The sequence below is a fragment of the Oryctolagus cuniculus genome, chromosome 16, assembly GCF_964237555.1.
Source record: "Oryctolagus cuniculus chromosome 16, mOryCun1.1, whole genome shotgun sequence".
Lineage (NCBI taxonomy): Eukaryota > Metazoa > Chordata > Mammalia > Lagomorpha > Leporidae > Oryctolagus > Oryctolagus cuniculus.
The window spans coordinates 52,481,922-52,552,224 of NC_091447.1; the positions used below are offsets into that span (position 1 = coordinate 52,481,922).

Here is a 70,303-nt window from a genome sequence, read left to right on the forward strand (position 1 = left end):
GTTAGGGTTAGGGTTAGGGTAGGGTTAGGGTTAGGGTAGGGTTAGGGTAGGGTTAGGGTTAGGATTAGGCTTAGGGTTAGGGTAGGGTTAGGGTTAGGGTTAGGGTAGGGTTAGGGTTAGGGTTAGGGTTAGGGTAGGGTTAGGGTTAGGGTAGGGTTATGGTTAGGGTTAGGGTTAGTGTAGGGTTAGGGTTAGTGTTAGGGTTAGGGTAGGGTTAGGGTTAGGGTAGGGTTAGGGTAGGGATAGGGTTAGGAGTTGAGGGCTGAATCCACAGCCACTGCCGCAGCCTCTGCCTTCCTGGACGCTGGGCAGCCTGGGGCCATGCCCGTACTCTTCTCTGTGTGGGAGGTGAGTTTTTGCTCGTGATCTCGTGATCTTAGGGCCGTTGGAAGTTAAATCCCGAGAGGACAGAAGGTGGCTGGGGAGAAGGGCGACTCCCAAGAGCTCCGAGGGTCCAGCTGGGAGGCCAGCGAGACAGGCCGAGAACCGCAGGGCAGGAGGAGCCAGGCGGGCGCAGCTCCCCGGTGCTCGCTGCCGGGGGCGGGTGAGTGATGTCAGCCAGCCTTCTCTGGAAAGCAGAACCACGGCGGCGTTCAAGCCGCTCATCCGTCCATCCGCCCCGTCTCCCTCCTCCCACCCTCCCTCCACCTAACATCCACCTGCCAATCATGCAGCTGGGCAATCCCCTATGAGAGGAGATTTATTATGAAGAATCGAGTTGCACGGGTACAGATGCTGCCATCTGCCGACGAACCAGGAAAGCCCGAGGTGCATTCCGGCCAGAGCCCAGAGCCTGGAGCCCTGAGCCCAGAGCCCGGAGCCCGGAGCCCGGAGTCCGGAGCCCGGAGTCCAGAGCCTGGAGCCCTGAGCCTGGAGCCCTGAGCCCGGAGCCCGGAGCCCGGAGCCCGGAGCCCAGAGCCCGGAGCCCAGAGCCCAAAGCCCGGAGCCTAGAGCCCAGAGCCCTGTCACCTGGGGTTGATCCCTGGGCAGAGAAGGTGAGGGCTGCAGGAGGCAGGGGAAAGCTGTGACTTTGTTCTCTCTGCAGCCCCTCTGCAGGTCGTGAGACCCGCCCACGTCGGGGAGGCCAGTCCACGTTCCTGAGCCCAGCGATCCAAACAACAGTGTCATCCAGGAACACGTGCAGTCACACCTGAGGCCTCTCCTGGACCCTGATGTCAGGGGCAGGGAGGACGGGGTAGCAAGGAGACGCTGTGGGTGAGGTCAGGGGCAGGGAGGACGGGGTAGGAAGGAGATGCCGTGGGCTCACGGAGCAGGGCGGTGGCTGCATAGGGCCTGCCGGGCTCCTGTCTGGGCTCCTGGGGGTCCCCACCGCCTGACTGCCCCTCACCTCCACCCAGTGAGCTCGCTCTGCTCACCGTCTCCTTCCAGCCCCCAGCGTCACAAGCACGGCTCCCAGGAGGCTGCCTGTGCACTCCCGGAGGGCAGGATGCGGGTGGGCTGGGGGAGTGACCGTCCCGCACGTGCTCTGGGTGTCGGATGGGACAAGCCGGGGAGCAATCCCACAGGTGAGGACAATGGCCGGGAGACGCACCTGCTGTCCTGGTGCCCGGGAGTGGAGCCCACACAGTCTCCAGGGTGGGATTTCCTGCCTGCTGAGAATCAGGCAGGGGAGCCTGAGCTTACGAAGTTTGCAACTCATTCTAGAACATTCTACCCTCAGAGACACAAACCATGGGGGCCACCAGGAAGAAGGCGAAAGCAGGCTTCAGTTTTAACGGTAAAAACTTTATTTACTATTTATAAATACACTGCAAGATGAACTTTTCAAAAATACTTTTTTCCCCCCGAAAACTTAATTAAAAAAATAAAGAGAAGCCAGCAGGCAGGCAGAGTGCCGGGAGAGCCGGCTGGGCTCCCGAGCGCGCGCGGCCGCGGCCGGGCATCCGCAGGCAGCTTCTCAGCGTCTCACCTAGGAGTGGCTAGCACAGATCCGGTTATACTCGGGCTACGTTGCATACAATGTGAACAGTGAATCAGGAGCGCGGCTTCTCTGCTTACATGTGTGATTTACAAAGAAAAGGGCGAGAGCGACCCCCGCTGCCCAGCCGCCGGTGAGCCACCCCTCCGTCCTGGTTAGACAGGTGAGTGACGGGGACGCACGCATCTCGCTCTTCCCGGAGCCGATCTTCAGACACAGGCGCTGTCCCAGGAGCCGGTGCATGGCGAAGGCTGTTCTCTGCAGGCATCTGAAGAAGGGGGCACCTGGACAGGGGGGCTGGCGCTGGCTGCCACCTGCCCCTCCCGCCCGCGGCCCTCGGAGCTGCCCGGTGAATTCCCAGGGGGTCGTTTCTGGTTGAACAGTCAGACTGCATCTGACCTCTCCCACTGGGAGCTCGGCGGCCCCCAGGGGTCTCCAGATGACGGGGTTCAGGGGCTCCCTACGGATCGGGATTGTGGAGGGTGGTATGAAGTGTGCTCTGTGCAGGGCAGCACAGCGGTCGGGGCCTTCGGGGTGGAGGGAAGCGCACAGCGGGGCGCGCTCCGTGGGGAGGGGGCGGGCGGGGTGTGAGGGGCTCTGGGGAGGGGAGGCGCCCTGGTGGGCATCCCGCCGGAACCGCAGGCGCTTCCAGAACTTCTGAACTTTGGTTTAAGGAAAATCAGTTCACCACAGAGAGATCCGAGTGGAGGCCGTGGCCCTGGCAGTCTCTTGTGCAAAATAAGGCGGATTTGAGCTCCACGAGAACTAAAGGGAAAAGACAGGGACATGGAGACAAACCCGGCGCGGGCTCCGCCTCTGCTCGCCGCCAGGGGTCTCCACCTGCATTTCCAACAGAGCAGGGTGGGGGGGTGGGGGGGGCGCTCACTGTCAATCAAGCTACCAGAGGTAGAGCTAATGTATTTTTCCAGCTTGCAAGATAAAACATTCTAGTCCATACAAGTTTCTTCTGCTTATCAAGTTCATCTGGCGAAGCTGAAGGGAAACGCATGCATCCGTCTCGCCCCAAACTCCCTCACGTTTGAGTGAAAAGAACACGGCACAGCACAGCACTCTTCAATGTTATAGCTCAAAGCGTCAGTGTTGCCCGAGACTTAGGTAAACTCTACTAATCACGTTAACCAGTCTAGGAAAATATTCATAACCTACATCACAGGGAAAGGGCCACGTCTCTAACTTGGAATTGAATTTAGGAACCAGGCGTTCGAATGAGCCTCGCTGGAAACGAAGCTTCCTGGCCTCGGCTGGCTGTGGTGTGCCTGGGCTGTGGTGTGTACCTGGGCTGTGGTGTGTACCTGGGCTGTGGTGTACCTGGGCTGTGGTGTACCTGGGCTGTGGTGTGTACCTGGGCTGTGGGGTGTACCTGGGCTGTGGTGTGTACCTGGGCTGTGGTGTGTGCCTGGGCTGTGGTGTGCCTGGGCTGTGGTGTGCCTGGGCTGCGTTGTGTACCTGGGCTGTGGTGTGTACCTGGGCTGTGGTGTGTGCCTGGGCTGTGGTGTGCCTGGGCTGTGGTGTGTACCTGGGCTGTGGTGTGTACCTGGGCTGTGGTGTGTACCTGGGCTGTGGTGTACCTGGGCTGTGGTGTGCCTGGGCTGTGGTGTGACTGGGCTGCGGTGTGTACCTGGGCTGTGGTGTGCCTGGGCTGTGGTGTGTACCTGGGCTGTGGTGTGCTGGGCTGTGGTGTGCCTGGGCTGTGGTGTGACTGGGCTGCGGTGTGTACCTGGGCTGTGGTGTACCTGGGCTGTGGTGTGTACCTGGGCTGTGGTGTGCTGGGCTGTGGTGTGTGCCTGGGCTGTGGTGTGCCTGGGCTGTGGTGCGCCTGGGCTGTGGTGTGTGCTGGGCTGTGGTGAGCCTGGGCTGTGGTGTGTGCCTGGGCTGTGGTGTGTGCCTGGGCTGTGGTGTACCTGGGCTGTGGTGTACCTGGGCTGTGGTGTGTACCTGGGCTGTGGTGTGCCTGGGCTGTGGGGTGTACCTGGGCTGTGGTGTGTGCTGGGCTGTGGTGTACCTGGGCTGTGGTGTGTGCCTGGGCTGTGGTGTGTACCTGGGCTGTGGTGTACCTGGGCTGTGGTGTGTACCTGGGCTGTGGTGTGTGCCTGGGCTGTGGTGTACCTGGGCTGTGGTGTGCCTGGGCTGTGGTGTGTACCTGGGCTGTGGTGTGTGCCTGGGCTGTGGTGTGTGCCTGGGCTGTGGTGTGCCTGGGCTGTGGTGTGTACCTGGGCTGTGGTGTGTACCTGGGCTGTGGTGTACCTGGGCTGTGGTGTGCCTGGGCTGTGGTGTGACTGGGCTGCGGTGTGTACCTGGGCTGTGGTGTGCCTGGGCTGTGGGGTGTACCTGGGCTGTGGTGTGCTGGGCTGTGGTGTGTACCTGGGCTGTGGTGTACCTGGGCTGTGGTGTACCTGGGCTGTGGTGTGTACCTGGGCTGTGGTGTGCCTGGGCTGTGGGGTGTACCTGGGCTGTGGTGTGTGCTGGGCTGTGGTGTACCTGGGCTGTGGTGTGTGCCTGGGCTGTGGTGTGTACCTGGGCTGTGGTGTACCTGGGCTGTGGTGTGTACCTGGGCTGTGGTGTGTGCCTGGGCTGTGGTGTACCTGGGCTGTGGTGTGCCTGGGCTGTGGTGTGTACCTGGGCTGTGGTGTGTACCTGGGCTGTGGTGTGTGCCTGGGCTGTGGTGTGCCTGGGCTGTGGTGTGTACCTGGGCTGTGGTGTGTACCTGGGCTGTGGTGTACCTGGGCTGTGGTGTGCCTGGGCTGTGGTGTGACTGGGCTGCGGTGTGTACCTGGGCTGTGGTGTGCCTGGGCTGTGGGGTGTACCTGGGCTGTGGTGTGCTGGGCTGTGGTGTGCCTGGGCTGTGGTGTGTACCTGGGCTGTGGTGTGCTGGGCTGTGGTGTGTGCCTGGGCTGTGGTGTGCCTGGGCTGTGGTGCGCCTGGGCTGTGGTGTGTGCTGGGCTGTGGTGAGCCTGGGCTGTGGTGTGTGCCTGGGCTGTGGTGTGTGCCTGGGCTGTGGTGTACCTGGGCTGTGGTGTACCTGGGCTGTGGTGTACGTGGGCTGTGGTGTGTACCTGGGCTGTGGTGTGTACCTGGGCTATGATGTGTACCTGGGCTGTGGTGTGTGCCTGGGCTGTGGTGTGTACCTGGGCTGTGGTGCGCCTGGGCTGTGGTGTGTACCTGGGCTGTGGTGTACCTGGGCTGTGGTGTGTACCTGGGCTGTGGGGTGTACCTGGGCTGTGGTGTGTACCTGGGCTGTGGTGTACCTGGGCTGTGGTGTACCTGGGCTGTGGTGTGTACCTGGGCTGTGGTGTACCTGGGCTGTGGTGTGTACCTGGGCTGTGGTGTGACTGGGCTGCGGTGTGTACCTGGGCTGTGGTGTGCCTGGGCTGTGGTGTGTACCTGGGCTGTGGTGTGTGCCTGGGCTGTGGTGTGTGCTGGGCTGTGGTGTACCTGGGCTGTGGTGCACCTGGGCTGTGGTGTGTACCTGGGCTGTGGTGTGCCTGGGCTGTGGTGTGTACCTGGGCTGTGGTGTGTGCCTGGGCTGTGGGGTGTGCCTGGGCTGTGGTGTGTGCCTGGGCTGTGGTGTGACTGGGCTGCGGTGTGTACCTGGGCTGTGGTGTGACTGGGCTGCGGTGTGTACCTGGGCTGTGGTGTACCTGGGCTGTGGTGTGTACCTGGGCTGTGGTGTGTACCTGGGCTGTGGTGTGTACCCGGGCTGTGGTGTACCTGGGCTGTGGTGTGTACCTGGGCTGTGGTGTGCTGGGCTGTGGTGTGTACCTGGGCTGTGGTGTACCTGGGCTGTGGTGTGCTGGGCTGTGGTGTGTGCCTGGGCTGTGGTGTGTGCCTGGGCTGTGGTGTGCCTGGGCTGTGGTGCGCCTGGGCTGTGGTGTGTGCTGGGCTGTGGTGAGCCTGGGCTGTGGTGTGTGCCTGGGCTGTGGTGTGTGCCTGGGCTGTGGTGTGTACCTGGGCTGTGGTGTACCTGGGCTGCGGTGTGTACCTGGGCTGTGGTGTGCCTGGGCTGTGGTGTGCCTGGGCTGTGGGGTGTACCTGGGCTGTGGTGTGTGCTGGGCTGTGGTGTGCCTGGGCTGTGGGGTGTGCCTGGGCTGTGGTGTGCCTGGGCTGTGGGGTGTACCTGGGCTGTGGTGTACCTGGGCTGTGGTGTGTACCTGGGCTGTGGTGTGTGCTGGGCTGTGGTGTGCTGGGCTGCGGTGTGCCTGGGCTGTGGTGAGCGCGGGGCTTTCTTTCTGCTCCGGTCAGAGGCCTCTCTCCCACCGGCTCCCCAGCCCCGAGCAATCCTCGCCCCCCACTGCTGCCCGGAGGAGGAGCCCCGACCCGTCCCGGGCTTACGTGGCTGCGTGGCGGCTACTGGCTCTGCATGCCCAGACAGTGCACCTCGTCCTTGCCCTTGGTGTCGTAGCCCGGGAGGGGCTGCCCGTACTTGTCCACGCACCAGCAGAAGCCCCGCTTTCTGCCCTTGGAGGGGCGGCACTGAGGGACAGAGATGGGATGGAGCCGTGAGCCTCGGGGGCTGGGTCCGCTGGCAACCAGGGCCCGAGACGGAGCTGTGGGCGAACGTGTGTGTGTGTGTGAATGTGGGACCTGCAGGCCCACTGTGTGCACGCGGGGGTCATTCCCTTGGACACTTGTCAAGTGGGGGCGGGGGAAGGATGCTGTGTCCGCCCGGAGCCCTCGAGCTGGCCTCTGCAGCCCCCCCGGCCTGCCGCACGGTGCCTTCAGAGCAGGCGTTTTCAGAGGCCGCGGGTGAGTTAGAGCCCGAGGGGGCCTGGGCTCCGCGTGGCCGCAGCAGACACTGCAGCGTGGCCAGAGCGCGGTGAAGGTGCCAGACCGCGTGGCGTGGGCTGTGCAGTCAGAGGACCCCAAAGTTCCCCCACGCTGCAGCCAGAGGGGCACACTGATAGAGATGCACACACACCTACACACAGTCACACACCTACACACAGCCATACACCTATACACACACCTAAACACACAGACACAGCCACACATCCAAACACACACCTAAACACAGCCACACACCTATACACACACCTAAACACACAGGCACACATACACAGTGACACACCTAAACACACCTACATATACAGCCATACACCTATACACACACCTACACACATACAGTCACACACCTACACACATACACACAGCCACACATACACACCTAAACACACACCCACATACACAGCCATACACCTGTACACACACCTAAACACACACACACACAGCCACACATCTAAACATACTCCTCACACACAGCCATACATTTATACAAACACCTACACACACACAGTCACACATACACAGTGACACACCAAAACACACCTACATACACAGCCATACACCTATACACACACCTACACACATACAGTCACACACCTACACACCTACACACAGCCACACATACACACCTAAACACACACCCACATACACAGCCATACACTTACACACACACCTAAACACACAATACATACACAGATATACAAATATACACGCATACACATGCACCCGCATGCACACAATAAACATATACACGTGCACATAAACACACAAACACATATACACACATACATAAACACATATCTTTACATGCAAGTACAAGCACACAAGTCTATATACACATGCATATACACACGCAGACACATACATGAGCACACACATGCATGTGCACACACGCATGGCGAGGAGCGGGGGAAGGCTGGGGCGCCCCGTGCAGGTCGCCCGTAGCAGGTCTGGTCTGCAGCCCCGCGGTCGGCCCGGCTCCCGGCGGTGTTACACACACACCACACACACCGGGGACGAGCGGAGGAGCCGGCGTGGGCAGCCCTTCGCGCCAAGCACAGGGAGGAGGCGGAGGGCCGGTTCCGGGCGGCCGGGCCGCTGAGTCGCGGTGCCGCCCTTAGGATGCGCGCGCACCCGCTGCTAAGCGCAGGGCGCTGCAGCCGCAGCTCCCGGCGGCAGGAAGGCGCGGGGCGGGCGGGCCCGGGCGCTGGGGGCACTGGCTGCTCCCGGGGTCCTCGCTCCGGCACGCGCAGCTCAGGGTGACGTCCGCCCCGGCGCTCACCTGCTTCTTCTTGTAGAAGCCCTTCTTGTCACAGTTGGGGATGTGCACCCCGCGGGGGCTCAGCACGTTGAGGAACTTGAGGTGGTTCAGGGTGTCCTCCATCTCACGCCGGCAGGGGCCCTGGGGACAGAGGCAGCCCGGCACGGTCACGCCACCACCCTGCCCGCGTGCCCTCCCCCACCCCAGGCCTCAGTGAGCCCAGTGCTGGGGGGGGGGGCGCCGTGGTCCCCCAGAGCCTGGGGTGCACCCACAGGTGCTCCATTCTTCCCCTGCTGCAGCTCCGCCCCCTCAGCGCCCCCACGCTCAGTTCCGGCTGCAAGGTTGGGGGGCATGCAGGGCAGAGGCTGCCCACACTTCCCCCAGACCCCCTGGACAACTGGGACCAGAGGAGAAGCGCTCACGTATTCCGTCTCCCGCTTGGACTCGGAGGAGAAGTTCTGGGTGTCCGTGCTCTGCGACTCGTAGTCGACCTTGTAGCGCTGGCTGTCCTTGGCCTGGCCCTTCCTGATGGCGTCCATCTTGCCGTGCAGGGGGTGGAACTTGGAGTCGGGCACCCGGTGCGTGCTGGGCATGGTCTGGCCCTCCACGCCCCCTGCGCCACGCTCCTCCTCCGACTCACTGGTGTTCCCTGGAAGCGGGAGAGGGAGACTGAGGCAGGGCGTAGCTGACCGACAGCCCCGGATGGGGTTGAGGACCACCTCGAATTGGGGGGGCGGGGGGAGGGGGAACAGCTTGTCACCCTCCAGATAACCACGGTTGAAGGCAGCTCCCGCAATACCTCCAAATAGCCAGGAGGGGGAGTGGTGAATGTTCCCAGCACCAGGAAATGGTTAGCGGCCGAGGCCACAGAGGTGCCGGGGACCCCATCTGGTCATGAAATGCTGCACACCGCACCCCCAAAATGTGTACAGTCGTGATGTGTCACAATATTAAAAAATAAAAACTAGGTCTCATTTCAGGTGGTCAGATTTTTCCCACCGTTCTACTCTTTGTATTCAACTGGCGATCGTATTGGTTTGAAAATTTAGCACAGTTCTTGTGGTGTTAAGCCATGACACTGGCACAACTCCATACAACTCGCAGGGTGGCCTCCACCCAGCCACCAGCCCTGTGCAGCTGCCACTAACGCTTCCCCCAGCAGGCGGCGGCCGAGAGCCACGGAAGGCCATGGAGCGGCCAGAGAGTTGCAGGCAAGCCCGCGCGCGCGCGCGTGTGTGTGTGTGTGTGTGTGTGTGTGCTGCGCCCCGGGGCTGGGAGGAGGTCCTGTTCGCCGTGCACCGCAGGGTCTGGGCGTGACTGTACCCTCCTGCTAGTGGGACCGTCACCCACTTCTCCCCGCCGCGCGGCCCAGAACCGCGGCAGTGCCGGTGGCTTGGCTCTGAAACTGGGCGCACACAGGCTCCGCCCCTGCTGGGACACCTTGCCAGGACGCAGCCGCAGGACGCCCACCGAGCCTGCTGGCTCCTGGAGGGCAGGACGCCCCCTCCTGCAGGCCCCCTTCTCCTGCAAAGTCCGCGCTTGACCCAGATGCTGGCCGGGTCACGGTTCACCTGAGGCCTTCAGCGCACACCCAGATCCGCGGCCACTGGGTCCCTCTTCCAGGGTGAAGCCGTGGTGGCTGTGGGGTCCCCAGGGGCATCAAGGGCCACATCTAGGGGAGATGTCCCCGGGGAGGGTACACCCCACCCACTCCAGTCTGTGGGTGACTGTCCAGTGGAACAGTTTGCTGCCTCCTGGGAACACAGCAGACGCATGGCAGCCTGCCCGTGGGGGGACCTGCGTGGCCCTGGCTGCAGGCCATAAGGATTGAACGCCTGGTTCCCAGGGGCTGCAGGCCTCTGGGCTCTCCCAGCAGCACCCACCGAAACTCACCCGGGGGTCCCTGTCTCTCTGGGACCCGACTCCTCACTGGCAACACAGCCCCTGAGGTCCCCAGCACCCTTGCGCCTCGGGAAGCAGACGTTCCCACGGTCTGGTTTAGCACCAGAGCGGGTCTGTAATGGATTGGATTTGGTTCCAACTTTTGAATTTCTTTTCTTTTTTGAGGAAGTACTGGGACAAAGCAGATGCCAAGAATATGTAAATAAACACAGGTCCCAAGAGCCCCGAGTAATTTTTTTTTTTAAACTTCTTTGGTTAGAAATCAGTTGGATCTTTGCACATTCTCTTATGCAAACCCACCTCAACCTACATGGTGGAGCTACTAAAGCCGGTTAGAAACGGCACGGTCTACCAGCACTTCCGAGACCGGTTCTGAAGGCAGTAAAGTGCCCACACAGGGATGGAGACGGCCGGCCTTGCTCCGGCAGGAAGCAGCCTCCCCAGGATGGGGTCCCTGGCTACAGAGGTCAGACCGCCAGCCCTGGATGGGTTTGCCCACTGCCACCCAGCAGTTACTGGGGCTGGGACCAGGGCGGGGAGAAGCCCCCTCCCACCCCAGGGCGGGAGCTCAGTCCATCAAGTGAGGCTAGGAACGCGTGACCCTGAGGGGCTTGCCCACCAGGGACACAGGGAGCCGGCCGACGGGTCCCTGCTGGAGAGGGGCTGGCCTAGGGGGTGGGGAGCGCCCAGCGCCCCCACTTTGCCATTTGCGGAGCCGCCCACCGGGTGCAGAAGGGCAGCAGTCCCAGGACGGATTCCAGTTCGCCTTCCTGTCATTGAAATCTCTGTGCGCGACCGGGCGCCCCCGGGCACGCTCTGCGGTGCGCACAAGCGCAGGGCTGGGCGACACAGGTGAGGCGGCGCCGGGGGCATGTGGGGTTCCGAGCCACGCCCTGTGCTACCCGCGGCTGCTCATCCCTTTCTGAACTCCAGGGTTTGCAGGCGCGCCGACACCAAGACCCAAATCGCACTCCGGGGCGGGCCCCTGCTTCGCAAAGCACAGGTCTCGCAAATGTTCGTGTTCTCAGAGACTGGAGCCCCTTCCAGCACCGCGCCTAACCCCCGCCCCGGCCCCACCCTCAAGCATCCCCAGGTCGGGGACGCGCCCGCGGCTCACCGTGCGGAGCCCGCTCCACAGCGGCCCCGCGCCAGGCTCGGGGGCACCTCCCGTGTGCAGGGTCCCGCCCTTGCCGGCAACCTCGGTTCCCGCTACCCCAGCCCCGAAACCGCCTGCCCGTTTCACTGAGCGCGCTTTGCAACCCACGGACATTCTCACTCGGGGAACGGAGCGCGCGAAGCGCACGGACAGCTGCCGGGGGTCCGTGCGGGGCGCCTCCGCCTCTCCGGGCCTCAGTTTCACCGCTCCAATCCTCAGGGCAAAGAAGAGGACAGAATTTCCCGCGGCAGCACCCCCACATCCCGTCCAGGCTCGGCCCAGGAGGCGCACCTGGCGCGGGCGGCTCACCTGGCGCGGACGGCGCCGGCAGCAGGTAGGCGCGCAGACGGCCGGCGGCGCTGGCGTTGACGCAGGACCCGCGGCCGTGCAGCAGTGCCTGCAGCGGACGCACTTCGCCGGGCTGCGGCCGGCACAGGAGGCCGGAGCCGCAGCGCTCGGTGTAGACGCCGCACGGCTGGCCCTCGAGCAGCGCGCACGTCAGGCAGCAGCCGCAGCCCGGCTCGCGCACCAGCTCGGCGCACGGGGGCGAGGTGGGCGGAGGCGCGCATTGGGCCAGCGCACGCGCGTCGCACGGCTCGCAGCGCACCACGGGGCCCGCGCCCACCGAACCGGCGCCGGCCCGCGCCACCGGCGGCCCGCGGAGCAGCGCCAGCGCGGTCAACACCGCGGCCCAGAGCGCGGGGCGCGCCCGCTGCATGGCGCCCGCCGCGAGGGCCCGCTGCTCGGCCGGCCGGGGCGCACGGGGACGGGGCGACGGCACGCGGTGCGGAGCTGCGAGATCAGGGAAGGCCACGGCCGGCTCTCCGCGCTGAGTGGCCGCGCTCGCGTCTGGGCTGCCGGGCCGCGCCGGCCGCTATATACAAGCCGAGTGGCCGAGGACACGCCCCGGAACGGCGCGCCCAGGAGGGGGGCGGGCCGGTGCCGCACGGCTCGGGGGCCCGCGCCTCGCCCTGTGCCGCGTGGGCCGAGCGCGGGGGCGCGCGGCGCGCGACCGCCAGGACACCTGCTCCCCGCGCGCACGCCGGGCGTCCTGGCTGCGCTGCGGTGTCCGAGAGCGGCTGCGCCCCTGGCTCGCTCTCCGCCGCGGGCGCCCCGGGCCGCCCCAGCCGCTTCCTACCGATTCGGCGCCCTGACCTGGCCTGCGCAGCCGCCCCCTCTCCCCGCCGCGCCTCGCGCGAGGTCGCCCCGAGGCGGATTGGGACCGGGAAACCGGCCCGCCCCCCTCTCCTTGGTGTCTGCTTGCAGAGCTTTCTAAAATGTAATTCCCCGGGCAGGGCAAGCCGCGAGACCTGCAGGCGGGAGGACGGCCGTGCGCGCGCACTGGGGTTTCGCGGAGCCGAGTGCCCCTGGGTTGGGGGCGCAGCCCCGGGACCCTCTAATGCGCCCTGTGCAGGCCGGCCTCTGGCACCTGCCAGACCCTTGCTCCTTCAAGGCGGGTTCCCGTTAGCAGGGCGGGGCGTCGTGTTTTTGGAACACGTTTCCAGCGATTCACACCCACGAGAAAGCGCGACGGAGCCACACGGTGGGCACAGCCGAGCGCCACTGACCAGCTCGGCCGGGCACGGGGAACGTGCCCTGCGGGTTCTGAAGGTCACTTTGTAACCCGTCACTGCACGCTCCGTGGTGCGCTGGGGCGGAGGCGGGCTTCTCGCTGCTCCCTATCCCCCTCGCCCCGGGTCTCCTTCGGGAGTCGAGTCCTGGGGTCCCGTGGCTCCTCGGGCACGCGAGCCCCCGACGTGGCGCGCCCTTCCCTGAGTGACCGATAGAGGGCGCAAGTGACCCAGGATTGGATCGCCAGTGGCCCTGGTCCAGAGTGGCCGGGTGAGATGCTTGGCGGGAACCAGTGAGACCCCCGCGGGGGGAGACGCTCGCCCTGGGAGGGGGCAGTTGCCTGGCGCTGCGCCCCTCTTCCCGCACCCGTCTTCTTCCCCGCGGTCTCTTGCGTTTACTCACGCAGGGTTTATCCCCTTTTCAGGAGCGTAAATACGCACCCCCTCCCCCATTGAAAACGGGAAACACCAGTTTAGCTTCCCCATTTCTTACTCATAGCAAGTAAATAAGGAAAAAAAATGATAGTGCTTGGGCCGCTGCAAAGGAGAAGAAACCAAAGCCAAGGAGAGGGCCGCCTCTGGCCTCCGTTCCGGGCGCCACAGCTCGCGTGCGCGCGGGGCGCAGCTGCCCGGAGCCCCGCGGTGCCGGCTGGTCTCCGGCCTCCTGTGTCCCGCCTGCTCCTTGGAGCTGGGCAGTATCTTTTGGACACCCCAGAATAGGGTCTCTGGTGCCGCTGGACGCGAAAGGAAACAAAACATCCCTCAGAGTACACTTGCTCCTAAAATAGCCCCAGGGACCTTGGGCACAAGGTCAGGGCAGGGGCCGTGCGTCCCAGGACTCGGCATTCCCAGGGCTTCCTCTGCGGAGCTCGGTGGTCGCTGCGCGCTGGGGCGCTTCTGCCCCGCGCGATGACCGTGCAACTCTGAAGGAGACCCCCCCACCCCCCCAGGCTCCCCTCTGTGCCCCTTGCCTGAGCCCTGACCTGGCCTTGCGGTTTGGGCGGCAGGCGCGGGTTGTTCCGTGTGGAACTCCCAGGGGGCGCTGGAGACAACGCCAAAGCCGCTCACCCTGCGCCTGGCCACGGCCGCTTCTCCCTAGCGAGGCTTTGCGGGACTCTCAGGGCCTGTACTGCCTGGGCTCGCCCGGGGCCGCGCTGTGTTTCACACGTAGCCACTGTCACTCGCCGGAACCGCAGGGAGAAGCACCCGGGGTGCGGGGCTGCGGGAGGACGTGGGTGGGGTCAGGCTTCGTTCCCGGGCGTGCTGTTCACACAAAGCGGGGCGTTCTGCGGTGGCTTGGAGCGCCGCCCAGCGCTGTCCCACGCGTCGTGACCCCTGGGCTCAGAGGCCATAAGCCACTCACTTCTTTGAGGCTGCGCCACCGCTGACGGGCACCTTTCACCGCGTGGTGATGGCCTCTGCATCTCTCTGCTCAGGCCCAGAGGGCAGGCTGCCCGGGGCCTCCGAGGTCCCCTGGGGTGCAGGCTCACCGAGCACCTAGCACCGCTCCACTCAGAACACAGAGGGCCACACTCCCAGGGCCCCATGACGATGGGGACCCGATTTCCAGGGCTCCGTGGCACTCAGCAGAAAGCTTCCGTGTCTGCACTGGGGGGCTCTGATGGGGGTGGATTCCCGGGGCTCTGAGGGGAGGGGCATTTCCCTGGCCCAGCCTGCCTGTGGGGGGTCCCCAGCTCTGTACTAGGTGCCTGGCAATGCTTTAGAAACCATCAGTTGCCGACATGCGGCTGCTGACAGCACTGCAATGGCTGCCTCACCCACACACACACCTGCCCCTGTAGGGACTGAGACATGGCCGTCACCCACACACACACCTGGCCCTGTAGGGACAGAGACATGGCTGCTGTCACACACACACACACACCTGGCCCTGTAGGGACAGAGACATGGCTGCTGTCACACACACACACACACCTGGCCCTGTAGGGACTGAGACATGGCTGCTGTCACCCACACACACACACCTGCCCCTGTAGGGACAGAGACATGGCTGCTGTCACCCACACACACACACCTGGCCCTGTAGGGACAGAGACATGGCCGTCACCCACACACACACCTGCCCCTGTAGGGACAGAGACATGGCTGCCGTCACCCACGCACACACCTGGCCCTGTAGGGACAGAGACATGGCTGCTGTCACCCACACACACACACCTGGCCCTGTAGGGACTGAGACATGGCCGTCACCCACACACACACCTGCCCCTGTAGGGACAGAGACATGGCTGCTGTCACCCACACACACACCTGGCCCTGTAGGGACTGAGACATGGCTGCTGTCACCCACACACACACCTGGCCCTGTAGGGACAGAGACATGGCTGTCACCCACACACTCACCTGCCCCTGTAGGGACAGAGACATGGCCGTCACCCACACACACACCTGCCCCTGTAGGGACAGAGACATGGCCGTCACCCACACACACACCTGGCCCTGTAGGGACAGAGACATGGCTGTCACCCACACACACACCTGCCCCTGTAGGGACAGAGACATGGCTGTCACCCACACACACACCTGGCCCTGTAGGGACAGAGACATGGCTGCTGTCACCCACACACACAACTGCCCCTGTAGGGACAGAGACATGGCTGTCACCCACACACACACCTGGCCCTGTAGGGACAGAGACATGGCTGCTGTCACACACACACACACACCTGGCCCTGTAGGGACAGAGACATGGCTGCTGTCACCCACACACACACCTGCCCCTGTAGGGACAGAGACATGGCTGCTGTCACCCACACACACACCCGCCCCTGTAGGGACAGAGACATGGCTGCTGTCACCCACACACACACCTGCCCCTGTAGGGACAGAGACATGGCTGCTGTCACACACACACACACACCTGGCCCTGTAGGGACAGAGACATGGCTGCTGTCACACACACACACACACCTGGCCCTGTAGGGACTGAGACATGGCTGCTGTCACCCACACGCACACACCTGCCCCTGTAGGGACAGAGACATGGCTGCTGTCACCCACACACACACCTGGCCCTGTAGGGACAGAGACATGGCTGTCACCCACACACACACACCTGCCCCTGTAGGGACAGAGACATGGCCGTCACCCACACACTCACCTGCCCCTGTAGGGACTGAGACATGGCAGTCACCCACACACACACCTGGCCCTGTAGGGACTGAGACATGGCTGCCGTCACCCACGCACACACCTGGCCCTGTAGGGACAGAGACATGGCCGTCACCCACACACTCACACCTGGCCCTGTAGGGACAGAGACATGGCTGCTGTCACCCACACACACACCTGCCCCTGTAGGGACTGAGACATGGCTGCTGTCACCCACACTCACACACCTGGCCCTGTAGGGACTGAGACATGGCTGCTGTCACCCACACACACACCTGCCCCTGTAGGGACAGAGACATGGCTGCTGTCACCCACACACACACACCTGGCCCTGTAGGGACTGAGACATGGCTGCTGTCACCCACACACACACCTGGCCCTGTAGGGACAGAGACATGGCTGCTGTCACACACACACACACACCTGGCCCTGTAGGGACAGAGACATGGCTGCTGTCACCCACACACACACCTGCCCCTGTAGGGACAGAGACATGGCTGCTGTCACCCACACACACCTGGCCCTGTAGGGACAGAGACATGGCTGCTGTCACCCACACACACACACCTGGCCCTGTAGGGACTGAGACATGGCTGCTGTCACCCACACACACACCTGCCCCTGTAGGGACAGAGACATGGCTGCTGTCACACACACACACACACCTGGCCCTGTAGGGACTGAGACATGGCTGTCACCCACACACACACACCTGCCCCTGTAGGGACTGAGACATGGCTGCTGTCACCCACACACACACCTGCCCCTGTAGGGACAGAGACATGGCTGCTGTCACCCACACACACACCTGCCCCTGTAGGGACAGAGACATGGCCGTCACCCACACACTCACCTGCCCCTGTAGGGACTGAGACATGGCCGTCACCCACACACACACCTGGCCCTGTAGGGACTGAGACATGGCTGCCGTCACCCACGCACACACCTGGCCCTGTAGGGACAGAGACATGGCCGTCACCCACACACTCACACCTGCCCCTGTAGGGACAGAGACATGGCTGCTGTCACCCACACACACACCTGCCCCTGTAGGGACTGAGACATGGCTGCTGTCACCCACACACACACCTGCCCCTGTAGGGACAGAGACATGGCTGTCACCCACACACACACCTGGCCCTATAGGGACTGAGACATGGCTGCTGTCACCCACACACACACACCTGCCCCTGTAGGGACAGAGACATGGCTGCTGTCACCCACACACACACCTGGCCCTGTAGGGACAGAGACATGGCTGCTGTCACCCACACACACAACTGCCCCTGTAGGGACAGAGACATGGCTGTCACCCACACACTCACCTGCCCCTGTAGGGACAGAGACATGGCTGCTGTCACACACACACACACACCTGGCCCTGTAGGGACAGAGACATGGCTGCTGTCACCCACACACACAACTGCCCCTGTAGGGACAGAGACATGGCTGTCACCCACACACACACCTGGCCCTGTAGGGACAGAGACATGGCTGCTGTCACCCACACATACACACCTGGCCCTGTAGGGACTGAGACATGGCTGCTGTCACCCACACACACACACCTGCCCCTGTAGGGACAGAGACATGGCTGTCACCCACGCACACACCTGGCCCTGTAGGGACAGAGACATGGCTGCTGTCACCCACACACACACCTGCCCCTGTAGGGACAGAGACATGGCTGTCACCCACACACACACCTGCCCCTGTAGGGACAGAGACATGGCTGCTGTCACCCACACACACACCTGCCCCTGTAGGGACAGAGACATGGCCGTCACCCACACACTCACCTGCCCCTGTAGGGACTGAGACATGGCCGTCACCCACACACACACCTGGCCCTGTAGGGACTGAGACATGGCTGCCGTCACCCACGCACACACCTGGCCCTGTAGGGACAGAGACATGGCCGTCACCCACACACACACCTGGCCCTGTAGGGACTGAGACATGGCTGTCACCCACACACACACACCTGGCCCTGTAGGGACAGAGACATGGCTGCTGTCACCCACACACACACCCGCCCCTGTAGGGACAGAGACATGGCTGCTGTCACCCACACACACACACCTGGCCCTGTAGGGACTGAGACATGGCTGCTGTCACCCACACACACACCTGCCCCTGTAGGGACAGAGACATGGCTGCTGTCACACACACACACACACCTGGCCCTGTAGGGACAGAGACATGGCTGCTGTCACCCACACACACACACCTGGCCCTGTAGGGACTGAGACATGGCTGCTGTCACCCACACACACACCTGCCCCTGTAGGGACAGAGACATGGCTGCTGTCACACACACACACACACCTGGCCCTGTAGGGACAGAGACATGGCTGCTGTCACACACACACACACACCTGGCCCTGTAGGGACTGAGACATGGCTGTCACCCACACACACACACCTGCCCCTGTAGGGACAGAGACATGGCTGCTGTCACCCACACACACACCTGCCCCTGTAGGGACAGAGACATGGCTGCTGTCACCCACACACACACCTGCCCCTGTAGGGACAGAGACATGGCCGTCACCCACACACTCACCTGCCCCTGTAGGGACTGAGACATGGCCGTCACCCACACACACACCTGGCCCTGTAGGGACTGAGACATGGCTGCCGTCACCCACGCACACACCTGGCCCTGTAGGGACAGAGACATGGCCGTCACCCACACACACACCTGGCCCTGTAGGGACTGAGACATGGCTGTCACCCACACACACACACCTGGCCCTGTAGGGACAGAGACATGGCTGCTGTCACCCACACACACACCCGCCCCTGTAGGGACAGAGACATGGCTGCTGTCACCCACACACACACACCTGGCCCTGTAGGGACTGAGACATGGCTGCTGTCACCCACACACACACCTGCCCCTGTAGGGACAGAGACATGGCTGCTGTCACACACACACACACACCTGGCCCTGTAGGGACAGAGACATGGCTGTCACACACACACACACACCTGGCCCTGTAGGGACAGAGACATGGCTGTCACCCACACACACACACCTGGCCCTGTAGGGACAGAGACATGGCTGCTGTCACACACACACACACACCTGCCCCTGTAGGGACAGAGACATGGCTGTCACCCACACACACACACCTGCCCCTGTAGGGACTGAGACATGGCTGCTGTCACCCACACACACACACCTGCCCCTGTAGGGACAGAGACATGGCTGCTGTCACCCACACACACACACCTGGCCCTGTAGGGACTGAGACATGGCTGCTGTCACCCCCACACACACACCTGGCCCTGTAGGGACTGAGACATGGCTGCCGTCACCCACGCACACACCTGGCCCTGTAGGGACAGAGACATGGCCGTCACCCACACACACACCTGCCCCTGTAGGGACTGAGACATGGCTGTCACCCACACACACACACCTGCCCCTGTAGGGACAGAGACATGGCTGCTGTCACCCACACACACACCTGGCCCTGTAGGGACAGAGACATGGCTGTCACCCACACACACACACCTGCCCCTGTAGGGACAGAGACATGGCTGCTGTCACCCACACACACACACCTGGCCCTGTAGGGACTGAGACATGGCTGCTGTCACCCACACACACACACCTGGCCCTGTAGGGACTGAGACATGGCTGCCGTCACCCACGCACACACCTGGCCCTGTAGGGACAGAGACATGGCCGTCACCCACACACACACCTGGCCCTGTAGGGACTGAGACATGGCTGTCACCCACACACACACACCTGCCCCTGTAGGGACAGAGACATGGCTGCTGTCACCCACACACACACCTGGCCCTGTAGGGACAGAGACATGGCTGTCACCCACACACACACACCTGCCCCTGTAGGGACAGAGACATGGCTGCTGTCACCCACACACACACACCTGGCCCTGTAGGGACTGAGACATGGCTGCTGTCACCCACACACACACACCTGGCCCTGTAGGGACAGAGACATGGCTGCTGTCACCCACACACACACACCTGCCCCTGTAGGGACAGAGACATGGCTGCTGTCACCCACACACACACCTGCCCCTGTAGGGACAGAGACATGGCCGTCACCCACACACTCACCTGCCCCTGTAGGGACTGAGACATGGCCGTCACCCACACACACACCTGGCCCTGTAGGGACTGAGACATGGCTGCCGTCACCCACGCACACACCTGGCCCTGTAGGGACAGAGACATGGCCGTCACCCACACACACACCTGGCCCTGTAGGGACTGAGACATGGCTGTCACCCACACACACACACCTGGCCCTGTAGGGACAGAGACATGGCTGCTGTCACCCACACACACACCCGCCCCTGTAGGGACAGAGACATGGCTGCTGTCACCCACACACACACACCTGCCCCTGTAGGGACTGAGACATGGCTGCTGTCACCCACACACACACACCTGCCCCTGTAGGGACTGAGACATGGCTGCTGTCACCCACACACACACACCTGCCCCTGTAGGGACTGAGACATGGCTGCTGTCACCCACACACACACCTGGCCCTGTAGGGACAGAGACATGGCTGCTGTCACCCACACACACACCTGGCCCTGTAGGGACAGAGACATGGCTGCTGTCACCCACACACACACACCTGGCCCTGTAGGGACTGAGACATGGCTGCTGTCACCCACACACACACACCTGCCCCTGTAGGGACAGAGACATGGCTGCTGTCACACACACACACACCTGGCCCTGTAGGGACAGAGACATGGCTGCTGTCACACACACACACACACCTGCCCCTGTAGGGACAGAGACATGGCTGCTGTCACCCACACACACACACCTGGCCCTGTAGGGACAGAGACATGGCTGCTGTCACACACACACACACCTGGCCCTGTAGGGACAGAGACATGGCTGTCACCCACACACACACACCTGCCCCTGTAGGGACAGAGACATGGCTGCTGTCACCCACACACACACCTGGCCCTGTAGGGACAGAGACATGGCTGTCACACACACACACACACCTGCCCCTGTAGGGACAGAGACATGGCTGCTGTCACACACACACACACACCTGCCCATGCCAAGTTTTTTGGTAGTGTGCATTCTGTGAGGGGTGTGGTGTTACCTCACCTTGGTTTTCATTTGCGTGGCCTGAGGACAGAGGGCATCGGGCAGCTGTCAGGTGTTAACTTCCTGCTGTGTGCCTTCTCTGGTGAGATGCCTGCCACAGTGTTTGCCTGTTGGGAGCCCTGCGCCCTTTGTTTCCGTGTTGAGCACTCCTCTGTTGCCGCTTAGCAGTCCTGGGTCTCCAGGAGCCGCGAGTCTCAGCGGGGAGCCAGGGTTAGCGAGAAGGCTGGGCATGCGGAGGGAGGCAGGAGGCGGCGCCCCGAGGGGAGCGTGGTGTCTGCCTTAGGCAGGCAACGCAAGCTGCTGCCAACGGCCTGCTCTTGTAAATACCCCTTTACAGGAACAGGGTCACTGCCACGGACGTCCCTGGCTGCCCTTGCTCTGCCCCGCAGATCTTAGGGGCTTCAGCTGCTCTCATCTCCGGGGGCTCACTGAGATCACCCTGGAAGGCCACATGAGCAGTGTGAGAGTCTACGCGCTGTCGGGAGACTTGATGGAAGTGCCTGGCCCTGTTCCATCGTGTCAGAGCCTTCCGTATCAGCCAGCCCCGTCTTAGAGAATGTGACCCCAGTTCTTGTCTCCTGAGAGGGGAGGAGATGAGACGGCGGGGCAGGGAAGCACGCCGGTGCAGCTGCAAAGTGTGGCCACCGTCGGAACACAGCTTGGCGTCGTCGACCAGGACTGAATGGGAGTCTCCCCGAGGACTGCCCGTTCTGCCCCTTGGTGTGCACGCCTCACAGCCTCAGGCGTGCGTCGCTAGGGCAGGATTCTGCGGCACCAGCGTTTGTCATTGCCACGTGGTGACGGCCAATATGCTTGTCAGCAGTCAGGTGAAAAGCCAGGGGGAGGGGTCGTACAGGAAGACAGGCACGGCAGTGAAAATAGACTCAGCGTGGACCAGCGCTGTGGCGTAGCGGGTAAAACCGCTGCCTGCAGTGCCGGCATTCCACATGGGCGCCGGTTCGAGTCCCGGCTGCTCCACTTCTGATCCAGCTCTCTGCTGTGGCCTGGGAGAGCAGTGGAGGATGGCCCGAGTCCTTGTGCCCCTGCACCTGCATGGGAGAAGCTCTGGCGCAGCCCTGGCCATTGCAGCCATCTGGGAGTGAACCAGCAGACGGAAGACCTCTCTCTCTCTCTCTCTCTCTCTCTCTCTGCCTCTGCCTCTCTGTAACTCTGCCTTTCAAATAAATAAATAGATCTATAAAAAAGAGTAGCAGTTTCTCTTGATTTGGGTTTGTCAGGTTTACTGCTTAAATTAGACTGGGCTGTGGATTTGGGGAACAGTTCACAGAGCTGAAGTGGCCTTCTTGTCACGCCTGATGGGTGGCAACGTCACCTCGTGGTTTCAATGTGGCTCACTTGGTGGGGGAGGGGACACTGCTGAGTTTTGTTAGTTTCTCGAGCCTCATAACATGCGCTGGGGGTGCGGATTCTCCTTTACTCCGGAAGAGCCAGTGTGAGGCCCGTGGCCTCTGAAGGTTCCGGGACCCACCGTGGAACCACTGGGATTAGGTTCTGTGTTAGCCGGCTGTGAATTACTGACGGGACCTCCTCAAGGGTTGAGTCTGCGTCTTCTCTTCCTGCACTGGTCGGTTTCGGCGGATCATTTTCCCTTCAAGTCATCATTTCAGCCGAGTTTTATGGCTGTGGGCATGAACACGGCGCATCATGTCTTACATTCTGGATGCAGGCCGGGTCTGTGCTCACTCACTCTTCATTTTCCTCGGTGACGCTGACTCCTCGCGCGCGCTCGCTCTCTGTTGGACAGCTTTGTCTGAGGCTTGTGAGTTTTAACAGATTTTGTAAAACCCAACTCTTGCTTTTTTTTTTTTTTTGACCTGGATTGTCCCGTTGTTTTCTGTTTTGCTACTTTCTGTCCTCAATTTTATTCTTTTCTTCTTTCTTTCAGCTTATTTTAGTGTTCTCTCGTAACTTCCGGAGACACAGGATTGCGGTGTTAGTTTCGAGTTGTCCTTTCTGACAGGTGCATTTAAAAGGAAGCTCATTTCCTGCTAAGAACTGTCCTCGTTTTGTCGTGTCTGCTCTTGGTAATCTGGCGAACAGTGTTGTCCAGTACCTTCTGTTTTCTTCCTTGATCGGGCTGGTACTCAGAAGTGTACTTGTTCACTTTCTAATACTTGAAAACCTGCCTAATTACCTGTTTCTCCCTTTCTTCCGGCACAGTTAGGCTGTGACCAGAGAGCTCGCCCGGTGATTCGGTCCTCACATACTGAGGAGACCCGCTCAGTGCTCTTGCCTGTGGGTGGTACATGCTCAGTGCTCCTGCCTGTGGGTAGTTCTTGCTCAGTGCTCTTGCCTGTGGGTAGTTCTTGCTCAGTGCTCTTGGTGTGGGTGGTTCTTGCTCAGTGCTCCTGCCTGTGGGTGGTTCTTGCTCAGTGCTCTTGCCTGTGGGTAGTTCTTGCTTAGTGCTCCTGCCTGTGGGTGGTTCTTGCTCAGTGCTCCTGCCTGTGGGTGGTTCTTGCTCAGTGCTCCTGCCTGTGGGTGGTTCTTGCTCAGTGCTCTTGGTGTGGGTAGTTCTTGCTTAGTGCTCCTGCCTGTGGGTGGTTCTTGCTCAGTGCTCTTGGTGTGGGTAGTTCTTGCTCAGTGCTCCTGCCTGTGGGTGGTTCTTGCTCAGTGCTCGTGCCTGTGGGTGGTTCTTGCTTAGTGCTCTTGGTGTGGGTGGTTCTTGCTCAGTGCTCGTGCCTGTGGGTGGTTCTTGCTCAGTGCTCTTGCCTGTGGGTAGTTCTTGCTCAGTGCTCCTGCCTGTGGGTGGTTCTTGCTCAGTGCTCCTGCCTGTGGGTGGTTCTTGCTTAGTGCTCTTGCGTGTGGCTGGTTCTTGCTCAGTGCTCCTGCCTGTGGGTGGTTCTTGCTCAGTGCTCCTGCCTGTGGGTGGTTCTTGCTTAGTGCTCTTGGTGTGGCTGGTTCTTGCTCAGTGCTCCTGCGTGTGGGTAGTTCTTGCTCAGTGCTCTTGGTGTGGGTGGTTCTTGCTCAGTGCTCTTGGTGTGGGTAGTTCTTGCTCAGTGCTCCTGCCTGTGGGTGGTTCTTGCTCAGTGCTCGTGCCTGTGGGTGGTTCTTGCTCAGTGCTCCTGCCTGTGGGTAGTTCTTGCTCAGTGCTCTTGGTGTGGGTGGTTCTTGCTCAGTGCTCTTGGTGTGGGTGGTTCTTGCTCAGTGCTCGTGCCTGTGGGTGGTTCTTGCTCAGTGCTCCTGCCTGTGGGTGGTTCTTGCTCAGTGCTCCTGCCTGTGGGTGGTTCTTGCTTAGTGCTCTTGCGTGTGGGTGGTTCTTGCTCAGTGCTCCTGCCTGTGGGTGGTTCTTGCTCAGTGCTCCTGCCTGTGGGTGGTTCTTGCTTAGTGCTCTTGGTGTGGGTGGTTCTTGCTCAGTGCTCTTGGTGTGGGTGGTTCTTGTTCAGTGCTCTTGCCTGTGGGTGGTTCTTGCTCAGTGCTCTTGCGTGTGGCTGGTTCTTGCTCAGTGCTCCTGCCTGTGGGTGGTTCTTGCTCAGTGCTCCTGCCTGTGGGTGGTTCTTGCTTAGTGCTCTTGCGTGTGGCTGGTTCTTGCTCAGTGCTCCTGCCTGTGGGTGGTTCTTGCTCAGTGCTCCTGCCTGTGGGTGGTTCTTGCTTAGTGCTCTTGCGTGTGGGTGGTTCTTGCTCAGTGCTCTTGGTGTGGGTGGTTCTTGCTCAGTGCTCTTGCCTGTGGGTAGTTCTTGCTCAGTGCTCCTGCCTGTGGGTGGTTCTTGCTCAGTGCTCCTGCCTGTGGGTGGTTCTTGTTCAGTGCTCTTGCGTGTGGGTAGTTCTTGCTCAGTGCTCTTGGTGTGGGTGGTTCTTGCTTAGTACTCTTGGTGTGGGTGGTTCTTGCTTAGTGCTCTTGCGTGTGGGTGGTTCTTGCTCAGTGCTCTTGCGTGTGGGTGGTTCTTGCTCAGTGCTCCTGCCTGTGGGTGGTTCTTGGAGAAAATATCCTATGTGCTTGGGGGAGGAACGCATCCTGCCAGCTGCTGGCCTCGCACGGGGTCAGGTCTGCTCCTTGTGTGCTCAGGTCTCACCTGCGCGTGTGCCTTTTGTGTCTGCGCCTCCCGTGAGGTTCACGTTATTTCTTTTTTTTAAATTTATTATTTTTTTATTTTTTTGACAGGCAGAGTGGACAGTGAGACAGAGAGAGAGAGACAGAGAGAAAGGTCTTCCTTTGCTGTTGGTTCACCCTCCAATGGCCGCCGCGGCCGGCGCACCGCACTGGTCCGAAGCCAGTAGCCAGGTGCTTCTCCTGGTCTCCCATGGGGTGCAGGGCCCAAGCACTTGGGCCATCCTCCACTGCACTCCCGGGCCACAGCAGAGAGCTGGCCTGGAAGAGGGGCAACCGGGACAGAATCCAGCGCCCAGACCAGGACTAGAACCTGGTGTGCCGGCGCCGCAAGGCGGAGGATTAGCCTAGTGAGCTGCGGCGCCGGCCCACGTTATTTCTGAGTGATGCACAGTAACCATGCACATGTATGAGAAATGTGTGCTAAAATCTCATCAGTCTCTGCCCGTGGTTCTGCAGGATTTTGTTTATAAGAATTTTATTTTCATTTATTTGAAAGGTGGAGGTACAGAGAGAGGGAGGGAGGTCTTCCATCTGCTGGTTCCCTCCCCAGATGGCCTCAACAGCTGGGGCTGGGCAGCTGAAGCCAGGAGCCAGCAGCTTCTTCCAGGTCTCTCACGTGGGTGCAGGGTCACAAGCACTTGGGCCATCCTCCACTGCTTTCCCAGGCCACAGCAGAGAGCTGGACTGGAAGTGGAGCAGCCGGGACTTGAACCAGCGCTGCAGGCCAGGGCTTTCACCTGCTGTACCACAGCGCCAGCCCCCAGAGTTTTGTTTTTATCTGTTTTTGGACCTTGTGATGAAGAACCTGTAACTTTAGTGACTTCCTAGTTTGCCCAGTCATTTGCCGTCAGAAACAACTAGTCGCCTCTGGTCATTCTTCTGCCTTCGCGTCTACTCTCTGTTATATAAAGCTCCCCGGACTCTCTTCGAGTCAGTTTTACGTGGCGCACAAGTAAATCCGACGACATTGGATGCTTTGGCTTTCGACTTGCACTGTCCCTCTGCGTGTGTCCCCTTTGCACAGTGCATTCCAGGTCGTGCTGTTGAATGGAGTCGTTGATTTGTAACTCAACAGCGAGCCCACTCACTGCCCGGCTTATTCAGGTCCTGCAGGCTACGCCCGTGTCCTGCTCTTCTGTGCTTCTCTCTGTCTCGGGTTAACTTTTTAATTTATTTTTAAGGGCTTTTCAGATGTTACCATTTGAAAGGCAGAGGGACACACACACACAGTAAGAGAGAGAGGGAGGGAGAGAGAGAGGGAGGGAGGGAGGGAGGGAGGGAGGGAGGGAGAGAGAGAGAAGGAGGGAGAGAGGGAGGGAGGGAGGGAGGGAGGGAGAGAGAGAGAAGGAGAGATGGATTCGTCTGCTGATGCTTTCCCTGGATGAGGCCCGGCTGGAGCCAGGCGCGTCCTCCACCGGCTCTCTCACGTGGGTGGCAGGAAGCGGGACGTGAGCCGGCCTCTGCTGCTCCCCAGGCGCATTCGCAGAGAGCCGGATCGGAGCGGAGCAGCCGGGATGGAACGAGCGCTCCGGCGTGGGCTGTGGGCGTCCCGAGGGCGGCCCTGCCTGCTGCACCGCACGGCTGCCCCGGCTCGTGTCTTAGAGAAAATCACTCCTTTTGGGGTACAGCTGCAGACACAGCGTACTTGAAAGAGCTCATGGAAAATGGAATTAAAAGTCGTTTATGTTGAAGCAAACATGCATGGCGTTGTTGTCACGGTCGTTTCCCATCAGCTTTTTGAAGACCCCTTGCGTGAGGTGGACGAGTCCAGGCAGCACCACCCCGAGGTCCCCGTGCTCCTGGCTGTCGGTCTGTCTGCTCCGTGCTCCGTGCCAGCCGGTTTGCTCCCCTCCCTGGAGTTTCTGAGCTGTGACTGGAGTGGCCCCGTGTGCCTGCTTGGAGCTCGGGGATGGGGTGAGTGTGTCTGGAGTTCAGTTGTTGTTGGTATCCAGGGTTCATTCCTTTCGATGCCAACAGAGTCACCCTGGCAGTACAGAGTATCGCTGATCCTGGTTTATCATCCTTTTCTTCGACTGGAGGATTATGAGGAACGTTGGTGTAATCATTTGTTTATAGGTTTTGGGGTGAGTATTATTGTAACTGCTCTCGGGCAAATGCTCCAGCGTGGGGTTCCTGGGTCTGGTTATGGGCGAACCTGTAGCTTTGAAGAAGCCGTGAAACCGCCTTCCAGGGTGGTCCCACCGGCAACACGTGGAGTCCTACGTCAGGGGTGCCGCAGGGCCCACAGGATCATGGTGCTGGCCCGGGGGCCGCAGCCGGACTCGGAATTCAGTAGATTTACAACCTGCCGGTTTTTAAGTTGACAGTTTTGTGTGGACCTGCGGATGAAGTTATAAATCTCCGCACGGCCCCCGCAGAAAACAGGCTCCCCAGCCTGGCTCCTCCTGACAATGCAGCTTTATCCCAGCTGTTCTAGTCGTAGTTGTGTCATTGTGTCATTGTGTAGTTGTGTAGTTGTGTCATTGTGTCGTTGTGTCGTTGTGTCATTGTGTAGTTGTGTCATTGTGTCATTGTGTAGTTGTGTCATTGTGTAGTTGTGTCATTGTGTAGTTGTGTCGTTGTGTCATTGTGTAGTTGTGTCATTGTGTAGTTGTGTCATTGTGTAATTGTGTAGTTGTGTCATTGTGTAGTTGTGTAGTTGTGTAGCTGTGTAATTGTGTCTTGCCCTGGCTTTATTTGTACTTCTCCCGGGGACATACAACACTGAGCATCTTTTTTTTTTAAATTTTTTAAAGATTGATTTATTTATTTGAAAGGCAGAGTTACGGAGAGGCAGAGGCGGAGGGGGGAGAGTCTTCCATCCATGGCTGGTTCACTCCCCAAATACCCATAACAGCTGGTGCTGGGGCAGGCCAAAGCTAGGAGACCAGAGCTCCATCCAGACTTCCCACACAGTGCAGGGCCCAGGCACTTGGGCCATCCTCTGCTGCTTCCCCAGGCTATAGCAGAGAGCTGGATTGGAAGTGGAGCAGCCGGGACTTGAACCGGTGCCCATATGGGATGACGGCACTGCAGGTGGCAGCTTTACCCAGGTCAGGGCAGGGACACACCTCGCTCCACAGGGGACTCGCCTGCAGGCGATTCCGAGGTGAACGGAACATGGGGAGAGGGTTGGTTAGCAAGTGACCCCCTCTGCCAGGAGAGCCGGCGGAGCATTTGGGGGCTTGTTGGCGGGTCTGTTGTGTTTGCTGGTTCATGACGAGACCCAGAGGCCTGGTGTTACAGGTCGGCATCTCAGCTGCCTCATCCCCCTCCCCATGTGTGGCCCAGTGAAGGGGAACGATGGGAGGGAGGGAGTCTCCGGGCAGGCAGGGGGCAAAGCTGGGGCTGGGAGCAGGGCCCACCCCCCCCTCTGGCACTGCCTCTCCCCTGCTGGGACCCCCAAGGTGGTACAGTCTGTCCCCACCCACTCAGTGTGGTCTGCAGCCCTGCTCGCCCTGGCCCTGGCCCCTGGCTCTGCCTGGGTCTTGGTCCCATGCTGTGGGAGGCCCGGTGTAGGCAACCAGATCCCCAGGCAGTGGCCAGTTTGGGCGAGAGAACTCACCGCAGGTGCCTGGCCCCATGGCTGCATGTTCTCTGGGTGCCCCAGAGCTGCGCCCCTTCCCTGCCTGACCCAGCCCCTGGGCATTTTTGGGATTGAAATCAACTTTTTTTTTTTTAAAGATTGCATTTATTTTTTTTTTTGAAAGAGTCACAGAGAGAGAGGGAGAGAGAGAGAGAGAGAGAGAGAAAATCTTCCATCTGCTGCTTCACTCCCCAAATGGCCACAATGGCCAAGGCTGGGCCCAGGCCAAAGCCAGGAGCTTCTCCAGGGTCTCCCATGGGTGCAGGGGCCCAAGCACCTGGGCCATCTGCTGCTGCTGTCCCAGGCACACTAGGAGGGAGCTGGATTGGAAGTGGAGCAGCCAGGTCTTGAACTGGCGCCCATATGGGATGCTGGCATTGCAGGCGGCAGCTTTACCTGTTTATGCCATAGCAGGGGACCCTACACTTGTCTTTTAATTCTGTTTTCCACAAACCACTGAAGCCCCTCTGTAGCCCACCCCATCCTCCCCTGTAGCCTCCCACTCATCCTTTCAGTGGTCTCTGGATGGCTGATGGAGCCTGAGACAGCGCACCTGCTCTGCAAACAGCTGTCCCACCAGGTGCATTGGGAACAGTGAGGGGAAAGAAGGCCTGCGCACCCTCCGTGTGCGTGCGAGTTTATCTCCGGAACATTCTCTGCTCGCAGTGGATGGAATGCAGATCCAGAGCAGAGGGTGTGTCTGTGCGGGGTGGCCCCCCCAGCGGGCAGAAGTCACCAGAGCGTCCGCGGTGAGGCTTCCCCGGGGAGGGAGTCACGGCATCTCCAGAGCTGTCGGCGCCGGTGCAGCTGGCAGGCTGAACTGGCTCAGACGCTGTGGCTGTGGTCCGAGGCCCTGCCTCTCTGGGTGGGCTTTGTCCGCGCTCCTGAGCAGCTGCTGCAGCAGGTGGGGGTGCGATGGCTCGAGGCCTGTGGAAGCTGCCCTGGGGCTTAAGCCACAAGACGAGACCTCTTCCTTCTTTTTAAAAAGATTTATTTATTTATTTGAACAACTCTGTGTGTGTGTGAGAGAGAGAGAGAGAGAGAGAGGGAGAGAGAGAGAGCTCTACCTTCTGCTGGTTCACTCCCAAATGGCCAGTACAGCAAGGACTGGGCCAGGCCAGGAGCCAGCAGCTCCATCTGGGTCTCCCGGGTGGGTGCCAGGAGCCCCGTTACTGAGCCACCATTCACTGCCCTCCAGGTGCAGGAAGCTGGAGTGGGGGTGGAGCAGCTCCGCTGTGGGATCCGGTGTTCCAAGTGGCAGCGTAGCCCACGGTGCCACAGCGGCCACCCGGCTTAGGGCGGTTTTCCCGGTGACACCTGGGACGTGGCTGAGAAACGAGAGGGCCGCGCAGAGGAAGCGGCCGCTGAGCTCATCTCCCTGTGCCGTGTGCATCCTCTCCCGTTCCCCAAGGCCGGCACCTCGCCTGAGCCGCGGCTCTCCAGGGCCGGTGAGACCTGCAGCTTCCTCCGGCCTGGGGCTCCCCACGTGGTAGCTCCTAAGCCTCGAGGAGGCCTGAGCTGCACGCAGAATGTTCTGGAACATCCCCCTACACACACACACACACACGCACAAACACACACATGCGCACACATGTGCACACACATGCACATGCACACACATGCACATTCACACACATGTGCACACACATGCACACACATGCACACACATGCACGAACATTCACACACACATGCACACACACATCCTGCAGTCGTGGGCGGAGCTGGAATCCTTCCTATTTATCCTAGGGGTAGACACATGCACACATACATGTGCACACACACGTGCACACACACATGCACATTCACACACACATGCACACGTACATCCTGCAGTCGTGGGCGGAGCTGGAATCCTCCTAGTCACCCTAGGGTGGCTGCATTCGCCCACCCCCACCCGTGCACTGTTTGGGACGCAGGCCGCCTCTAGGTCATTTTCTGGTCTCCTCGCATGCCCACTTCAGCACCTGATGCAGGCTCTGCTGTTGTCATGACGCAAACCTCCACTGGCCTCGGAAGGATGGAGGCTCAGCGAGGTCAGGAGCCACCAGACTCACGCCCGCGTCCTCCTGCTCCCAGGCGGCGGGAGCGACACCAGGCTGCAGGTGGAGTTGTACCGCTGCTTGCTTCGCGCACGACGGCTGCCGTTGGTGGGCCCAGCGGCCGTCCCGGGGGCCTTAGAGATGCAAGTGTCCCCAAGACGCTTGCCTGGGAGGGAGCCCCGCTGCTCTTGCCCCCTCCTGGCCACCGTCTCCTTGGCGGTAGCTGGCCCCCCGAGTCCAGTGTGTGGTCATTTGCCAGCTGTGCCTTTGTTGCCCGAAGTCAACGACAATGCACAAAGCCCCTTTCTTTCTGTAGACCTGTTTATTTGTTTAGAGAGGCCTCATGGAGGCCCGACCCAGCGCCTTCCTCTGCCACCCTCTACCGAGGCAGGAAGTGGGACCTGGTGGGGGGGGGAGCCGGCAGCACCTGCCGTCCCTGCAGGTGTCCCTGTGGTCACCGTTTGAGAGGGGTGGCGGTGGTGAGGGCGGCACGACAGAACGTGGGTGCAGACCCCGTGCCCATGGGCAGGACCCTCTTCCCCACAGCAGGGGCCCCGCGGCAGCAACTCTGAACCCTCAGCCAGCGGGGCCGGGCAGGCACACAGGCCTCCCCCACGGGCTCTCAGCAGCCGCGGGCACTCCTGCGTCCCTTCAAAGCCAGCGAGACTGTTACTCTGGTTTCCTAGTGCCCGACACGCATGATGTCTCCCCATCTCCAGAGGACCCCGCGTTCTGATCGGTCCAGGCAGCACCACAGCCCCGTTCCCTGGTGCCGGGGGAGATGTGGTCCCCCTGGAGTAGAGCTGTGGTTGCTTCCCGCCACGTGACTTGGCCCAGCACAGTGTGGGGGGACAGGCGGCTCAGTGGAAGGAGCTGGGGTGGCGGTGAGGGTGTCATCTCCCCTCTCCGGTGTCTCCCAGGCTGCTTTTGGCTGTGGCTCAGGCCGGCCCCACTGCTGGATGTGCCGGTGCCTTACGGATAGCAGAGGCATGACCGTTAGAACTGGAGAATTTGCCCAGAGCCCTGGCAGCAGCCCCGAGAGGAGGGGGCCGTGGAGGTGCAGCCGCTCGCGGCCTCGTTTGGGCGGAGACTCCCTGGGTCAGGAGCCCGGGGTTTTGAGCCCAAGGCGAGTGACCGCTTGGGCTCTGCTCTGTCCTCTCACCCGTTCCTTCCTTGGCAAGGGAGGGACCACGGTGCCCAGAGGCTGCCGGAAGGTAGAGCGCTGCCGCCTCTCGCCGGCTGCAGAGGCTGGGCCAGCGCACGCTGGGATAAGTGTCTGTGAGAGGGGGAGAGACCGTGCCAGCGCTCAGGATCTGGCTGAACCCAGCACCCTGCCGACCAGGGGCGACGGGTGGCTTCTGGTTCTTGTTCTTTGTGGGGTGATGCCGGCTGCTGGCCCCAAAGCCAATGCACTTGCCACGCTGGACTGAGCCCTCTCGAACCTGCTGCAGCCCGAGGCTGCCCAAGAACCTGGAGCTGCAGGGCCCATGTGTGGCCCCCCTCTCCGCCTCCCCGGCCTGGAGGCCCCCCGGCTGTCACCTCCTGCGTCCAGTGGCTCTGGCCAGGACACAGGAGAACACTGACTCACAAGGCGGTGGCACAAGTCTGACCCTGTCAGCATCCCTGTGGCCCTGGCAGTGCGGTCGCCTTGGCAACAGGGCGGTCGTCCTCGCAGGGGCCCGGCGGTGCGGAGGGGGAGTCTTGCAGACAGGAACTCCTCACTGCCAGCGCTCTGGTGTCCAGGTATGGCCAGCAGGGGAGGGCATGAAGGTCCCCGGCTCCATGGCTCTGAGGCAGTGCCCAGCCCCTTCCTTATTCTGTGTCCTGTTCAGGTTGTTTAACACGAAGAGCACAGGGAGGCTCACTGCGTCCCCCGCCCTGGTGCAGGCCGCGAAGCTGGGCAAGCCCTTCCTTCCCAGGAGCCCCTGAGGTGTCCTGCACACGCGCCTTCAGCCTGCGGGGGAGGGGACGCTGGGCTCCCGTGACCACCGGGACTCGGCAGCAGGAACGGGGCCCCCAGGTTGGTGGTGGAGCAGGTGCCTGTGGCTGCGGGCCCTGCGGGCCCTCTGGGTCAGTTGTCTGGAGATACGGGATGGGGTGAGCCGGCCCCTCCCTGGCCCTGAGGAGGTCGTGGGCAGTGACCCCGATGGCCACAGGCCCCCGACAAGCTGCTGTGGATGGGGTGTGCGGGGCTGTGGGGGGCAGCTGCACCCCGGCCGCGTCTCCTGCTCATCGCCTCCTCACGGAGCTGTCCGCAGACGTGGGGTGGGGGTGGGGAGAAACGGACAGCGTCCCTGTCTGTGCCTGCAGCTGGGCTCTGAGGGGCCAACATGTGGACGGGTAAGGCAGCCAGCACAGGAAACCGCTCACACAGCTAACACAGGCGGTGTTAATGCAGATAACAGTCTGCACAGCGAACAGGGCAGTGAGCGTATGCAGGCAGGGCGGCATGCTAGCGCAGGTAAGAAGGTGGCGTGCTAACACCGTCCCTGAGTCAGGGCCCCTGGAAGTGCCCAGACACCCACACAACACAGAACTTACGAGGCCTGTCTGGAGGCCCCTCCTACGTCATGGTCCATTGCTAGCAGAACGAGGGGTGAGCATGCCAGGGCCAGTGGGGGCCAGTGAGGGAGGTGATGGGGGCCAGAGGTCCAGGGAGAGGCGAGCAGGGCCCAGAGCTGCCCAGGGACAGGCAAGCAAGCAGGGGGAGGGGCAGTCGGGCAGGGCGGCGGGCGGCGGGGCAGCCTACTCCCCGGCAGACGGGCCCAGGTCTCTGGCCTGTCGCGCGGGCTTTGCTGCCATCGCCATTCTTGGGACATTGCCCCCTCCAGAAGCATGCCCCCTCCCCCAGAACACCCTCTCCTTCCTGGTGGGGAATTTCACCACGGCTGGGTCCTATTGAGCCCCACCTGCTTGTTGGATTTGCGTTACAAGTCGACAGCAGTTTTACTCAGAAACGGCTTTGTGTGCACGACCCACAGTCTGAAAGCGGAGAATTCCCAGCCCGTGAGCCCGAGGTTGTGCGGCCCCGGCAGGGTTGCTCCCTGGCAGGCCTGGGGCCTCTCCTGTGGGTGCCGAGAACTGGAAGGGAGGCTGTGGGAGGCTTGAAGCCTTCACTCCTTTTTCTCTCTCTTGGCTCCATTTCCCAGGCATCTGTGGTAAACAAAGCAGCAAGAGACGTTTTCCTAACCGTGATGCAGCTCTCCCCAGCGTAAGGAAGCCAGCGAGAAGTGCACAGTCCAAGTTCAGGCTGCCATAAAGCGCAGCTGCTCATTAGCCCTTCCAGGGAGCGGCAGCAGCGCCAGGAGACGCTGTGTGGATTCTCGGGAGAAGCAAAGCAGCTGAGAGATTCTTGTTTAACCATTTACATTTTTAAAAGTTGTTTTTATCCAAAAGGCAGAGAGAGACAGAGAAGAGAGAGAGGGAGAGAGAGGGAGAGAGAGAGAGGGAGAGAGGGAGAGAGGGAGAGGGAGAGAGAGAGGGAGAGAGGGAGAGAGAAAGGAGAGGGAGAGAGGGAGAGACAGAGAAGAGAGAGAGGGAGAGAGAGGGAGAGAGGAGAGGGAGAGAGGGAGAGAGGAGAGAGGGAGAGAGAGAGGGAGAGAGGGAGAGAGAGAGGGAGAGAGGGGAGAGAGAGGGAGAGAGGGAGAGAGAGGGAGAGAGGAGAGAGAGAGAGGGAGAGAGAGGGAGAGAGAGATCTTCCATCTGCTGGCTCACTCCCTCAAAGGCCAGCAAAGCCAGGGCTGGGCCAAGCTGAAGCCAGGATCCGGAATCTGGGTCTCCCACGTGAGTGGCAGGCGCTCAGCCACTTGAGCCATCCTGTGGCCTCCCTGAGTGCTCCGTAGCAGGGAGAGGAGCTGGCGCTTGGAGCCAGGCCCTGGGTATGGGCTGTGGGCGCCCCAGGGATGTGGGCGCCCCAGTGTTTATGTCAGAAAGGGGCACGGTGTTGCATCTTGGCCACGTGTTTCTGGACTCAGGCTACAGGCCATTGGATGGAGGTCACCACAAAGAAACCTTTACTTCAGGGCTGGGGAGTGAGAAAGCCGTGCCTGGGTGTTCCCAGCAGTCGGCACACAGCTCACCTAAGGTCAGGGGGTAACGAGTAGTTCAAACCAGCAGGGATCACCTGCTACCTGGGCCTGCGAGGTAGACCATTTGTCTCCAAACGTGATTTTTACGGCTCAGAGAGTTCTGTGCACTGGAGTCATAGCTGGAGGGTCATGATGACGGCTGACTCGTTCTCGGGGGGCCGGGGCCTGTCCGTGTTCCTGCCCCCGGGCTGTGATGGATCTGGTCTGTGTGTCCCCCGCAGTCCTGACAGCACCCCTCCTCTGTGCTCTCCGGAACGCACAGCTGGGCCCCAGCTTGCTCGGCTTCTCCAACCTTCATCTCGGAACAGAATGGCACCTGCACACCTGACTTTGTGAACTCAGGGGACGTTGACTTTTCTCTGCACCCTGCCAGGTCCTGTTCCAGGTACTGGGGGCACAGACGGGGGAGCGCACTGGCGGACGTCTGTGGGGCCAGGGTGTGCAGAGGGGAAGCCATCAAGAGAGGAGAATTGTGAGACAGCGAAGCAGTTAGAACAGACTTCAGAATGAATGCAAGCGAAATCACAGCCTCCGAGGGACCCACAGAAGCCATGGCAGCCGAGGTCACGTGTGGCAGCCGAGGTCACGTGTGGCAGCCGAGGTCACGCGTGGTCACATGTGGCAGCCATGGTCATGTGTGGCAGCCATGGGCATGCCGTGGCAACCGTGGTCATACTGTGGCAGCCGTGGGCCAGGGAAGCTCCCAGCCCTCAACATCCACGGCGAGAAAGAAGAAAGACAGCGAATCCGTGTCGTCTACAGCTGGGTCAAGAAGAAGGAAGCCGGACAGGACACAGCAACAGTGAAATAAAAGGTGGTTCTTCACGAAGACAGCAACGTTGACAAACCTTCAGCCGCACTAAGCAGGAAAGAGACGACTCAAATAAATAGGAGACATGACCGCCCATACCACAGTCACACAAAGAATCAGAGAGACTGCTCCAAGAACTGTCTCTCCACAAGCTGGCTAACCTAGAAGAAACGGATACATTCCTAGAGCACACGGCTTGGTCAGGGAGAAGCAGTCAATGGCACACTCTGCCGAGAGCTTGCATCAGCAACAAAGCCTCCCGACTCGGTGGGTGTTTAGCCTTGGCTGAGCCCTGACCACAGCCACCTTCTGACTGCTGGGGTCTGTCACCAGGGACTGCGGCAGTGTGAGGAGACGCCCGTGCCTTCCGCAGTCTGGCAAAGAGAAGCCGCTCGGTTCCCACGCGTGGCTGATCCTTCGACCCCCGCTCCAGACCAACGCCTCCGACGCGGGGCAGAGCCGCAGCCTCAGCTGGAAGATGTCCTTGGCCGTGCTCTTGTGTGGCAGGAGGCAAGGCTGGGATCCCGGGCCCGGTGTCTGAGCATTGTCCCTGTGTTGCTAGGAGCTGACGGCAGCTGGGTCAGCCTCGATCAGAGTCACCCACCGGTTTGTGCTGATCTCCACGCTTTTCATTCGGATAGCCTCGCCATCCAAGGTCAGGACGAGGTCGGCTCCCAGCGTTTCCCGGGGGCTGCTTGGTGAGGACGTGCGTCTCCCATCTTTCCCAAGGGGAGTGGGAGCAGAGAACGGGGCGAATTCTTAACGGGAGCACACTTGGCTCCCTCCCCCGGGTGCTTGGCTACCTTGATTCTGAGTGAAGTGACTTTGCCTCATGTGGGAGGCAGGATGGGGCACAGGTGCAAGTGAATCAGAGCGTTGCAGGTGAGAGACAGCTCATTAAGGGGACGGCACTGCGGCCACCCTGTGCCCAGACCCCCAGGCTGGGCCCAGGGGACAGCAGGGCCCAAGTGTGGCCTCACTGCCGCTGAAGCAGGCGTGGCTGTGGTGCCCGGCGTCGGGTCAGTTCTTTCTGCTTCCCACGGCGGTGCCTCGGTTTTCCCAGAACGTGCAGACTGCCTGTCGCCAGCCCCGTGCCCTGCACACTCGGGTCCCCCTGTTCTGAGCAGCTCTGGCTCCTTTCTCAAGATTTCTCTGGCCTTCGGCAAGGCCCCAGGCAGCCGCCCCTGCAGCCCTAGGTGGGCTCTCGCTTGGGGTGACCCCGACCCTGGCTGTGTCCCAGCCTCCCCCGCATGACAAAAGTCCCAGTGTCCAGGTCATCTTTTTTTAAAGATTTATTTATTTTTACTTGAAAGGCAGAGTTACAGAGAGGCAAGGCAGAGAGAGAGAGAGAGAGAGAGAGAGAGAGAGAGAGAGAGAGAAAGGTCTTCCATCCCCTGGTTCACTCCCCAGTTGGCTGCAACGGCTGGAGCTGCGCCGATCTGAAGCCAGGAGCCAGGAGCTTCTTCCGGGTCTCCCACGCGGGTGCAGGGGCCCAAGTACTTGGGTCATCTTCCACTGCTTCCCCAGGCCATAGCAGAGAGCTGGATGGGAAGTGGAGCAGCCGGGTCTCAAACTGGTGCCCATACGGGATGCTGGCACTGCAGGCAGCAGCTTTACCTGCTACACCACAGCATCGGCCCCTCCGTCATCTTTAATTCTGTGTCCTTGGTGCCACAGCTGCATGCCTGGGGCCTGGGATGTGCTCAGCCATCGTGTGCTAAACACAGTGGAAAGCTGAACACCGGGTGACCACGTAAGCGCCGCAGCCAGCTTCGGTCCACGTGGCCGCGGGGCTGGGCTGCCCTGGCCTCTTGCTCTGAACCAGGTGCTGGCTGTGTTGCTGGCCCCGTCACTTCCTGTGCTTGACCCAAGGCTGTCGTCACCTGACAAGGCACAGATCTACCCCTCCCCGGAGAGTGGGGGGCTTTATTTGACCTCAACTAGGGACAAATGTGCTCTCTCTGTTTGAGAAATTTTTATTTGCAAATATTATTTATTTGAGAGAGAGAGAGAGAGAGAGAGAGAGAGATGGATAGAGAGCCCCCATCTCCTGGTTCACTCCTCAAAGGCCTGCCACAGCGGGGACTGGCCAGCTCCGGAGCCAGGAGCCTGGCGCTCCCCCTGGGTCTCTCCTGCTGTTTCCAGTACACATCACATCAGCAGGGAGCCGGCATCTGATCAGGTGCTGCCACGGGGGCCGTGGGAGCCCCACGTGGCGTCTTCACCGGGAGGCCGAACGCCCGCCCCCGACTCTTCCTCTGTCATCCTGGTGATTTTCAGAAACCGAGGAAACCACCCCACCTCCCGGCACCGCCGTGCGTGGTTTCCAGGAGATCCTTGGGTCCCGCGCACACGTGGGGCTCAGACTTTTCATTGCATCACAGATGCGGGGAGGAGAGTTCTCTCATTTGCCTTTCGTTGTAGGGTCCAGAGGCAGACACAGATGACAGACAGAGGCGTCCATGTGGCGTCCTGAACGGCCGGGCCCTGCTCCTGGGCACAGACCCTCGCTGGTGGGTGGAAGCCCCAGGTGCCGGCCTGGCCGCTCGGCCAGCACCGGGCTGCTGATGCCAGCTCAGCCTCCCAGGTGTTCATTTGCACGTGGAGTTTGCACACAGGAGTAACCTGGAAGGAAACCGCATGAAGCCGTTACCCAGCCCTCCGTACCCTGCCGCTCTTCACTCTTGGATGCTGCCTGACGCGCCTTGTGATCGTTGATTGCTTAGAGTTTTACTCCCCTGTGCTGTTGTCTTGGGTTTACTGTCCGTTTCCCAGGATACGACAAGGACACGGAGCGAGAAGGCCCTTGACACGCTCAGCACCGTCTCCCACTGTTGTGCTTGGCCGTGGGATCTCAAGTTCACAGCACGGAGGCGGAGGCCGGGGCCCAGCGCAGCGTCTTGGCTGCCTTGTCATGTGAACTTGGGCACGCTCCCCCTCCGCAGCCCCGAGCTGATCCTACCCCCACCTCCACGTGGCCCTCTCTGCCTGGGGTGCAGGTGGGTGCTGGTACAGTGGGGATGCGTGCGGTTACAGGGGACGCAGAGCCCTGGGCTCGCATGTTTCGGTCACATAGTTGACCAGGGTCAGTACCACAGAGGCAAGGAAAAACGTGCCATGAGCGAGGGTAGGTGGGGGGCTTCCCCTGCCCCTGCAGAGCCCCGGACATTGGTTTCACACCTGCAGAGCAGAGGAGAGGCTGTATGTGCCGGGGTCAGAGGCTTGCCCGTGGCGCCTGTGGGAGATGCCCTGCAGGGAGCTGGTGCACACCACGCATCAGTCCCTCCCACGTCACCGTCCACGTCATGGAGCAGAGTGCCCCTGGCGAGTCCCACGGCCACGGGCTGGAAAACGTGGTCTTTCCCAGAATGACTGTCTCTGGGCAAACCTCTCGCCTTGCTAAGGGCGCACGTTCTGAGCACATGGGAGAATGCTGTAAGTGTTTAGCAGGCTCCCAGCACGCGCGTGTGCTATCCTCACGGTCGCTGTTACTGGGTATTTAATATAAATATTGACAGGAAAAGATATCTCCCATCAGTCCTCAAAATAGGACTGCCTGACACAGATTTATTTTTGACTTCTGATTTCCAGAACTGTCCTGTGTCAAATGCTCTTAGGAATCTCCCAATTCTGTTTTCCAGAAGTGAATTTGTTGGTGGAATGTTGGCAAAGAAAGATGTATTTTTAATTCTAATTTTTTAAAAAATATTTCGTCTATTTATTTTAGAAGCAGAGTTACAGACAGGGAGGGAGACACAGAGCCATCCTCCATCTGCTGGTTCACTCCCCAAATGGCTACAATGGCCAGAGCTGGGCTGATCCGAAGCCAGGAGCCAGGAGCTTCTTCCAGGTCTCCCATGTGGATGCAGGGGCCCAAGAACTTGGACCATCCTTTGCTGCTTTCCCAGGCCACAGCAGAGAGCTGGATCAGAAGAGGAGCAGCCGGAACATGAATCGGTGCCATTATTGGATGCCGGCACTGCAAGTGGAGGCTTAGCCTACTACACCACAGTAAAGAAAGATTTATTTATTGAAGGGGGGGAGAGAGAGAGAGAGAGAGAGTGAGAGAGAGAGACTCCTCCGTCTGCTGGTTCACTCTCCAAGCGGGCCAAGCTGAAGCCAGGAACCAGGAGCTTCTTCTGGGTCTCCCACTTGAGTGCAGGAACCCAAACACTTGGGCCATAGTACACTGCTTTCGCAGGCACATTAGCAGGGAGCTGGTTCAGAAATGGAGCAGCCAGGACTTGAACTGGCACCCGTATGGGATGCTGGCGCCCCCGGCGGCCGTCCAACCCGCTGCACCGCTGTGCTGGCCCCTGCTGCAGCTGCGAATGCCGCCGGGGTCAGCGCACGGAGACAGTTGCAGAAGGAACCGGGGAAAATACAACTTGCAAACAGAGGGACAAGGGCAAGAATGACAGCAGATTCATCACAAGAAACCATCAAGCAGAGACAGAAAGTGTAGCAAATTCTTCAAATTTTTGAAAGAAAAAGATAGCTCAACCTACAGTGTTACAGTCTGAAATTAAGGCAAGCCACTCTCAAAGTGACACAGAAATACTTTCTCAAACGAAGAAAACCCAAGAGAGCTCGCTGTAAGGGGACCTGCTTTGGAGGAAATTTCAGAATGCATTCTCGGGGCCGGTGCTGTGGCTGCTTGGTTAATCCTCCGCCTGCAGCACCAGCGTCTCATATGGGCGCCGGGTTCTAGTCCCGGTTGCCCCTCTTCCAGGCCAGCTCTCTGCTGTGGCCCAGGAAGGCAGTGGAGGATGGCCCAAGTGCTTGGGCCCTGCACCCCATGGGAGACCAGGAGGAAGCACCTGGCTCCTGGCTTCGGATCGGTGCAGCGCCGGCCATAGCGGCCGTTTGGGGAGTGAACCAACGGCAAAGGAAGACCTTTCTCTCTGTCTCTCTCACTGTCTGTAACTCTACCTGTCAAATAAATTTAAAAAAATACATTGCTCATGCAAAAGGAAGATAGCATAGACCAGAGACCTTGACCTCCATAAAGGAATTGGAAAAGGAACAAATGATGGTGAGAGATCTAATTTTAACTTTCAATTCTTATTGAACCTTAATGGTAACTCTTTCTTTAAAGCAATAATAGAAATAATTTTCGAAGTTTATAGCATACAGGTAAATAACATCAATTTCACAGGAAATGGGAGACTTTGGAAAATGTGCTTTAAGATTCCTGTATTGCGGCTGGCGCTGTGGCGCAGTGGGTTAACACCCTGGCTTGAAGCCGGCATCCCATATGGTTGCCGGTTCCAGTCCCGGCTGTTCCTCTTCCTATCCAGCTCTCTGCTATGGCCTGGGAAAGCAGCAGCAGATGGCCCAAGTCCTTGGCTTCATGCACCCACGTGGGAGACCCGGAAGAAACTCCTGGCTTCACAAAAAATACCACCGAGCACACATCGACGTGGGAGGAAAGACGGGGAATGTGCCACGGAACTGCGGAGAACCACTGTACGCCGGGTCTACACCACTTGTCTTAGAGAAATTAAATCTAAGGCAAAGGCAAAGGTTATTATGGTCAGTAGGCAGCAATCGTGTGACGAGGAGGAAGATACTTTTCCATGAAGCAAAGCTGATCCAATTTCAGGGAAGATTTGACAAATACGTAGTCACAATGATAGAGTTTAAGGTACCTTTCACATTCCCTGATAGAATAATCAGAAAAGGTTTGGAAAATTTGAGTAATTAGCAATAATGAAATAATAAAATGCCCCACCCAATGACAACCAGGGAATTAATGTAATACGTACATACACACATATGCATATATATGTAAATTTACAAATTGACCAGAATCTTGTCTACAAAACACATTTATTTTTCAAATATAATAATAAGGATAATAATAGTAATAGTGGAGCAAGCCTGTCAAAATTAGAGCCACAAATATTAAAACATCCATCTCACAGTTGAAGATTTAAAAGAAAATAAAAAGCCACATTTCTAAAACACTCATGGTTCAAAGAAGAAATCATTTTGGAAATTTGAAATATTTGCAATTGATCAATAGAATCCTAGCTATTGTTCCTGGTAGAATGTAAGTAGACCAGTATTTAAAAGTTAATTTTCTAGTCTTAATTTTTTTAAACTAATGTTCAACAAGTTAGAGACAAGGGAATGACCCTCCACCAAAAAGCGGAAGGGGGTGAGTGCCCAGCTTGAGGTGCTGGCTGGGACCCCGTGTTTCCCACCAAGGATTCCTGGGGACTTTTCTTGTATTTTCCCTTTATTTTGTGGCTGGCCCTGCAGTTTGCTGCTTCCTGGCGAGCCTCGCCCTCGTGGTGAAAACAGGAAGCTCTGAAAGGCAACACGGGGTTCTTGGGATCGCGTTCTGCTCCCTCCCTGAGATTTGCTGTCGCTGCTTCCTGTGGCTGCCACTGCTCAGCGTGTGGGCTGTCATGGTGGAGGCTGTGTGTGCTGCGACCACACGTGGCGGTCAGCGGTGGTTCCGTGTGTCCTCACGCACCTGACCGTGTGTTCTCCCTGCCTTCCATCCCCTGCCAGGCTGCTGAGAGCTCTGCCTTAGCCCTCACCTCCTGTGAGCACAGAGTGGAAGCTGAGGCTCCTCTGAGGCCCTCGCAGGTGGGCTGGCCTGGGCACGCCTGGCATTCCTCGTCTCTTGATGGAAGCAGGAGGTTTTGAAGCCCTTAGCTTCCCACCCGTCTCATTCCAGCCTTGTCATTCCTGGCTTTTGCTCTGTCTGTGGCATGACTGACTATTCTTCCTTTCCCTAGCCTCAGCAGCTGATTTTTCTTTTCTTTTGGGTGTTTGCGGCAGGTGCTGTGTAGGGACGCTGTCAGTCAAGCAAAACAAGGGCAGGCCCCGCTGGGTGTCAGGTACTGCCGCTTCCTGCGAGTGTGAGGTCCCTCTGGCTGTAGCACCACACACAGGGAGCACAGCCTGCTGTCTCCAGACCACCGTGGATACAAGGACTGGCGGACGAAAGGAGAGCAACAGTAACCAACCACCCGATCAGTCAGGTGAAATCCTGGGTGCCCTGGGACTGTGTGGACACGGCTCCCCTTGTTCCACCTTCCTGCCCCTGGTTGCTCACGGCTTCTCACTCGACTTGAGAATCCCACAGAGCTCAAGCCTGGCGGGTTCTCTCAGCTCGTTCCATGGCTCCTTTGGGGGAAGGGAAATTTGCCAGTTCCATCTAGCACCAGCCATTTATTGTTAGAAATAACGCATTGTTAATCTCAGTTACACTTAGTGTACCACACCCTTGTCGTCACCAACATGACGACCGCCCTCGCAGGGGGGCTCAGCCGCTCTGCCTCTGCAGTGCTCCCCCCTCCCCGCACCCCCAGTCCTGTCTTTTGCTCACGTGGAGATCTCCACGCTAACATGCTCCACGCACGTTCTTTAAGCCATCAGACACACGCCTACACGTATGGGAATCGTTGCAAATACAACCACTCTCTCGCCACACTGGAAAGCCAGCACAGCGACTCCTTTCCTGTTTATTCTTATTTATTTATTTATTTATTTTTTGCTGCCTTCAGTTTGTTAAGGGTTTCTGGCCCCCTGTGGAAGGGCCTCCCCCTTGCTCCGTCACTGTTCCTCGTTCTGGAAAACCACATCCATCTTCAAACATGCTTTTGACCGCAGTGGATTTTTTTCTGGTTTGGGGCAGGTCCTGCGACCTCAGAAATATTTCTTGTATCTCAGAAATTTCTTGGGAATCTAGATCTTTTGAGCTTTCATCCATCCAGACTCAACTTCTCACACACACATGCACCCACACACCTGTGCACACCCCCCACACCCACATATGCACACACACCTCTGTCCATATCCCATGAACTCTCCATTTCTATGGAAGCAGCAGCTCCTGAATGCCAGCGGTGTGCAGAGAGGCAACGCAAACCTCACCCCTTCCCCCAGGAGACAAGCACCGAGGGCTGGAAGCCCTTGCCGGGTTACAGCGTCAGCAAGACCTCTCTGGGCAGTTTGGGAAACAGCACGAATGTGGTGAAGGGGAGGTGGAGGAGCCGAGACCGCAGCTGTGGGGGTGACAGAGCTGGGAGAAGCGGGGAGAAGGGAGGGGGGCAGCACGGGAGTCAAGAGCAGGGAGGCTCCAGGGGCCACAGCGGGATGTGCAATGCATTTGCTGGGGTCACGCACGTTACATCAGGACACGCTAAGGAGACTGGCTGGCCCCTGCCCAGGCTGCTAGTTAGGCGAATAATCCTGAGGCCGGGAGCAGAGAGTGGCCCATGCCACCGAGCAGTCAAGCGGGACCGAGAGCAGCCACAAGAAACAGGAGCCGGGCACGGGCCATGGAGCCCTGGGAAGGCTTGGGGGGGCTCGTTAATCCTCTGTTCCTATCACAAAGTACCTGAGCTGGACACTCTACAAAGAGGTTATTTAGCTCACAGTTCTAGAGCTGCGTGGGCACCTGCATTGGTTCAGCTGTGGCGAGGGCCTCGTGGCTGCGTCACATCACCGTGCATGGTGTCGTGGCCTGAGTAGATGTGGAAGCCAGCAGCCACAGGGCCAGACGAGAGGCCAGAGGAAGACTGGGGTCCCACAGCCCCTCCCGAGGGCCATGCCTCAGGGCCCTAAGGACCCCCCGGTGGGCCTCAGCTCAGCATCACCACACTGCAGGCCAGGCTCTGGTACGCGGGTCCTCGGAGGACAAACCCAGCTCCATCCACACCACGGCGGTGCCTGTCGGACGCTGCCGACAGCTGAGAATCGCTCCGAGATCAGAAACATCGTGGACAGAGCCGTCCTTTAGAAACTTGGGGTCTCCAAAGTCGCCTGGCTGTGGGGCCGGGTCAGCCGCCAGCAGCGCCCTCCTAGGTGGGAGGCAGCAGGGACAGACACTACCTGGTCTCCCAGCTCGCCACGTGTCAGCCGCGACCCTGGAGTCGGGGACCACGGGGCGGGGGAGAGGGCTCCCGTCCCGCCTCCAGCTTGGCCGTGGACTTGGGGGGGCTCTTTGTAGCTCGGAGCTCTCCCGGTATCTGCCGTCCCGTCCCGTCTGCACCATCAGGCGACCCAAGGCCAGACGCGGGTAATTCGCGTCTTCTCTCTCTTCTCTCGGCCAGGCTGCTGGACAACACGCAAACTCCATTTTCTCGGCCACTTCTGTGTGGGATTTTTCAGAGTCTGACATGATTCAGGAAAAGCAGGCGTCAAATCATGGCCCAGGCTCTGCGCACGAGGTTCCCCGTCTGTGCGACGTAAAGAGCCACAGTTAGATACACGCGCCGGCTTCCGTGTGAGTCCCTGTTGGCACCCTAACTGTTATTACTTGTGTTGATTTGGATTCAGTTGTAGGAAAGAAAAGCGCACAGTGATTTGGCTCCGGGGTAAGAAGGTAACGCAAACCCACGGAAAACGCACGGGCAGCTGGGATCCGGCCGTTCTGAGTCTGAGATCCCTGGACGTGGGAACACGTGATCTGCAGCCTCCGAAGCCTCAGATTCCACGCCTCACGGCAGCGTGCAAGCGAGCAGGGAGAGGGCTGTAAGGGGAAGCAGGTTGATGCCAAAATGTTTCCAACACTGGGCACCGGCGAATTCCCGGGCGCGCTCGCTGCTTCTCAAGGCATTCCTTGTCAGGAGGGCCTTAATGTAGATGTTTTTTCTGGAAAGAGTCAACGCTTTTAGAGAGAGGAGTTGTTGAAAAGCGCAGGGTTAACAGGAATGTTACACAGCACCCTGTGGTCCAAGTGTCAGCCGGCTCAAAGCCTTTCCTGCCGCAGATCTGGTCGCCCGGATGCCAAGGTCAAGTCGCAGCCGAGAGCCAGCAGCACTTTGTCCAGTCTCCTCCCATTTCCTTCCTGTCTGCAAAAGCCCCAAACACATGGTTGGACCAAAAATTACGGGCCTGGAGGGATGGGGACCCCAGGACAGGCTGCTCCTGTCCGCTCTGCGAGGGGTGGGGCGGGCTGCCCAGCCCCGCCGGGATTTGCAGCCCGTGTGTCCTGGCGCTGGGCCCCAGCCGCGACAGCGGAGGGAGAGAGCTGCGTGCTTTCTGAGCCGGCGATGCTTCGAATCTGTGCAGAGGAAGGCGCCTCTCTCGGCTGGTTTTCCCTGAGGGGCAGCAGCAAGAGCGTGCACCCGGCTCGTGGAGTTGCTGGTTTGAGGGCGCGAGGGCAGCCCGTCCCGCCTCCCCGGGCTCAGTGCCCCCATCTGCGCGTGAGAGCAGGCACCTGCTGTGTCCGCGCCTGTGCTCTGCCTTGCTGGTGTCTCAGTGGAGGAGGAAGAACGTAAACCTGGAAATTCGTAAACACTCAAGAGGTGCCCAGGCACCAAACGGGCGGGAAGAGCGCCGGAAGTCCAGGGGGCGGCAACACCAAAGGCCCCGAGGTGGGGACAAATGGAAGGCTTGTGGCCGGAGCAGGGCGCTTCCACCACCTTGTAAGGTGCTGGGTGCTGGGCCCCAGCCCTGGAGGGTTGGAGTCCACAGGGCTGAGGCAGAGCCCAGGAATCTGTGTTTCCAGTGGGGCTTCCACGGGGTGCCCGTGCAGCCGGTCTGGGTGCACCGTGGTCAGTGGTCAGAGGGATGGAGTGTGGCTGAGTCGGGAGGGGCAGCTGGGGAGGGGCAGGAGAAGCCGAGGGGGACGGCCTTGTGCAGGGGACTTTGGGTTTTGTGAAGCAGGAAGCTGCTGGCCAGAGAGACGCCTTTGGTGCTTAAATAAAATCTTTAAAAAAATTTTTTTTAAGAAAGGTGTGTACGCTGCAATTCAGAGACCATAATTCTTCAGTTGAGGGAGTTTGGGTGCATGTTCGGGTTTGGCTAACACAGATAACCCGCACGTCCCTCAGGACACAGAGCGTCTCTGCTACCTGAGAAGTCCTCAGCCGATCAGCCCCTCCTCCCACAGGCAGCAACGTCCTGATGCTGTCACACGAGTCTGCTTTGCCTGTTCTTGACATTCGCATAAACAGAAGCCTGCGCGTTGGCTTCTCTCTTCAGCTTGTTTTCCAGAAGTACCCATGTCCTTGCACGCAGCGGGAGTCCGTTCCTGCTCACCGCCACGTGGGATCCTACGGTATGAAGGCACCACAACGTGTCTAGAGAGCTGGCCTGGAAGAGGAGCAACCGGGACTAGAACCGGTGCCCATAGGTGATGCCGGCGCCGCAGGCAGAGGATTAACCTAGTGAGCCACGGCGCCGGTCCCCCACAACGTGTCTATTAAGTTTCTTATCGACCAACTTTGGTTTCAGCAAGTTTGGACCAGCTGTGGGCTAAGTTCTTTGAATGTCCTCGTGCCATCCGTTTGGAGAAAACAAGATCTAATTTCCCTTAGAAATGTCGGGGAGTAGAAGCGCTGCACTGCAGTGCAGCCATATTCGTGACTATTCATAATTCATCCCAACCCCAGGTCTCTGCCCAGGGGATGGCGCCAGCTCATGTCCTCACGGAGTGGAATCCGCAAGCTTGCTGTAAACACGGCCCTTCTGAGGACGCAGAGCAGCGTCTCCCGTCAGTCCCAGCGCGCGTTTCCCTGACGCCCGGCGGTGTCAAGCCCTGTGCGTGCATTTGCTGATCACTCGCGTCTCTCATTCCAAAATGTCTTGCAGATATTTTGCAGGGCCGGCGCTGTGGTGCAGCGGGTAAAGCCTCTGCCTGCGGCTCTGGCATCTCACAGGGAGCCAGTTCGAGTCCCGGCTGCTCCACTTCCCATCCAGCTCTCTGCTGTGGCCTGGGAAGGCAGTAGAAGGTGGGCCAAGTGCTTGGGCCCCTGCACCCGCGTGGGAGAGCAGGAAGCTCCTGGCTCCTGGCTTCGGATCAGCTCAGCTCTGGCTATCGCAGCCATCTGGGGAGTGAACCAGCGGACTGAGACCTCTCTCTCTGACTGTAACTGTCTTTCAAATAGATAAATAAATCTTTTTTATTCTTTAAAAATGTTTTTCTTTAGAAAAAATTTCTTTTTGAAAAATAAAAACAAGGCTAGTGCCACGGCTCACTAGGCTGATCCTCTTTCTGTGGCGCCAGCACACTGGGTTCTAGTTCCGGTCGGGGCGCCGGATTCTGTCCCGGTTGCCCCTCTTCCAGGCCAGCTCTCTGCTGTGTCCCGGGAGTGCAGTGGAGGATGGCCCAAGTGCTTGGGCCCTGCACCCCATGGGAGACCAAGAGAAGCACCTGGCTCCTGGCTTCGGATCAGCGCGGTGTGCCGGCCCCGGCGGCCATTAGGGGGTGAACCAACGGCAAAGGAAGACCTTTCTCTCTGTCTCTCTCTCTCACTGTCCACTCTGCCTGTCAATAAATAAATAAATAAAATAAAACAATTATTTTGCCCAGGGATTGGCCTAGTGGCTAAGACACTGGCTGGTTAAGATGTCCGTACCCCATACGGATTTGAGTCCAAGCTCCGCTCTCAGTGTTAACGCTCCCTACTAACGCATACCCTGGGAGGTGGCAAGAATGGCTGAGTCATTGGGTCCTTGCTACCCGCATGGGGACCTGGATTGCGTTCCAAGCTCCCAGCTCCAGCTCTGGCCCAGCACTGGGTTTGTGGGTATTTGGAGAGTCAACTAGCAGGTGAGAGCTTGTGCCCTCCCTCTCTCTCCCTCTCCCTCTCTCTCTCTCATGGTCTCTTTTCTCTCTCTCTCACTCATGGTCTCTTTTCTTTCTCTCACTCATGGTCTCTTTTCTTTCTCTCTCTCCCCATGTATGTCTGCGTCTGCCTCATAAATAAATAAATATTTTTTTCAAGAATCTTCCCACCTTTCACTGGATTGTTTGCCTTCTTGCTACCACCCTAATACATTCCAGCTTCTTGTTGAAACACATCCTGGGCCGGCGCTGTGGCGTGGCGGGTAAAGCTGCCGCCTGCAGGGCCGGCATTCCATATGGACACCAGTTTGTGTCCTGGCCGCTCCACTTCGATCCAGCTCCCTGCTAATGCACCTGGGAAAGCAGTAGAAGACGCCCAAGTGCTTGGGCCCTGCACCCACGTGGGAGACCCGGAAGAATTTCCTGGTTCCTGGTGTCAGCCTGACTCCGCCCCTGCTGTTGCTGCCACCTGGGGTGTGAACCATTGGGTAGAAGATCTCTCTCTCTCTCTCTCTCTCACCCTGGCTTTCAAATAAATAAATCTTTTTTTAAAAAAGGAATGATAAAATGGCCTTCCCTAAGGAAATCTAAAAATACAAAGCTTACAGGCTCCGTGATGACAGTGAATCCTGGCGGGATGTGGGTGCAGGTAACCCAGAGGTTCTGATCCCAGGCTCGGAAGGTGGCATCAGCAGGCAAGGCAGCTCCCAGGAGACAAGCAGGCGACGGAACGAGGAGAGGCGGTGGACGAGGGCAGACCTCAGGCTTCCTCGCAGTGGGACACAGACTCTCCCTGTGGAAGGGCGTGCCAGGCCCCAGGGCGACGTCCTCACGCACGGGTGTAAACCAAGCTCTGGAGGGACCAGCGCCGTGTCTGGTGGTCCCCAGTATGCACCGGGCTCCCCCGGGGATGCAGCCGGTCCCGCCAGGGCCAGGGTGAGGAAGGCTCTTGCGCCTCTGAACCGTGAGCTGCCGCCCATGCCTGCGGCTCCTGGAAACTCCACCCCCAGCCCAGCCCAGGGCAAGCGGGACTGTGGACGTCCCCACGTGGGCACTGCAACAGGCAAGGCTTGGAGAGCAAGCGTGCGTCTTGCCCAGGCAACAGAGTCGCCCAGCCGGGGAGCAGATGCTGTGGGTGGCCGGGTGGCTCAGGGCCTGGCCAGGAGCTTGCCCGAAGGGATGGCGGCATCTCTGTGGGAGACAGAGGGCAGGCAGAGACCCCAACCCCTGAAGGCAGGACGGGGGACCCAGCACAGCCAGGAGGGGGCACAGCCAGCTCTGAGGCCCATGTGTCCCTCTGTGCCAGCGAGAGTGGCCGCCCCACAATCGAGTCCTCTCGCCCACAGCGTCCTGCCTTGGGGCGGCAAAGCCTCCTTCCTCTGGGCTCCCTCCACACTGCGGCCTTGCCTCAGTGGACTTCCATACAGAGGGGTTTCAGTCCAACAAATCGGCAGGTACATTCAGATGTGTAGTTGGTGTGCGTGTTTTCTAGTTTTTGTTGACCCCCTAAAACAGGAAGGGCTTTGTCCTCTGTGTCAGATCGACCTCAATGCCAAGTCTGTGCTGTGGTCTGGCCGCGCACGCCCCATGTACTTCCCTCTGCAGGGTTCTCTGTCCTTTTCTAGGCGATAGCTGATGTCCAGGAAACTCACTCTTTGCCGTAGGAGGTGCGTGACCATCCCTGCAGGTGTCATAGTCTTATTTTTATTAACTGTTTGAAGAAGTCAGATTGGTAACGGAGTCTTTGAGAGGCTCGTAGGCCAATACGCGCTACCTCCGCTGCACGCTTGCTAAAACGTCATGTTTTGGGGCTGGCATCGTGGTGCGGCAGGTTAAGCCGACCTGTGCAACGTTGGCATCTCATACCGGAGTGGGGCAGCCAGTCACAGCTACTGCGCTTCTTTTTTAATTTTATTTATTTATTATTTATTTATTTTTGACAGGCAGAATGGACAGTGAGAGAGAGAGAGAGAGAGAGAGAAAGGTCTTCCTTTGCCGTTGGTTCACCCTCCAATGGCCGCCGCGGCCAGCGCGCTGCGGCCGGCACACCGCGCTGATCTGATGGCAGGAGCCAGGTGCTTCTCCTGGTCTCCCATGGGGTGCAGGGCCCAAGCACTTGGGCCATCCTCCACTGCACTCCCTGGCCACAGCAGAGAGCTGGCCTGGAAGAGGGGCAACCGGGACAGAATCCGGCACCCCGACTGGGACTAGAACCCGGTGTGCCGGCGCCGCAAGGTGGAGGATTAGCCTAGTGAGCTGGAGCGCTGGCCAGCTACTGCACTTCTGACCCAGCTCCTGGCCAGTGCGCCTGGGAACGCCTCAGACATCACCCCTGTGACCCACGAGGAGACCGGGCGCAGTTCCTGGTTCCTGGGCTCTTGGTTTCAGCCTTGCCCAGCCTCAGCCACTGCAGCCAAAAAAATTCTAAATGATTTATTCTTTCTCATTTTATAATAATTTACCATTAACGTTGCCTAACTTCCAGGTGTGCTATGATTCCTCTAAGGTTTTTTGGGACAGACGTTGATTTTAAATTGATACTGAGTCTGTCCAACTTTTCTAACTCTTTGGGCAACTATACTTTCTAATTCACATATTCGAACCACATTTTCAAATATATTTGCATAGAATTAACTGCACATTTTTAAAATTCCCTATTTGTTTATTTTCTTGTTGATGTCACTTACGTGTTTTTTGAGCTTTTTTCTACTAATGCAATAAAATGTTTGTAGATGCTAAACTGCATGGATATATATATATTAGACACTTTCGTATTCTGTTGAATATGATTATTTATAGCATTTTACTGAGAATATCTGCTCTGATTTTCATTGTGGAAAGTGCTGGACAGTTTTCTCTTCTTACGACGTCTTCATCAGGCCTCTGTATGGGAATGAACTTGCCTCCTGGAATCGTGGACGATTTATCTGCTCTCCCCCCGGTGGCCGCTTGGTAGCTGTCGCCTATTTATCTGCTTCCCCCTTGGTGGCCGCTTGGTAGCTGTCTCCTACTTCTTCTTTAAACATTGTTATATTTCAGAAGTGCAGACATCTGACCCCAGGCTCGAACTCATGGAAAGATAATTAATCACTACCTCAATCCTTTTATTTGTTAAGGGAATATTCATATTTTCTTATGTTCTTGAGTCAATTTTAGTAATTTGTGTCTTTCTAAGAAATGGGCCATTTAATCCAAGCCAATTTGCTGGCAGAGAGCTATAAATAACCTTTGTACTTGGATTTGCATAGTTGTTCATTTCCCCCTAGACTTTGTCATTTCTCTTCTTCTCCAGGTCAGGTCAGCCAGAGAGGTGTCAATTCCTTTTCTCATTTCACAGAAATGAGCTGATTTTCTCCATCGTTTTCGTTTTCTGTCTCTGGTTTCCACAAAGTTTTTTTTTTTTTAAAGGTTTACGTATTTATTTGAAAGGCGAAGTTACAGAGAGGCAGAAGAAGAAAGAAAGAGGAAAGGCAGAGAGAGAGAAAGAGAGAGAGAGAGAGAGAGAGAGAGATCTTCCACTCGCTGGTTCACTCCTTAATTGACCACAACAGCTGGAGCTGTGCTGACCCAAAGCCAGCTGCCAGGAGCTTCTTCTGGGTCTCCCACGTGGGTGCAGGGCCCAAGGACTCGGGTCATCATCCACTTCTTTCCTCAGCCATAGCAGGGAGCTGGATCAGAAGTGGAGCTGCTGGGACTCGAACCAGTACCCACATGGGATGCCGGCACTTCAGGCCAGTGCCTTAACCCACTGTGCCACAGCATCAGCCAACTGTTCAGTAATGATGCAAAACAACCAAAATTTTCAAAATAATAAAATATATATATGATGTGGAACATAATGACGACTCAATGCATGAGAGACCAGGAGGAAGATTATTATTTTATTAAAATACAACTCACATACCGTAACACTCACCCTTTAAGAACCCGTTATCTGTAGTCAGTATGCAGCCGTTGCTACTTTTTTTTTTTTTTTTTTTTTTTTTTTTTTGCAGATGCTGTACATTCCCAAGCACATTTTCCTGAGTTGGGGAATGCTTTCAGGCTGCAAACTCTTTTTTTTTTTTTTTGATTTTATTTATTTATTTGAGAGGTAGAGTTACAGACAGTGAGAGGGAGAGACAGAGAGAGAGGGAGAAAGGTCTTCCGTCTGCTGGTTCACTCCCCAATTGGCCGCAACGGCTGGAGCTGCGCTGATCTGAAGCCAGGATCCAGGAGCTTCTTCTGGGTCCCCCACGCGAGTGCAGGGGCCCAAGGACTTGGGCCATCTTCTACTGCTTTCCCAGGCCATAGAGGAGAGCTGGATTGGAAGTGGAGGAGCCGGGTCTCGAACCAGCACCCATACGGGATGCCAGTGCCGCAAGCAGAGGATTAACCTACTGAGTCACAGCACCAGCCCCTGTTGCTACTATCTAATTCCAGAACACTTATATAATCCTGAAAAGAATACCTTTACCCATAGAAATCCCACCCTATTTCTCCCTCAACACCAGCCCCTCGTTCATGTCAGGCTCCTGTGTCTCTGCAGATACACCTGTGTTTAAGTTCACGTGACTGGAACACGGTCCGTCTTACTGTACCTTAACTCAGTGCCTCCTTCCTTGTGTGTGACTGTACTCCTCCACTCTGTGACTAAGCTGTGTTTGTTTATCCGCATCTCAGCTGATACGCACTTGGTTGCCTCAGACTCGGGCTGTTACCAGTAAAGCCGCAATGAACCTCATCTACGGGAACCGCAGCCTTCATCCCCCTACAGAGTCTGCTCCGGCACAACTCCGTTTCCTTCCCGTTTCCTGTGCTGTCTTTCCATGTCCTTTGTACACTCATATGTACCCGTGAGTATCACATCCGTATATTTTATAAACACAACCATGTAAGTTTGTAGTTATTATTGTATCGATTTTCTTTCACGAAGAGCGAGAGATGGCGCGTGCTGTGTCACCTGCCGCGTTGTCCTCAGCAGTCACTTGGCCACACTGAGTCTTCGCGTGGCCTCGTGCTAGCCTACGACGTCATTCGTGATGTCACTCACGATGTCACCTCCTTCCTGGCTGACGTCCTTGTTTGTTTGATGACAGGTCGGCTGTCAGTGGATCCCCCCGCGTTCTGGTGTTGATGAACAGTGTTCCTAGACACGGGATTTGTCGCTGGGAGGATTCTGGTTGCTGTTTAACCTTGGGACGCGCCGTCCCCCCGCCCTCTGCCCTGCACAGCGCGGCACCGGGAGCTGCCGAGCCGCCGCGGACGTCCCCGGAGGAGCTGCTTTCCCGCCGTGCTGCGGGCGCGCTGCCTTCGTTCCTGGCCTTTGGCAGCCTGGTCCTGACACTCCGGGTGTGCGTCCCTCCGCTCATCCTCCTCAGAGCTTGTTCAGCTTCTCGGTTTTGCCAGGAACGTTGCTGTGTTTTATGATTCCCACGGCTTCTGAGGCCTTGCGCTTTGCCTGTTTCTCTCCCTGCTCCTCAGGTTCCTGCTTCTGCTTCTACTGGTCCGTCTTCAACTTTACGAATTTTGCCACCTAAGTCTGGTCTTGGCAGAAATTCCGCTGTAGCTATTGTGTTTCTAATATTCCCATAACTGCAGAGTCTGATATTCTCTGTGATGAATCATTATTATCGTGCTTCCCTCTACTTCTGTGGACACAGTTTTCTTTTTTTCTTCTGACGAATTTGCAGCAGCTGACGTCCTGTATACTAAGTGCAAGCCCCAGCTCCCCACTGACTCACGTACTTTCCCACACGTGCGTCACAGCGTCCTGTTTCCTTGAATGCCTCTGTTGGTGGTCATCGCTGAGCGCTGGACACTGTGGACGGTGCATGGCGGCGGCAGCTCCCCGCGGATCCCCCCTGGTCGGCCACTGGCAGAGGACCAGGTCCGGGGACTGTCTCCCTGCGTGCGAATGCGGGCTGAATGACTTTAAATTCTGTCATTTTCCAGCCTTATAGGGGGTGTCCCTGGGCTTAGCTCTCAGAGGTTTTGCTTAAAGATCTCAACCAGGGCAGCTTCTGCTCTTCCCCAGTGGGTGTGCAATGGGTTGGGGAAAGCGTTTTTTTTTTTTTTTTTTTTTTTTTTTTTTTTTTTTTTTTTTTTTTTTTCTGGCAGAGTGGACAGTGAGGGAGAGAGAGAGACAGAGAGAAAGGTCTTCCTTTGCCGTTGGTTCACCCTCCAATGGCCGCTGCGGCCAGCGCACCGCGGCTGGCGCACCATGCTGATCCGATGGCAGGAGCCAGGTACTTATCCTGGTCTCCCACGCGGGTGCAGGGCCCAAGCACTTGGGCCTTCCTCCACTGCACTCCCGGGCCACAGCAGAGAGCTGGCCTGGAAGAGGGGCAACCAGGACAGAATCCGGCGCCCCGACTGGGACTAGAACCCGGTGTGCTGGCGCCGAAAGGCGGAGGATTAGCCTAGTGAGCCGCGACGCCAGCTGGGAAATCGTTTTAAATCCAGGCAGTCTACAAACCTTGCTGGGTAGGCCGGCACCGCAGCTCACTAGGCTGATCCTCCGCCTACGGTGCCAGCACCCCGGGTTCTAGTCCCAGTTGGGGCACCGATTCTGTCCCGGTTGCCCCTCTTCCAGGCCAGCTCTCTGCTGTGGCCAGGGAGTGCAGTGGAGGATGGCCCAAGTGCTTGGGCCCTGCACCCCATGGGAGACCAGGAGAAGCACCTGGCTCCTGGCTCCTGCCATCGGATCAGCGTGATGCGCTGGCTGCGGCGGCCATTGGAGGGTGAACCAACGGCAAAGGAAGACCTTCCTCTCTGTCTCTCTCTCTCACTGTCCACTCTGCCTGTCAAAAAAAAAAAAAAAAAAAAAAAAAAAAAAAAAAAAAGGAACTATGACAGCACTGTGCATGGATTTCAAAACTGTTTCTGCACTACAATAAAAATATTTTATATTTTATTGATTTATTCATCATTTTGTTGGAAAGAAAAGGAGACGGCAGAGAGAGAGAGAGAGGAGGGAGAGAGAGAGAGGGGAGAAAGGTCTCCTATCTGCTGGTTCCCTCCCCAGATACCTGCAAACTCCAGGGCGGGGTCAGCAGCGCAAAGCCTGGAGCCAGGAACTCAGTCCAGGCCTCCCCCGCAGGTGCAGGGGTCCCGCTCCTTGAGCCATCACCGCTGCCAGCCCCGGGTGAGCGCTAGCCGGAAGCTGGGATGCAGAGCAGGGCCAGGACTGGCGTGGGGCGTGGGCATCCCGGCGTGGCTGGACCGCGGGGCCAGCGGCCCACCCAGCGCCCTCTCACCGCACCCGCCCGGGAGCGCTTGGAAACACCCTTGCACCTCCCAGCCAGCCGCCTTCACCCACGCGGTCTCACGTGGAGTCTGAGACATGGCGATGCTCTTCTCCCGCGTCCTCCGGTGCCTGCGTGACGACGCATCTCTGCCTCGCGATACGCGTTGAAGTGGGAGACCGTGCGGGCGTCCTCCGCTCCTCTGTGTGCGTTCCAGTCTCCACGCGGTCCCATCCTGAATCCGCCCCCTTGTGCTTGAATCACATCCTTCAAAGCTCACCAGTGCCGGCTGGCTGGGAGGGATGTCTCCCAGTTTTTGAGAGCCCCAGAGAGGTATGTATTTGCCTTCATCTTTGACCAAAAGGAATTAAATAAAATGTGTAGATCGAAGGCAGGCTGGAAACTTTTTTTAAAAAAGATTTATTTTATTTATTTGAAAGGCAAAGTTACAGAGAGAGGTAGAGCCAGAGAGAGAGAGAGAGAGAGAGAGAGAGAGAGGTCTTCCATGTGCTGGTTCACTCCCCAAACGGCCTCAAAGGTCAGAGCTGCTGATCTGAAGCCAGGAGCCAGAGCTTCTCCTGGGTCTCCCACACGGGTGCAGGGGCCCACTGCTTTCCCAGGCCATAGCAGAGAGCCGGATCAGAAGAGAAGCAGCCGGGACTGGAACTGGCACCCATATGGGATGCCGGCACTGCAGGCAGAGGATTAACCCACTGTGCCCCAGCGCCGGCCCCTCGCGTGCTCTGTGCATCATGGATTTGCAGCTGCCTTGCGGTGAGGCTGCTGTGTGCTTGTTCTACTCGGGGTCCCACCCTGCTTGCTGGAACTGGGGCGCAGCTCTCACCGCATCGGAGCAGTTGTCCAAGGCGGCTTCTCCCTCCATTTCTTTCCCTTTCTCTCTTCCTCTGCTTCCTGTATGGGACCCTGGCGGCCACGCCCTGGCCTTTGTCCTTCCCTGGGTCCCCTGTTGGGCAGGTTCCGTGCCGCCTCCTCGGAGGCCCGAGCTTCTGTCCCACTAATCCCATCCCATGGAGCTTTCCTCGTTTGAAACTCAGAGTTTCCTCTGTAAAGCTGGACTGGGTATTTTTACAGCCCTTTCTCTCATTGTCACAGTCATGCTTACTTTGCATTCTCAAACGTTTGGAACACATTGCTGTTAGCTAGTACATGTCTGCCTACTAATGCTGTCATCCGTGTTTCAATCTGTTTCTGTTGATGGGGGGATTTTCGCCCCATTCTGCCACGGCTGCTCGCTTGTGACTGGATGTCCGGCACGACGCGTTCCACATTTTTGCACGATGGACACCCCCAGGGCTGTGTTGTGCCCCGCAATTCAATCACTCAGAACTTCAGCAAACTGGCAGCTTGTCTCAGCTTCGCTTCTGATGGTGGGAAGGGAGGAAGCAGAGGGCCACTGTCCAGGGCCAATGCAGCCCACGCCTGAGAACGGCCCCACGAGCCAGCCCCACCTAGGGATCGCCGAGTATCCCCGGCCTGTGTCACCCGGGCTCTGTCCAGCTCTGCCCCTGCCCAGGTTCTTGTGCGGCTTCAGAGGTTCCTGCACGCAGTCCCAGAGGCCGCAGGACTCGGCCAGCACGGGCGCTGCAAGGGTGATGATCGACGGTCAGCGTTCTCTCTGTGGCCCCCGCTCACACAAGCTGACGTCACGCCTCTCCTGCACTCTAGTTTGTCTGTGCGGCCCCGGGGCCATGCTGGGCTGGTTTCCCGGCGGCAGGGCAGGAAGCCCACAGCTCAGGGCGGGTGCACAGAGCGCGCCAGCCGTCCCTTTGCGGGCACCTCCAGGCCTTGGGCAGGGAGAGAGTCCGTGACCCCCTACATTTGTAGGACAGCAAATATTACCCCCTCTGTTTTATTATGACTGGATAGAAATTCATTAACTACAACTTAGGTTCCTATGTTTTCTTAACATGAAAAATATTTTACCATGACTAATTATACATATTTACGGGTGCAGTGTAGCATTTCCCATTTCTCTTCAGAGCATTTCTTAAATGTATTTTAGCCCGTACCTATTTTAACATTTTGCCACATTCACTCCATATGTAGATATTACACATGCACACAGATACACTATTTTATCTTGAAAATGTGAGATTCGTGCAATCAGCAGAGTTAAGAAGAGTGCATTGTCCTGCAGATGGGGGAATCCAGGGAAGAAAACATTGTAACTACTGATTCCCCAGGGACACGGCACCCCACAGTGTTTATACTCTCCACATACGTAGGAGAGAAAGCACACAATGCCTGCCTTGTGTGTCGCTTCTCTTACTTAGCAGGCCAGGATTATGTTCTTTTTACAGCTGAGTAATACCCCAGCGTGCAGGTATAGATCATACATCGTAGCATACTTTCTTTGGAGTTGGATCCTCATCGCCTACACGTCCACGGATAGATGAATAGTCAAAGGAAGTGTGGTGTCTGTGTGCGCGTGTGCATCCCCAATGGAACAGTATGCAGCGTTTAAAAAGAAGGAGAAACCGTGATTGGAAAACTGGAAGAACAGCTGGACAGCATCTGTTGCATGGTGCAGGGCCTGCAGCTGACAGGACTTCACTGTGCAGCTCAAAGTGCCAGGAGACTCAGCTCCAACTGTCTCTCCATGACAAGTGAGTGCAGGAGGCATGCGTTGATCAGCCTGTTTCAACCCCTTTACATTGAATACACATATCAAAACATGTGCACCCCACAAGTGCACACAATTATGATGTGTCAATCAATGATAATGTAAAATTAAATAATCCTAAATATGAAATAAAATTGAGTCACACTCTAAAAGTTGACATTTTCATTTATTTTTTAAAGATTTATTTATTTATTTGAAAGACAGAGTTACAAAGAGGCAGAGAGAGAGAGAGAGAGAGAGAGAGAGAAGTCTTCCATCCACTGGTTCACTCCCCAGATGGCCGCAACAGCAGGAGCTGCGCCGATGCGAAGCCAGGAGCCAGGAGCTTCCTCTGGGTCTCCCACGTGGCTGCAGGGGCCCAAGGACTTGGACCATCCTCCACTGCTTTCCCAGGCCATAGCAGAGAGCTGGATGGGAAGTGGAGCAGCTGGGACTTGAACTGGTGCCCATATGGGATGCCGGCACTACAGGCAACAGCTTTACCCGCTACACCACAGGGCCGGCCCCTTTCACTTACTTTTGAAAATTTCTATGAGATCTCACTAAATAAGAAAAACCAAGCCACTCACAGTGTGGGTGTACAGCATCTGTCCATCTGGTAAACCAGCACTGTGCCTCACATGGCACATCTGGGTGGGTGGATGAAAGGATGGAAGGATGGAGAGCTGATAGAACTTAGGAGATAGGCGATAGATAGATGATAGATGGATAGATAGATGATAGACAGATAGTAGATAGATGATAGAGTGAGACCAGATGAGAGATGATAGAACTTAGAAGACAGGTGATAGATGATAGATAGATAGATAGAAGATAGGTAGATGATAGATGGATGGATAGGTGACAGGTAGATGATAGAGTGAGACCAGATGAGAGATGATAAGCTACACGTAGACAGCAGCACTGTGCACTGTTTAGTGCGCTAACCTTTACTCAGCTCCACCCGCAGCCGTGGTGAGTGGCTCTGTCCTGCATGGGGACTGCAGGCTCAGAAACTGGAAGATGATGGCCTGGAGCGAGGTGGCCGGCGTGGGTGCTGTCGGGAAAAGCTGGCCAATGATGCAGGAATCCGAGGTGTCCCAACCACTCCCACAGGCTTCCCTCCTCTCCTCTTCTGCCCCGGACCCCCTCCTCGGGAGCACCGGGGTCTGCATGATCCTGGGAAGCCCCCCTGGTCCCCAGGACCCAGGCGCGAGGGAGCCGCAGCTCTGACACAAGGGGCCGTCTACCTGCCCGGCACCAGGACTGTCTGTGGCCCCCAATGAAGAAACACAGGCTCCTCAGTGCAAGCTCCAAAAATTGGGTGCTGACCTCTCACCATTGCCTGTGCTGTCACCAGGCACAAAGCCCGGGGCTTGCGCTGCCTGGGTCTCTTCATGTATTTGTATGAATTTTTCTAAAAATTTTGGATCGCGACAGATGAAAGGGGAAAGGTGACACCAGCTCAGCCGAGTTTCTCGTGCTTTCCCTGCCATTTCGTGCCAGTTCCAATGTAGGCCCTCAAACCTCGGAGCAGCCGATGCAGGGAAGCTCAGCGGAGTTCTGTTCCTATCCTGCAGACATAACACACCCTCTCGGAGCGCCAGGCTGTTGGCTTCCTATGGTGAGTGGCGCACAGGGGCGTGCCTGGGGCCAGCTCGCGGGTGGGAGGCAGGGAGACCCCGTGGTGCGGGAGCCCGCCTGCCGTCACTCCAGAGAAGCAGGGCCAAGCACTTCGGAGTTTCACCAGCCGGTTGTTCAGCCTCTGGTGCCTAGAGATCTTGACGTCAGTCCTGATGGGGTATCCGCACCATGGAAATCTGCAAACACTACAAAAGCAAAACAAAAAATACACAAAGCAAAATAAAAATTGGCTTCCTTGCTGGCCTGAGCATTCCCCAGAGCACACTCGCGCTCCGCTTCCCAGTGTCCAGGGGAGACCCGGGAACCTGGCGCGCACTCGGTGCGAGAGAAGCCACCGGCAAACGTGGACTGAGCAATGAGCCTGCGCGCTTCTCCGCGCCTCTCAGGGCGTGGCCGGACCGGAACCTGCCAGAGCCCTCAGTGGCTTCCCGCTCACTCGGCTCTGGGGGCAGTGCTGAAGGGAGACCCCTGAATAGCGCTCCACCTGGATTACTCTCCGAGCTGGAAGGGAAGAAGGAAGTGGCCTCACGTCAGGACGCCTGCCGAGACCCCTGCACCCGGCGTTGGGGTTCCTGTGTCCATTCCCCAGCTCTGGCTCCATGGGCCAGATTCCTGGCAGAGCAGACCTGTGCCGTAAGAGGTGACGGCACAAGGAGTTGAGTCCCTGCCACCCACACGGGAGACCCGGATTGAGTTCCTGGCTCCTGGCTCCAACCCCACCCCAGTTCCTATTTAATCCAATCCATTGTGGGCATTTGGGGAGTGAATCAGTGGACGGGAGGGTGGGATCTCTCTCTCTCTCTCTCTCTCTCTCTCTTTCTCATAAGTTAGAAGAAAAGGAACAAGTGTAGACCAGTCAGGGGCCCCAAATCCTCTTGACCAAGTCAAGTGAAGGCTGCTGGCTTTGTTGCAAGTGTCTCTGCCCCAGACTGACGACACCCTGTGCCCCGCCCCCAGGACTGAGGCCCTGGGGTGGAGCCGACGTCGTGGCTGGGCACAGCTGAACCTGAGGAGAACCTCTCCGTGGTCAAGGGCTCCTGGGTCCGTCTGCAGCTGGCTCAGCAGGCGCCAAGGGAGACCCCCGAGGTTCTCAGACTCGGACATGAACGTGGCGGTGAACACACTGCTGTATGCCAAAAACCAGAGAGGAGCCCCGGCCTGGGGGCGCATGCGTTGCCCTGGGGCTGCGGGGCTGTGGGGCTGTGGGGGTGCTGCAGCCATGGACTTCTCCTGACGGGGGCCTGGGCCTGCAGGCTCCATGAGGTGCCTTCCACCAACCACAGGCTGGCGATGCTTGGGGCAGACGGGAAAGCCGTGCAGGCGCCTCGTGGTTCGCTCCCTCCTGGCTTTTTAAGGACCCTGCTAAGGGGTTCTTAGTCTCTGGTGAATACAAAACTGAAGACAGGGCTAACAGTTGGCCAGCTTAAAAATTCACTCAAGTTATAACCAACAGCGTCACCAAAAATATTATTGCCAAGAATACTGTGTGCTGCTTTGAGAGGGGCCCGGGGGCTTTGCCGCCAGCGTGTGCAGAGCCTTGAAAGGTTCCTGCTATGGAGCTTTGCACCCGGTGGTTACCCAGTTAGGTCCAATTACGTCACTTCTGTAAAGTATTTTAAACATGCATTGTTTTATGGTTCAGTAAAACATTTGCGTGCCTTGTATGGTTTCTAAATGATACCTGTAAAGCCAGGTGTATTCAGAGAAATCTGGCTGCTTCATGCCCCAACTTGTTCAGCACGTTCCCCGAATTGTAAGGGCTACTCTGCCGTTGCACTCACCATAAGCACACGCATGCATTGCATGGATGTGCACAACATGATACAGAGATAGACCTCATCACAGTCACTGTCCATGTTTCTCAAGGATCAAATTCATCTCACCTGCAAATAGGTTGTCTAATCTTTTCCTTCACGCTCTCTTCTAGTGCCTTCTCTTATTCCTTCTATGGTCTTTTTAGGAAAGGCTCACTTAGTTATACATTTACAAGGTAGAGTGTTCAGAGAGAGGAAGAAGCAGAAAGAGCCGTTCATCTGCCGACTCACTCCCCGAACGGCTGCAACAGCCGGAGCTGGGCCAAAGCCGGGAGCCAGGAATTCCCGCAGGGCCTCCCACGTGGGTGGCAGGGACCAAGTCCTTGAGGCACCATCCTCTGCTCTCCCAGGCGCATCTGAAGGAAGTTGGATCGGAAGCGGCTCAGCCGGGCCCCGCGCTGGCGCCGCGTTCCTGCGTGGGGGGCCGGCGCTCCAAGCAGCGGCTTCCCCGCGGCGTTGCCTGCCGATCCCCCCCTCCACTCCAGCTCCTCTTTGCTCTTCTATTTTTCTTCTTTCTTTTGCTTTCCCTTTTCCGTCACACCAGTCAGTGCCACTTGCACAATCTTAGCTGTAGTGCACACAGCGAGCTCGCTTGTCAAGTTGTGGCTTGCGTAGGCGTGGCTCCAGCATGCCCATGGTAAGGTTAAACTTCAAGCGCTGGGAGCGTCTGAGTGAGAGGAGAGGACCCGTTAGGGAAATGCCATCAACCCCTGCTATGAGTGTTCTTAGTAGCAGCTGGTATTGACTCTGTAGTGGTCATTTCTTTCCGGCTGTCTATGCCTTGTGAATGCTGTGTTCCTGCTGGAGACGAGGAGCCGAGCGCAGGCTACCAGCTCCGTCTCTCCAGGCGAGCGAGGGCCCAGGCCCGGGCTGCTCCTCCTCAGCCCCACAGGGACGAGGACGCTGCCCGGGAGGCGCGCTCGCCTCGTGTTACAGTAAACATCGCGGGTTCCTGGAAGTTTACTCTGATCCGCCAGTTCAACTCAGGCCTGTCATGGCTCCAAAGAAAATGAAATAGTTACTCATAAATCTAATAAAATGAACCAAATCTGTATGTGGAAAATTATGAAATGCTTAGGAAAGAAAGCAGAGGTGACCCAAATAGATGGAGAGACGTGCACATTCGTGGATGGAAGACGCAGTACAGTAAAAATGTCAATTCTCCTCAGACTCGCCCGCAAGGTTAGTGTGGTTGCTCTCAAAATCCCAGAAGTGAGAAACGGTGACTTGATCAGCCCTCACCCTGACTGTTGATGAGCAGCTTAATATGTTATCCCTCTTAGTATTTTTTTGTTTGTTCTACTTAATACTTTTGGTTGAATACTGTAATCAATACACAATTCTTCTTAAGTGCTGAAACTTAACTGAAAAGTGATCGCTGTTAAATGTAAGAGTGGGAATAAGAGAGGGAAGAGATGTGCAATTCGGGACATGCTCAAGCTGACCTACCTCAAACAGTAGAGTTAGAAACATACCAGGGGATTCCAATTCAATCCCATCGAGGTGGCATGTACCAATGCCATCTCACTAGTCCCGGTGATGAATTTCTGTTCACAATTGATCATAATGATAGGACTCAGAACCAAAGGGATCACATAAACAAGAATAGTGTCTGCAAATACTAACTGATAGAATAAAAAAGGGAGAGAACGATCCAACATGGGAAGTGAGATACACAGCAGACCCATAGAATGGCAGATGTCCTAAACAGCACTCTGGCCTCAGAATCAGCCCTAAAGGCATTCGGATCTGGCTGAAAAGCCCATGAGAGTATTTCAGGCATGGAAAGCCAAGACACTCTGGGGAAAAAAGATCCCACAAGTAAGCACAGCACGCACACACGCGTCACACGCGTCCAGCTGAGTTTCTAACACACTTCATTTTTAAGTGTTGTAGATTCACAGTGAGACTGAGAGGCAAGGACAGAGATGTCCCGTACAACGCCTGCCCAGACGTCTGCACAGACTCCCCTCAACACACAGTCCCCACCGGACCATCGATCAGAACTGATGAGGCCCACGCCGCGGCTCACTAGGCTAATCCTCCGCTTGCGATGCCAGCACACCGGGTTCTAGTCCCGGTCGGGGCGCTGGATTCTGTCCCGGTTGCCCCTCTTCCAGGCCAGCTCTGCTGTGGCCAGGGAGTTCAGTGGAGGATGGCCCAAGTGCTTGGGCCCTGCACCACATGGGAGACCAGGAGAAGCACCTGGCTCCTGCCTTTGGATCAGTGCGGTGTGCCAGCCGCAGCGCGCCGGCCGTGGCGGCCATTGGAGGGTGAACCAACGGCAAAGGAAGACCTTTCTCTCTGTCTCTCTCTCTCACTGTCCACTCTGCCTGTCAAAAACAAACAAACAAACAAAAACAAACAACTGACGAATCCGCACGGACACGTTCTGCGTCCGAATCCATGCTGACCGCGGGGTGCTCTCGCAGTGTGGCGCGTCCTGTATCTTCAGACAGGCGCACAGGGACAGACGCCCACCACTGTAACATCTTAGCAAGACCCTTGCTGCTCCACAGGTCACCATGCCCTGCCGCCCCCAGCCCCGGCCCTGACCCCGACCCCTGACAACCACTGACCCTTTCACTGTCTCCATGGTTTCGCCTTTTGCGAAACGCCAGGGAGTCGGAGGCCTATGTGCACAGCCTTTCGGGCTATCTGCTTTCTCCTGACACAGGACCAAGCCTCCTCCGAGTCTGCTCGCTCTGAGGGCTCCTTGGCACTGTTCTCTTCATTTATCCACCTACTGAAGGAGACCTGGGTGGGCTCCAAGTTGTGGCAACCACATGTAAATCTGCAGTAAACACGCGTGTGGATTTTGTGTGAATGCAGTGTCAGCTCCAAGAAGCGTGACTGCTGGGGGATAAGAGCGCGTTTGGTTTTGTAAGCAGCCGCCGACTGCTGGCCAAAGTGACGCCCTCCTGCCCACTGATGTGTTTCCACTGATGTGAATGACAGTTTCATCCTCACCACCATTTAGTGTTGTCCTGGCAACGGGCTTGTTTACAGAACCTGACCATTAGAAGGTATTGGAGCAGCTGGATGCCCAGACGCCAAAAAAAAGGAACCTTACCCTAAACCTTACCCCTTACGTGAACAGCCATTCAAAATGGGTCTCGGCTCAAACGTGGAATGTAAAACTACCACGCTTCTAGCAAAGGAGCAGGAGAAAGTCTTCGGGATCTAGGATTCAGCCAGGCGTTCTTTGACTTAAGACCAGAGCGTGGTCCACAAAATGAAACTCCCTAGAATGGACTTCACCAACGTTTTGAATCTCCACCAGGAGTTTTGAAGACTCCACCAGGAGTGTTTACAGACAAGCCAGGGACCAAGATGAAAGATGTGCACGCTGCATGTCCCCCAACGTCTCCTATCTAGAAAACCCCAAAAGCTCTCAAACACAGCAGTTAAGAACAATCACTCAACCCCACTGGAAAACAGGCAGGTGAGATGAACGGAGGTGTAACTAAGAGAATCCGTGGCAGGTGAGTGCAGAGAAGGCTGGCCCACGTCCCCGGGCAGAGCCACGGTGCGGGACCACCGCACACCTGTCGCGGTGGCTGTGGTTCCGCAGAGTGGGAACGCCGCAGCCTGCAGGCGCCGCCACCCGCGTGCAGAACTTGTGTGGTTCTTAATCAAACCAAAATGCACTCGCCTGAGAACCAGCCACCACCTGCTTGACATTTGCGACAGAAGTGAAAACGTAGGCTCACACAAGGCTCTGCCCACAGACGCTCATAGCAGCTTTATTTGTCATTAAAAAAAAAAAAAAAAAAAAAACAAATGGCCCACAGTGGATAGACAGTTAAACGAACGGTTTGTAAAAGTCTACACCATGGAATACGGTCCAACAGAGAAGAGAGAAGAAACTGTTGGCACACACAGCTCCCCTCCCACAGTGCTGTCCATGGCAATCACGCCTCCGTACCCTTGTTCTCGTTCGCTGCCTCTCCGGGGACCTCACTCAGAACTCTGTGGCCACGGCCAGCACGGCCACTGGCCGCAGACACTGTGGGACAAATGGCTGTGGTGTTGCGCAGAAACCAGCTCGGCGTGTGGCCCGCGATGCTGGGGTGGCCAGGGTCTGTGGCTGTGACTGGTTCACGCAGAGAGAGTTTCCGGCCAACTCCAGGGGCCTAGCGCATGCGGGATACGCGTGCACGCAGTGCTGGTGCGGGCTCCTGGGGAGGGCACACGTGCAACACTCCAGGTCCAGTGCCGGAGCAGCGTGGCTCAGCGGCCCGCACCCCGGAGCAGACACGCCCCTCTGTGGCTTCACGATGGACACAACCTCGCTCAGTGCCCCGAGGCTGCAAGCCTGAGACGGAGCTGTTGCGGGCTTGGTTTCCCTGTGGCTTCTCCTTGGCCTTCTCTCCGTGCCCTGGCAAGGCCGTCCCCCGTGTGTGTCCCTGTCCTGATGGCCTCTTCTTGGAAGGACACTGTCAATGGGATGCGGCCGCCCTGCTGACTCCCGTAACCTCTGTTCCAAGTCTGAGGGGCTGGCGGTTGGGAATGGGGGCGGGGAGGAAAATGAGGCCCAAATCCGTCTTCTTTGAAAGCTGATCTTATTCCCTAGGATTTCAAACAAGTGTGGCTTGGAGCTGATGTTGCAAACGTTTCCGCCGTCTGTGCGTCCAGACTGAACTCGGGGCTCCCAGCAGCCAAGGCATTTGCGACCCAGCGAAGCAAACCACCCCCAACAGAAGTCAGGGTCAGCCCAGCCCACCGGGGTCCCCTGCCAGGGTCACGAGTGTGGAGCAGAACGTCGGAGCCAGGGGCGGCTCCGGAGGGCTCCAGAGCCTTGGGGAGAGGCGGGGAGAGGCGGGGAGAGGCGGGGAGAGGGCGCGATAGGAAAGGGGGCTTCATGCTGGAGACGCCGCCCCGCAGACACTGAGGGTCTCACACCCGGCGGCCCGAACGCCTTGCAAAGCCCCAGCTGGGGCAGACAGCGAACGGGACTATACGGTTCCCTAAAATACGTGACCTCTAAAAATCTGTGTGTAAAGTAGTTCCAGCCTTAAATGGCTTCTCAGAGACGGTTAGAAAATGCGTATGAGGCCACAGCAGTCGACGAACCCTTCTTAACCCGAGGTCCAGTCTGCCTCCCCTGCCCCCGTCAGGTGCAGGCAGAGCTGGGACTGGGAGATGCGACACAGAAGGGCCCTCTGTGGCCTGGGGGTGTCGGGAGAAGGTTCTAGCACAGGACTGCCACATGCTTCCCTGTGGTCCTCCCCACGTGGTCTCCCTCTGCCCGATGGGTCTGCACAGCCCCACCCAGCGCTAGCAGCCCTGACAGGAGCACATTTCTGGGTGTGAGTTGTTGGAAAGAAGGCGTGAAGCAGCCTGCCCGCTGTTTGCGTGAGAAAGGGCCTGGGGGGGGGCGGGGGCGAGAGGTGGCCTTGCCCCACGAGTGGAGGAGGCGGAGCCGCCCACGCCGTCTCCTGCGCCATCTCCAGCACCCACTCCCTGACCGCGGTGGCCTCCCGTGTCTTCCAGGACGTCCACAAGGAGCCGTCCGGGACGCACCAGGTCAGAACTTGGTCGTGACGACGCGGACGCGGCGTGTGCTGTGCCAGCCTCACGGATGCAGGAGCGCATGGCTCTGCACAGCTTCCTGAACCGACAGCATCAAGGACTGTGAACACACTGGGGAGAGGGGCCTCGACCCTGCACCTGCCCACAGACAGACGACGGACAGACATCGCGGGATAAAGATACCTGAGCTGATCGGTGCATTTAACACAGATTGCATGGAAATTGTTACTTCAGGGAAAGAGGCCCTGGTTTGGGGTGAATCGGAACTTCTGCGCAGTCGTGTTTTCTGAGCACGCGCGTGCCGTGTCGTGCATAGTAGTGTGGGTGCTGCAATTCTGGGTGCTTTTATTCGCAAGTTTCAAAAGAATACACTTCACTTGTAGGGAGCTCAGTGAGCTCATTCGTATCTAATAACCCCAGGGTTCCAACTTGATAGACAGAAGCTTAAATATTGTGTTCACGAGGGTTTTTAATTGCTCCTTTAAACCTCAGATCTCTGTCTTTTGAGAGCAAAATTGGACTTTTTCTTATCATGTTAGTAGAGTCCACACTGCTCATAAATGAATACAAACAGAAGCATTTTTTTAAAGATTTATTTTATTTATTTGAAAGAGTGAGTTACAGAGAGGCAGAGAGAGAGAGAGAGAGAGAGAGGCAGAGAGAGAGAGAGGTCTTCCATCCGTTGGTTCACTCCCCAGATGGCCGCAACGGCCAGAGCTGTGCTGATCCAAAGCCAGGAGTCAGAAGCTCCTTCCAGGTCTCCCATGTAGGTGCAGGAACCCAAAGAATTCCTGGTCTCCCACACGGGTGCAGGGGCCCAAGCACTTGGGCCATCTTCCATTGCTTTCCCAGGCCACAGCAGAGAGCTGGATCAGAAGAGGAGCAACCGGGACTAGAACTGGCGCCCACATGGGATGCTGGCACTTTGGGCCAGGCTTTAACCTGATGCAGTGCCGGTGCCGAAGCAGAAGCATTTTTAAGACAGAATACTACAGGAGAGAGGCTGCCTGCACATGGTCACGTGTGCTGAGGGTTCTAGTGTGAGCCCCGTGACTGACAGCCTCGGCAAGAGTGATCAACTCAGCAAAGCGGGCGGAGCAAGAACCGCTTATGGCCTGTTAGCAGCCTTTTCTAAATGTCAGGCTTCCAAATGGAAGGCAATGTATACATCAGGATTCCGCCGAACAGATAACTGACCATTTCCGAGGGCAGGCCAATGAGCAGGCTCTGTGCGCTGGAACTTGGAGCTGTTCCCACTCCAGCCCTGCGCAGGGGTGAGGGAGCCCCAAGCCGGCAGCACCGCTGACCAGGGCAGAGCTGAGCCCTGTGGAGCCTCACAAAAAGTCCCGCCCTTGGATCACAACAAATATGCAGTCAGAGTTGAGCTCCCTGGAGAATCGCCGTGAGTGTGCTGGCCGGCGGCGTGGACTCGGAGCCCCACTGCGCAGGGCTGCGGGGGCCGCTCCAAGGGCGTTGCGAATGCAACAGGCAGGGCTGGCCCGCTGTCGGCCTACACGTCGGCCTGCGCCACAGCACTGACCCGGCTGGGAACTGGACAGAGTGGAGGAGAAGCAGAGCTCTGACAAGGGCACCACACCCTCGGCGTCCAGGCGTGACCAGGAGCAACCTGGGAAAAGAGGGGGCAGAGGACGCGGCAGGGCCCTGCGGGCGTCTGGCCCACCGCTGGCTGACCCCGAGTCCTACTGCCCCCGTGCTGACCCCCTGGGAAGCCGGTCCTAAAAATTCAACAAAATTAAAGAGAGCTTGAAAAAGACAGCCAAGGACTCGTGAGCCCACATGGGACAGAAGCCAGGGACCAGTCCAGGAAAATCACGAAGCAGCCAAGTAGCAACAAGAGAAACAATAAAACAAAAGAGAAATCTAAAGGCAAAAACAAAGGAAACCAGGGAGAGGTGGAGACGGCGGGTTCTGTAACTGTCCCATCATTGCACCTTTTACCATCTGGAATGTCCAACTCTCGACTGCATTCTGTACGAGTGTGGAAACGCAGCCAATACTAGACGTCTCCACGGACACCCAGGTTTAGATCAGCGTGTGGGGATTTTAAATAAGCTATTATAAATATGTTCAATAAACTAAAAAAATCTGTATTTAAAGAATTAAAGGAAAATATTACCATGAAGCCTCATCAAATAGAGAACATAAATAAAGAAATAGAGATTGTAAAACGGAACCAGTGTCGGGCATTCGGCCTGTCAGTTAAACCACCAGGCAAAACAGCCCCGCCCCGCCCCCGCCCACCTGGGTTCAAGCCTGGCTCAGCTGCTGGCTCGGCTGCTGCACCTGCAGAACGCGGGAGGCAGCCGCGATGTCCCCATGAGGGGCTTCCTGCAGCCCCCTGGGGGCCGGGAACGTTCCTGCTCCACGGCCGAGCTCCAGCCAGGCATCTGGAGAGTGGAGCAGCAAATGGGACCCCCCCATCTCCCCCCCCCCACCTCCCTCTCAAAGAAGCAGATAAAAATGTTGAAATAAATGAAGTGGAAGCTTCTGGAAAGCAAACCTCGCTGGAGTCCGCGAGCACGCGACAACCCCGGCAGACGGCAAGGCGAGTCCCACCCCGGCAGACAGCAAGGCGAGTCCCACCCGGCCAGCCAGGGCGAGTCCCACCCGGGCAGCCACGCCGTTCTGTGTAGAGAAGCCCCTCCGCTTGGGGAAGCGGATTGGCAGAACACCTTTTCCAATGACCGGCTGCTTCCTAAGAGAAAGGTAGCTTGGATTTGAAGACAAATATGGGTGCAGGCATGCGGCCCAGCGGGCAGCATGGCCACATTCCACACCAGAGTCCTGGCCACAACACCTGACCCAGCGTCCTGCTAATGCAGGACCCGGGGAGTAGCAGGCAGATTCCTCAGGTAGCTGGGCCCTGACACGCATGCCGGAGATCCGTACTGAGTTCCAAGCTCCCAGCTTCGGCCTGGCCTGGTCCCAGCATGGCAGGTACTCGAGGCATAATGTAGTGGGCGGGAGCTCTAATATGTGTCTTCTAACTGTCCATCTTTCTCCATCTCTGTCTTCCTGCCAGTCAAGTAAGTAACAGATAATAATAAAATATACATAAGTAATACATAGTATATAAATAACACATTTAGTAAATAATAAAGACACAAATAAGTTAAAAATAAAAAAGGCGGAAAAAGATGTGTGTTGAAGCAATAATGAAAAGAAAGTAGAGCGTCTGTACCCAAAGACAGGATTTAAGACAAAAATTCTTACCAGGAACAAAGGAAGCACGTTTAGTGATAAAAGTCAGTCCAACAGGAGACACGGAAATTATAAACCTGTAGAAGCCTGCACGGTCCCCAAAAGCATGAAGCAAAAACTGGCCGAAGTAGGTGGAGAAGTGGACCACCCAGCAGGAGTCCAGTAATGAACAGAACAGCCAATCAGAGGATAAAGAGAAAACGGAAGGGGGCGGGCCTGGGG

At 57.8% G+C, this 70,303-nt stretch overlaps 1 protein-coding gene across 1 annotated transcript; it reads right to left on the minus strand.

Moving 5' to 3' along the window:
• Window positions 1-1,725: 1,725 nt before the first annotated feature.
• Window positions 1,726-11,908, minus strand: IGFBP3 (insulin like growth factor binding protein 3). Its single transcript, XM_070059442.1, has 5 exons — window positions 11,368-11,908; window positions 8,423-8,649; window positions 8,022-8,141; window positions 6,290-6,430; window positions 1,726-2,704 (listed from the first exon to the last, which is right to left on the minus strand). Exons 1-4 carry the CDS (start codon window positions 11,774-11,776, stop codon window positions 6,305-6,307), a joined length of 882 nt encoding a protein of 293 aa, XP_069915543.1. The 5' UTR covers window positions 11,777-11,908; the 3' UTR covers window positions 1,726-2,704; window positions 6,290-6,304.
• Window positions 11,909-70,303: the final 58,395 nt, after the last annotated feature.

Bases quoted from the DNA above. Each gene is read 5' to 3' on its own strand.
- IGFBP3 (XM_070059442.1), bottom strand. From the start codon at position 11,776: ATGCAGCGGGCGCGCCCCGCGCTCTGGGCCGCGGTGTTGACCGCGCTG. The intron at 8,650-11,367 runs GTGAGCCGCCCG...TCCCGCTTCCAG, and splicing joins GCCGGCGCCGTCCGCGCCAG to GGAACACCAGTGAGTCGGAG. The intron at 6,431-8,021 runs GTGAGCGCCGGG...TCTGTCCCTCAG, and splicing joins GCTTCTACAAGAAGAAGCAG to TGCCGCCCCTCCAAGGGCAG.